The sequence below is a fragment of the Rhipicephalus microplus genome, chromosome 2 (assembly GCF_043290135.1).
Source record: "Rhipicephalus microplus isolate Deutch F79 chromosome 2, USDA_Rmic, whole genome shotgun sequence".
NCBI classification, from domain to species: Eukaryota; Metazoa; Arthropoda; class Arachnida; order Ixodida; family Ixodidae; genus Rhipicephalus; species Rhipicephalus microplus.
In genome coordinates this window covers 80,860,805-80,932,893 of record NC_134701.1, presented here as the reverse complement: position 1 = coordinate 80,932,893, position 72,089 = coordinate 80,860,805, and the positions used below count along the sequence as shown (strand labels likewise).

Below are 72,089 nucleotides of genomic sequence, written 5' to 3'. Positions count from 1 at the left end.
AGCCCCGCACAATAATCATAAATAAAAAAATAGTTGTTTCTGATGAACTAGCCTACAGAGCCGAGTACCGGTGGCTTAACCTACAGTGAAACTCGCCTTGAATTTGATGCTTTCTAAAAAGAAACAGTAACAAAAGAACGCACTTTGAGCACTATTTGACCAGAAAAGCTTGCCACGTTAAACTCGCTGGGTTTAAACTTTTTGGTTTCAGCAAGGTTTAGCGAGGTTGGGCATCAGAGTCATGAACTAGAGGCGGTAAAAGTGGGAACTGAACAAGAAGCGCAGGCCGTAAGAGAGTGCGCGCGTGACGCTCCTCTAGTCCAGTCGTGCCATCTCTTATGTAGTCCTTGGAATCTCCGCTGCATGGCGGTACTTCTAAATTATGAATATAGGATGAAAAGAAGCGAGATGGCGGTACTTGGAGTGTTGACGAGATGGATGAACGAATGTACAGACCCACGCAGGGACGGACGGATGGACGAACAGAGAGACAGATACACGGACGCAAGGACGAAAGCAAGGACTGACGCACGGATGGACGCACGAACGGACGGACCCAGGGAAGGAGGGATGGACGCACGGACGGATGGTCGCACGGACGGACGGAAGTGAGAACGAACAGGCTAACGGAGGTGCGGACGAACCTATGGACGCTTCGCCCCCCTCATCATCATCCGCAGGTTATGGGTTCAAATCCCGGCTGCGGCGGCTGCATTTCCGGTGGAGGCGGAAATGTTGGATGCCCGTGAGCTGAGATTTCGGTGCACGTTTAAGAACTCCAGGTGGTCGAAATTTCTTGAGCCCTCCACTACGGCGTCTCTCATAATCATATGGTGGTTTTGGGACGTTAAACTCCTCATATCAATAAATCTATCAATCCACTCATCAACATGGACTGCGTGGATGTGCTGTGATTTTTTGTTGATGCGGCCTCTTCAAGTGTGAGGCCCACGGGACGGTTTTCAGCTCTCCCATATCAGAGTACCGAGTACTCTAAAGCGTTAACCACTTTTAGGGGCGAAGCTCTTTGTGCCATGGGTCATGCTTCCCCGATGTATGTAGCAGTAATAGTCGTAGTAGTAGGTAGCCACATCTCGTCTAGTCCTTTGAATGTCTGCTGTATGGCGGTACTTGTATATGATGAATATATGACGGAAAGGTGCAAGATGGTGGTACTTAGGGTATTAACTATATAGATGGACAGACAGACGCACGGAGGAACGCAGCGAAAAACGGAAACGCACGGACGGATGGATTTACGGGAGCAAGAACAAACGGACTGACGAAAGCGTGGACGGACGGACCGATGGACACTTCGCCCCACTGATCATCATTCCCTCCGTGGATATGCTGTGATTTTTTCACATTGATTCTTACCTGATGTTTTCCACAGACACTTGACCTATTTTTTCTAGGCCTGAAAGATTGTCTCCTTACTAGCCGACGGAAAGTCCGTTCACAAAAATGAACTGCCTTCACCAAGGTGAACTGCTACGTGGGGCAATTTATACTGGTGAAGAAGCTCTGTGCAACAGTTAACCAAAGGGAACCGAGGGGTGAGAAGTTCCCAAATGGCATCCCCACAGCCATTGGTGGAAGCACAAGGGGACACTCGAAACGAACAAACGTCGGGGTACTGGCACAGTCCTGGATCATGTAAGCTGTCCCACTCATGTTTCGAAATTCTCAAACAGTACGTAGTCTCGGCTTCTGATGTGCAAATATATTCCACCAAATGCGCGTGCGTGAGGCTGTTCCACCTGCGCACTCGCCGTCTAGTAGTCTTGTTTGGTCACTCATTTGTACTTTTTGCTTTGCGGAACTACATTATACGATGCCGTAGCAACTAGTCCAAATTAAAGCTTTGCTAAAATAATGCCTACTCCAACCCTTTTCGTCTTCTCTTGGAATGCTATATCCGCACCTTTGTAAAAGTAATGAAGAAGTGATATAGTATCTCGTGACGTCTTTGAAGCGGTGGCGTCAATGACACGTGAATAACTAAACATTTTTTTCATTATGCTAACTTTACGAAGTATTTAGAAGCAGCGACGTCTTCATAATATGGCATTGTAACAATAGGCTTTGCCGTAGGTCCAACCATCACCGGTGGCCACAGTGGGAATTCAAAACTGTAGTGGTGCGGGGCGCTGCGAATGCTGTTTGAAAAACAAATGGAACCTCAACTTTCTTTGCATGCAAAACTAACAAAGTGAAAGCTCCATTATTTTGGCCACCTTAAGCAAGCTAGCTGTTTTTATTGGTTAAAAGTAGAGAAACGGAGAAAACAAGGCCACCTGTGGTTATGTGGCATTTCGATGGCTCAGTGGAAGGTCTAGAACAACTGAATATCTTGTATGAAAGAAGCCTCACTGGTGGTCATACGCTCCTCACAAGTGACTCGGTGGAACACTTTAAGCAGAAATACCGCAGTAGAAACCCAAGTACAGAATATGTAACTTGTAGTAATTTTTACGTAAATGCGATGAATCAATAGTGGACGAAAAGATGACTTCATGCTGGCAGGAACTGCAACTGCAAGCTTTAAATAATGCGTTCGATGCTCTACCAACTCAGCTGCAGTGGGGATCATTCATTCGCCCCTCCAATTGACGGCGCAATCAAACGTAGAGTTTCAGTCAAAGCCAGTCTTCTTTGGAAACGATATATGAAAGAGCTGTAACATTTATCAATAACTGATAGGTACACAGCTACCGACGTATACTTCTTGCTTCACCCAACAATTTTATAATATTTCTTGTATTATGTGAGTTCTGTTCTGTTATACCTGTTTTTCTGTGAACAAGTTGAGGTCCGCACTACCTCGGCTACTTCATACCGACGAGTTCTGTAGTGTAAACTGCTGCAATCAAACTGTATATTGCCATGTTACTTCAACTGGTTTCAGATTGCTATTATGCTTTTTTGCTGATTATTTATTGTGTAAGTCATGCTTATCAATTACCCTCAAGCAGCAATAAAACTTTTTATTAGAAAATATTGAAAGAAAAAAAAAACCTTGCGTCAGCCGGGAACCGAACCCGGGCCACCCGCGTGGCAGGAGAGTATTCTACCACTGAACCACCCACGCTTTTTTTTCTTATTAATATCGCCAGTAAAGTACACAGAACATACTTCATCAGAAGTCAGGCAAACACACACAAGCGTCAAGAACGGGAAGCCACTCCGGAACGGGGTCAAATGTCTCGACAACACTGCGCACTTGAGCAGCTGCTTCTCATAAGACAGATCTCGTCGACCGTGGTGGCTCGGCGTGTCTATCGATCATGCGACTTTTCCATAATGAATAAAGTCCTAACAACAGAAACAGGTCGTAAGGAGTACTATCAGTCAGACTCTTTTTGAACGGAAGCAACCTAATACTATGTGCTGTGATTGGAAGTTCTTTTCTTAACGTTCTTTTTAAAATGTCCCAAAAATAAAAAGCATCACGACAGTGAATAAAACAATGCTCTATAGTCTCAGGTTGGTTGCATAGTCTACAATTCACCGTCCAGGGTACGTATATTGATTTTTCATTCAGCCACGTTTTCACTGGCAGCGTGGAAGTGTGCAGTTTAAAGAAAAATGTTTTCGCTGAAGGAGATATACACATTCTACGTACACGAAATAATACATCGTGACCAGACAGAAGCGAATGTGGCTTTCGATAAACAGGTTCGGGGAAAAGATTATTCACAAGTGCAGCGAATAAATTTGTTCTGTCAATAGTATACAAACACTCTAAGGTAAACCTGGCTTTCAATAACACTTTTTCCTGTCTGTATTGCCTGTGTACATACAAGATTCACAAACAAATACACACCGAACAAAGGAGAAACATGAAACAAAGAAAAGAGGTAAAAAGCGTCATACTTAACAGGCTTTTTAAAGTTCCTTCATCTGTAGAAGGCATTCTACTTGATTAAGCCATTCGGGCACCTCTTGTTGAACCTTTTGTGATTCCACGAACGAACACACAGATTGAAAGAAGTATTGCCTAACCAAAGGTACATTACCATTAGCATGGCGCACCGCCCTTCTAGATTGCCATATACCGTGCAGGCCCAGTAACATAACTAGGTTGAAAGGTATTCCTTCTTTATTTGATACTGGTATAAATATGATGCCATAGGCGTCGAGAGGCAGATCCTTTTTCAAGGTCCTTTGGAGAACATCCCAGAAAAACACTGCATCCCAGCAGTCCAGGAAAACATGTTCGATTGTTTCCGGTTTTTCGTAGAGAAGGCAATCAACACACCAAGGAAAGAATAAGCCTTTTTCTTGCATCCATGTTATCACGGGAAAGGTCCCAGTGTGCAATTTAAAGAAAAAGAATGTCGCTCCAGGTGATACCTTCATTTTAGAATCTCCTATTTCTGAACCGGAAGTGACAAAACCAATTATTGCCCTCCATTAGGATAAGTCCCCAGGACCTGATGGGTTAACAGCCGCAATTTATAAGGAATTCAAACACGAACTAGCACCGATCTTAGCAGCAGTTTTAACGAAGCTAGAGACATAATCATTCTGCCACCTGCTTTTCTGCTATCTCATATTACACTAATTCCAAAAACTGAAGACGCAGTTAAATTGCGTGAAGTAAAATCGTACAGGCCAATCAGTCTATCAAATATTGACTAAAAGATTTTGATAAAAGTGCTAGCAAGGAGACTGCAGACAGTTAATAAAACATTGTAGGCGACCACCTGACATGTGGAAATAAAGGGCGCACTATATTCACAAACACTCACGAGGCATGAAGTGTATTGGAGTTCTGCGATGCCACAAACGATTACAGCGCGATGATCCAGATAGATTTAGAAAAAGCATTTGACCGAGTACCACACGAAATTCTTTTTCTTTTGTTAAAATGAAACCACCAACGCCGTCGTTGAAGGTTTTCTTTTTTATTGAGCAGATGGTGAGTCTTACATGCAGTCTAACGTACAGCTGAGGCATCCGCTTCCTTAAACCCGTTCTGCCGACGCTTGTTCACAGGAAACTGGGCCTTTTCAGGAATAAAGAAGCAAGATAGATAGCCGGGCAAGATGCTAGGCCTGCGCGAAAGGCGCAGCACATTCACAGCGAAAGCTATAGAAGAGCGGCCTTTCAGACTCACTTCTAAACACTTATTTCTGCTGCAAGCACATTTACTGGGTACTCACTACGGCAATAATATTAGGAACTTCTGGGTAGTATGCCGGCATTCGCTATGCTATCCTCCGTCATTCTTCTGAGAAGTTTGGTATCCGATAAACACTTGCGAAGAATTTCGTGCCAATTGTTCATGCAGTGGCTGACGATGATGAGCAATTATGGTTCAGGTGGGTATGCGCCACAGCTATTAGGTGATCAAGAACAAGCTTTTGTAAATGGTTGGAGCATTTGAGGACCCACTCGTTACGCCATTCGCATTGGGCGACGTCTGGTTGTGCTTTCGCAGTTGTAAGACACTTTATAGGTCGTATTAACGCGATTTCTCTCCCGACATCAAGCCTGCCTAAGGCAAGTTCGCAAACAAGTCCCAAGTACCGGTGTGGCTCAGTGGTATAATCCCAAGCACCGAGCGTGGCTCAGTGATACCAGCCCAAGCACCGGTGTGGCTCAGTGGTACCAGCCCGGTACGCAGCAGACCCGTGTTTGAACCCCACTGAGTCCTTGGTACAACGTTTTTTTTTATTTTGTGCAGAGTGGTTATGGACACCGGCGGCGGTGGGCAACTACTGCTCCACGCATCATCCGAGTTGTGATATCATGACAGGTTTTCCTGTAAGAAACAGTGCACTTCTTGCTGTTAGTACTCAAGGCTCATTGCAGAAAGGCAGCAGTAGGACACAAATTGTTCTGCGCATGACACCTCACATCCGAAAAAAATCCTCATAGCGGCAACCACACTCGCGAGTCCTCTTTCATTCTTTAGCATCTTTGAATATGCCGATTTTTCACTAGCTTGAATTGCGTGCTAACCGCTCTCTGGAACTGTCTGTAACTTGTAAGTTCTTCACTTGAAAAAAAAAGAAATGTTGGTATATTCCACACACAAGGTCACTTCACATCACATGATAGTTCACATACGCCTTATAGACTCATGTGTACACTGTTTCCACTCACAAGGCCAGTTAACACTGTGTCAAATGAATACACATAAGAAGCACGCTATCTAAATATAGATTATTTTATCACGAAGGAGACATCACATACAGTAGGTAAATATTTCCATTAAATATTTCATTCTTCAAGACATTTCTTCAAGGTTACCAGCGCTTTTTTCTGAAAAACTGCAGCTGGCCATGCACCTAGTATTTTTGTCACTGCGAAAGGCCTCCTATCTAAATGTTGCAAACTTTCACGTAGTACTTTTTTTTGTTGTCCCATATTTCGGGCACTCCAGAAGCAGGTGACCTACATCTACGTCAATGTGGCTGCAGGAACACTTTGTACTAGGCGCATGCTTTATCCTGTGTAGGAAGTGTCGCGTAAATGCTCTACCAAACCGTAGGCGATAGACCAATGTTTAAAAACTTCTATTTTTCTCTTAACTCTGATAGAATGCTTAATATTATGCGAGGGTCTATTAAGTATAAGTGTGAACTTTTGTATTTTTCGTCGAACCATTTGTCTTTGGTGACGATACAGGTTACATGTCTGAGGAGTAGACGCATTTCAGTGCGTAAAATTATAAGGGCAACTGTTTGATTGATTGATATGTGGGGTTTAACGATATAAGCGCAACTGTCTCTTCGTTATTGTGGTCCCTATTTGCAGTGACGTCCGCTGAAGTGTTTCCTGGAATGCTGCAGTGACCTGGTGTCCATTGAAATGCAAATCACTTAGTTCACTTTTCTTGCTTTTGCAAGTTCTTCTAAGGTCTCACACAACAGGGAAGCATTTAGAAACAGTTTTCTATCACTTTGCAGTGACGCTAGAGTTACCTGAGAATCGCTAAAATTTACTCATTTTCGTGCCTCTTTTTTCGGATTTCATAAAGTGTAGCGCAGATAGAATTGCGAACAGTTCCGCAACAGTAAAAGACGTCACTCGATATAATTTCCTGCTCTATTCCCAAGTGTGGGATGACAAAAGCTCATGAGGAGCAATTCGCCCGACCAGAACCGCCTGTATACACGAGCATATAATGCGGATATAGAGAATAAATCTGGAATGGTGCCAGCTGTTGGGGAACTGTCATGAACATGTCCCTGTTAAGTATTATTTCCTCGACCAACAACAGTATTTTTGGTCTTGGCATCATCCAAGGAGGGAAATTATCAACTCTGCTTATCTCATACTTCGGTATTATTTCTCCATGTTGCTGAACAATATTGCGTACCTTACATTTATTTCTTTCTGTGTGTGCGAAGTTCAATGAATGCGTATCGTGCTGAGTTGAGTTACGGAAACATGGCGATAAGTTGCGACCTTTCGTATTACACAGACTGGCGGATAACGAGCTTCGGCGATTACGAGGGAACTCGACATTCTCTGAGGGACTCCCATGCACACCCTTAATCTCCTTGCCAGTAATCTCCGAAGACACTTTTCTGTAGTTTCGAACAACCCCTGGAGAATCGGTGCTGAATAAGCAATCTTTTGCTTTATTAGTGAGTTATCTACTTGCAATAGGGAAGAGACTGATGTCCCCTTGTTGCGCCAGCGATTCGACGTAGTACGTTTATAACTATATGTTGAACTATTTTTCTAGTACGCGAATGTGCGACGCCCACAACAGTTTCTTATCAAGGGTAGCGCCAAAAAATTTGTGCTCTTTCGCCAGCGTCAACATCAGTATACACCCAGTGCAAGTTTCAAAGCGTTCATCTATCGTCCAGTGAAAGGTAATGCCACAGTTAAAATGTATGAGACATTCGTGCCTCTGCCCTGCAAAAACTTGTTTACAACCTCAAAACCACGTTGCAGCAGTGCCTGTGCTTCATATATCTCTGGTCCTGTGGCCCATATACAGATGTCTTCTGCGTATAGTGAATACCTCAATTCAGTTAGTAACTTTCTTGATAACACGGCAATAACACAGTTGAAGAGGAGTGAGCTTAGAACACATCCTTGTGGAACGCCTTGTGCGACGAAATGATAACTAGTTCGTCCTTCAGTGGTTTCCATGTACATTTTCCGGTCGCTCAATATAAATTCAAATTCATCACAGTGATCAACCACATAGTCCGAGTTCTAACATCCACGCCAGGACGTGAATGTGACCAACTGAGTCCAATGCTATGTGATTGTCGAGAAATACTGCTATTGTATCGTTTACACGCACGTGTGCTCAACACATGTGACACTATCTAATATCGCGTCTAGCAGGTGCTAGAGGTGCCCAAGTTTTCAGCTCTGTATAGTAGATTATCAGCTACTTCATTATTATTATTATTATTATTATTATTATTATTCAAATGATCCTGTAACGTAGCTGCTGATACAGAGCTGAAAGTCCGCGCACCTTACGTATGTGTTCCACGTTAAAGGAATCGTTATAGACGTTCATCATAGTGGTGAACGTGCGTAAAAAAAAATTCTGTTCAGCGTTCGATGAGGCAAAGGAATAAAAAAGCTGGATTCTCTTTCAGAACTCTGCCACATTACACAATAAAAGCCATTCACTGAAGCTGCTGTTGTGCTTTTCGAGCGAGTGCTCGTCGCCTGCGTGACCTATATACTGAACAAGACGACGAGAATAGAACCGTCATCTCCCCATAACAAGGCACCAGCACGTGCAAGCGTCGGTGGTTCAGTTAATAAAGAAAAAAAAGCGTCGGTGGTGCAGTGGTAGAATACTCGCCAGCCGCGAAGGTGGCCCGGGTTCGATTCCCGGCCGGCGCAACACCTTTTTTACACGGTATTTTATCTCAATCTATGTACAGTCTCTTTACGTATTTTTTTCATGATGGCTTGGTAAAGATTGTCTATTTACTACCTTGATGCACCTACACCATACCGAACACTTTCACAGACTTATTCAAGCTGTCCGGAAATCATGTAGTAGTCAAAGGTGCAAGCATGACATTATACTAGAAAATGATAAATGTCGTATATAGCCGAAGTTATAAATTCGTCACTTTTATAGTCCGCAAGATGTACGCCGTCCTCTTTTATTTACCCGTCCAACATCGTCTAACTCGCGGTTTCTGAGGAGCAAACACGTCCCACGTTGCTAGAGATACAGCACTGGCGCGTAAATTGGGCTGAAGTCAGGGCCCTTTCTAAACATTGCGTTTTCTGTTGCGACACAAGTTCGCGTATGTTTTTTTTTTCTTTTTTTTAAGTGGAAAAATCCCTGTTATACATGCTTCATGACTTCTTAATCCGGTGGCGTCTTTTGATACCTGAAACTGAAGTCTTAGCATTGTCATAACGTTATGACGTTTGTGAAAACGGTTAAGTAATCATGACATAAAATTTTGAGCACGGCCTTTGCCGCATGGCTGTTGGTTTCATTGAGAGTTTTCTGTGTCTAGATTCATTACGACACGACGATCCGGCTTCAACAGGTCGTGAGACGAAAATGAAGACGCCCGTTTGTAATTTTTGCCTGCTTCAGTAAGGATTAGACATGCTGACTACGAGATATTTTGGTGCAATATACTGTTTAAAGCTGAGGGCGCTGGTTGGAAATCGCAGTTTTCTTCAGGTTCTTAGCAACCATGCGGCATTATTGGCCGATATACGTAGAAACGTGTGACGTCAGTGAAACTTCATGATAAAAGAAGTCATAAACTGGGCGTTAGCTTTCTCTAGCACCAACATGATAGATTTATAGGAACCTAGTAAAGAAAAGAAGTAACAGAGCAATTTTTGCGATCTAGGCAGTGGAAGTACGGCAACTGATATGATCGATCGATTTTGCTTAAAACACATCCGCGCCACGTCACGTGCTGCCTTCGCTCACTCAGCGCAACATCCCGATGTTTTTCTTGGTGGTTGCGTTAGGTGGTGTTTTACGGGATGTTTTGGCAAGCTTAGTCCTCGGTAGGCAGATCGTCGCCGCTGTCAGCAGTGCCGCAAAACTTGCCAAAGTCAAAACAACGTTCGTGGCGGCTTTACGGCACTGCATTGCATGCAATCTACATGATGTGGCGCTACAAACATCGGACACCTATGGATAATTGAACGTTGCTGCATCACCATTTTTTTGTCGTGGACAGATACTTTTCTATGCTCACTCAAAGCGACGCCACCTGTTTATACAGTAGAGGGGAACGTGAGCGTGGATGTGAAGTTGCGCTTTTATACCCACAATAGAACCTGGACGATAAAACGAGTTGAGGTATAGTACACCGAAAGAACGGCCAGGATTTTGAATACACAGGGAGTCGAAAATTTCCGGGAAGCGTCTCACGGCTCCTTTAAGTGAGCGCGTTGCGAGTTTTGGCAGAGCTCTGCCACTGTCGCATGTCGATTATGTAGCTTGACTGCTAACCCGAGGGTCCCGGGATCAAATATGACTGCGGGAGCTGCGTTTTCAATGAAGGCGCAAATGTTTTAGACCCGTATGTTTTCATTTACGTTAAAGAACCCCATGTGGTAGAAATTTCCGGAGCTTTCTACAATGGCGTTCCTCAAAATCTTAACGGTGTTTTGGGATGGTGAACCCGAGACATTATTACTATTTTCAGGGGTCCGCACTGTTGATGAGATTTTGTTGAATCGCCGTTCAATCAAATAAAGGCGCAGTATTGTTGTAGATGGGAGAGAGAAACTATTTATTGAATGAAGCTTGTGACTGAAGGTGAGAGGGTTCCTTATTCCAGGAACCTTCTGGCTTGGACAGCCCGCCGGGCTCGAGCGACGAGTTGACGCTGCTCGAACAGGTCTGGCTGGGAAATCGCACCTTCCCACGCTTCACGTAGGAGGTCCTTGTCCGCATGTGGTGCTGCTGCTTGTAATTCTTGGGACGCTCACTTTGCACTGCAGAAGGAGGTAGGCCAGAGTGTCTGCCACATTGCAGTGAGGACCGATGTAAGTGTGCAACGTTGGCCTCACGTGATGCGATAGTACGTCGTGGGTGAACGTGTTGCTTTGAGGACGCCTGTAGTCAGTGCCTTCGTCTCTTGTGAGTTTTGCATGTGGCGGAAGATATGACCTGCGTTCGAGCCGATAATGTTGCAGCAATGCACGATACGATAGTGGTATGGGTTTCCTTGCCTCTGATTCTGTTGTTGAGTGGGTTGTGCCTCGAATCTCGTACGGAATTGCCCGGTTGACGCATTCGCGGGCAGCGGTGTGTGCCCCTTCATTTCCCTCGAGACCTTCATGACCCGCAATCCACACGATGCATGTGTAGGAAGGAGGATCGTCCATACGCTTTAGTAGCCTAATCGCCACCGTAGAGACCCTGCCTTTCAGGTAGTTCCATGCCGCTGTATGTGAGTCGGTAAAGACCACGATGGGATCCTCACTCGTATGGACGACGAGTGCTATAGAAGCTTTTTCAGCTGTTTCCGCACGTTTGGCGAGGATAGTCACCGTTGCCAGTAACGCGTAATCTGTGACGGTAATCGCCAAGGCGTTACGTCCCAAACATTTTGCTTCGTCCACGTATCGCGCCTGCGGGTGATCGCCGTGGTTTTTCCGGATCATGTTAACCTTGGTGAGCCGCCTTGCTCAGTGATGTTGAGGATGCATGTTCCGAAGGATCTGCTGAATTTCAAGGCATTCTCGGAGCTGTGACGGTATTTTGCTTTTGCGTTCTTCATTGGGCTCAAGGGTGGTCTCGCAGATGGAACTGAAAAATAAGTCGAGATGGCTCACGAAGGCTGACGCACTCCATCTAGCTGGAAATTAGTACATTAGCACTGCATTAGTACACGTTTTAATTCAGAAATGTCACCTCTATTTCTTTTGATTTGTGTTATTCTCACCCAGGGAAAATCAAAACACATGAAGAGCCCTTATAAGGCCCAGAAACTCAGCGCTAGATTCGGTTTCAAGGAATATGCGCGCTCATAGCGTTTGCCGGGCGTCCGAATAGCCGATATAACGAAGTGAAGTTGATGTGAATGTTCGCAATTCTTTGCTTTCAAGGAGTTGTTACAAAAAAAAGTAAAAAAAATATCACTGTAAGGAAGCTTATATTTTTCAGATGTCTTTTTTCTTCCGATTATGTGAATTTTAAGTTTAGTGAAGAGCGGAAATTGGTTAACTTGAGTTCGCAGCAGTTGCCTCGGCTCCTTCTCGCCACTTGGTCAGTGATGTTACAGGTTGGATCGAGCCAGTTGTCTCACACGGTTGGTTTGCCAACTACGAGAAAGATAAAGGCTGAGGCGGGCAGAAAACAGAGGCTGCAGTACGTTACTCTGAGAAAGTGATTGATGATTGATTGATTTGAGGGGTTCAACGTCCCAAAACCACCATATGATTATGAGAGACGCCGTAGTGGAGGGCTCCGGAAATTTCGACCACTTGGTATTCTTTAGCGTGCACACAAATCTGAGCACACGGGCCTACGACATTTCCGCCTCCATCGGAAATGCAGCCTCCACAGCTGGAATTCGATCCCGCGACCTGCGGGTCAGCAGCCGAGTACCTTAGCCACTAGGCCACCGCGGCGGGGCTACTCCGAGAAAGTGAACCGTGCATTCGACGTGGATGGCTTAATCGGGCAACCCATGTTTTTTGCCGCTTTGTGTGGTTTTAACCAAGGTATTAGAGTTTTGCGACGATCTTTCAAGTTTTTGGCTGTCAACGGGTTATCATATCTATTTGGACCTATTATTAAGAAGGCATTGATTTTACATGAGTACACGAGTAAACCAAGTTATCCGAAAGCTTGACTAGACTCGTGGAAGCGCAGTGTCACCACACTAATTGGTCAAGACGGCACCCAAGCTGCTTTCGCAAAAACAAGTTTAATCAAAGGCTTTAGGTTTAGTAGGCTCTGCTACACAGTTATCGCAACTTTTTCTTTCGGCGTAAAGTTCAAATGATGTCAAATAGGCACCTTGCTGTTCATAAAATTTATGTATCCGCGGTTTGAAAATGTGTGAGTCTTTACTTCTCATGCCGTCACTCAAATGCGCGTCATCTACTAAATGCGTTCGAGAAATCATTACAGCGAATGTCACTGGAGCCAACACTCTGACGAATGAACTTTTTTTCGTCAAAGCGATGCTGTTGCCCTGACGAGTACAAATTAGCTTTCCCCAACACTGTTTGCAGCTACGTTCTTTGTTGAAAAATTTCTGCTGGCTTCAGCCTCTACGTGCTTTTGAACTTCACTCTCCTTTTGTACTAAATTTCTGTACGAAAGCTAGGTACGCCGTCATAACAAACGTGATTAAGTCAAATACGACGTGTCCCACTCGTGATTGTCGATTATATTTGCACTCGTTCGGATATTCTGTATTGAATGTTGGCTCAACATTTCCATATATCATTAAGAAACTGAAGCTGCATGCATAAATTTACACTTTCGCACACGTGTATGTCTCTGTTTTTCATTACAAAACATTGAATAAAATTAATTTTACTAGCAGTCATCGAGTTTCGTCTTACTGAGAAATCAGTCCTCTAAACTTTCACCACTTCAGAACGCACGAGCAATTTTTAAAATAAAGAAAAAATGGTTAGCAAAATTTCACGACTGGTCCCATCACCAAAGCGGCCAGCGGACCTGTATAGAAGAAGCACGAGCGGATTCCGCTTGCATATTCGAAGCAGGAAAGGATAGCTTCCCCGGCAACCTCCCCCTCTTGGTTTTTTGTTCTTTTCCTCTTTTTGGTGACCCCTCTAGTGACGTCTTGTAAGAAGTGTCCTGTTCGTGATTTATTTCTAGATGGATGCCCGGCAGCTGCGCCCTCAATTAGTAAAAGGGGCGCTGCCTCAGCGTGTCAGCATGCGGGAACGCGCACGTGGAAAGTAAAGGTAGTTTCTGTTTCCTGCCCTTATTATTATCACTGACCTGTAGCTTTACCGCTGCAGGTAGTTGGAGAGCGCGGTTTAAACGCAATTCAAGCAAGCAAGGGGCAAGTTTGAATCGCGTTAATGGAAGGTGAATGAAGACTCGCAACGGTGGTTGGCGCGTGAAGGGTTTGTTCCAGGTGCAGAAATTTATCCGCATGATTATTTGTTTTCTACTGCTACCTTTCTTCAATATGCTTTAAGTACTGACCACCACAAGCGCACTGTTTTGTTTCTGACTCATTCATCTTGCTGCACATGTTTTCTTATAAGAGGCGCAGTTTCCTCCAAGCAAACAATCGTGTGCAGAACGACCTTGAGAAAGCGGATGCAGCAGCTGCACTTGCTATCTGCAGAGTAAAAAAGAAGCCTTGAAACATCGGCGTCGGTGGTTCAGTGGTAGAATACTCGCCTGCCACGCGGGTGGCCCGGGTTCGATTCTCGGCCGACGCACAATTTTTTTACAGATTAACAGAACACACTCAAACTCTTCACACACTCTTCGATATCATTTTGCTCGTTTTGTTTCTTTCGTTTGGCCGCATCGTCTATCATTATATGTCCAATCTTTTAGGATTCTCTATTTCAGTTACTTTCCATTTTGTCATTCAAGATAGTTCAATCTTTAGGAAGCCTCTCGCTCACGTTAGCCTTGTAATACATTCAACAAAATAAAGGAGGGGGAGGACGAGCATAATCATCATGACTATTCTGGATTAGGCTTTGAAACATAAGCGTTCCAACATTACTTTAAAGACAGATTTCTCTGGGGTATTCATACAGGTAAATAATGCGCCACGATGGATCACTAGTTACGGTGCTTCGATTCTGACACGAAGTTGACGAGTTTGATACCGCCGGATGACCGAGTCCCGTGTACTGTGCGAAGTCAGTGCATGTTAAACAACACCGGTTGGTCAGATATTTTCGGACCCCTCTAGTACCACATCTCTCATAATAATATACCGGTTTTGCGGCGTGAAATCTCAGATAATAATAATGGTAATAGTAATAATAACAGGAACATTTATGATGTGCGCCAGATAATAAACATCATCCAAAGCACTGACTGCTGCTCCTCTAAACACGGAAACATTCTGTGTTCAGTTGCCTCGATTTTGCAGGTACATGTATAGATAGATTCCAGCATAGATCCATCTAACCTAATAGCACTTCCCACAAAATAGCCACTTGCCACATATGAGACCATGAAATTACTTTCAAATTCTAGGTGGAGTACATGCAAATGACTTATTAGTAGAATGGCTGTAATTGACAGTATAACGCCTGCTTACGCAAAAGAAACATTTACAGAATTATTAAAGCTTATGACGTAGCAATACTTAATTCACTCTGCGACGACTTCACGTCATTTTATGAATTAGCTTTCGACTCCGCGACGGAGATGAAACGTTGAGACATAAATGCAAAATAAATGGTTATTTATTGCTTACATATTCACGTTACATAGGAAAAAAAAGGACTAAAAATATTCTGCTCATAACACGGGACGTGGTACATGCCAAAAGAAAGGTGAAACATTTGAGAAAAGAAAATTAAAGAGAAGCCAAACATAGGTGGCCAACAAAATTCATGCAATAGGCATATTTGACATGAAAACTGAATTGAAGGCAGCCAAATCTATTTATTTTGACGAAAACCTACCTTGACTCCCGCAATGTTCACCTGGAAAGTTGTGCCAATTCATGAATTCCGAGATTGATAAAGCTACCAAGAAACGATGCAGAAAATATTCATTCGACGAACGCTTAAAGAGCAATTTCTAATCTATTCTTGCAAGATATGGCGGAAAGTATAGCCTCAAACAGAAAATAGAGACGAGAAATATCTGTAGCGATTATTCGTATCAGAAGTGCGAGTCTTTAACTTACTAAATCTTTAACTACTTGAACTTCGATGGCAAAAAATGTTCTAGGCTGGAGAACACACCTATTGCATTATGCCGTGTGAATATCATAATACTTTAGTCTACATTTTTAATAATCACGGTCATTGTGGCTCTCGTTGCATACCCTACCGAAGGATTGGAAAGAAAGTAAAAAATGGTTCTCATAAATAGATCTGGCAAAAAAAATAAAACTCACCAATATAAGTAAATATCAATAACATGCATGGTTGGTAAACGGCTCAAACACCTAATTTTAAATGAGACGGCGGAACACCTTGAAGAACGCAAAATACCATTCACACCTCAGCAAGGCTTCCATGAGGGCATGTCTACAAAAACACAACTGAGTGAAGCAGTTTGTTACGTCTCATTAAGCATCGATCATCAAAAGCAAAACGACCTTATTCTGCTGGATTTTTCAAAAGCATAAAGGGTCTCATAGCAAACTCATCCTGAAAATCCAAATGCCTCTGGGCATGGGTGAAATTCTTGACTTCCTCACAGACAGGTCCCAGATCATGGAAATAAACCATGTCCAATCTTCAACTGTTCTGGTGACCATTGGCGTACCACAAGGTACGCGGAAAGTACGCCAGAGGTAACTGCTATGATTTTTATATTACATTTTTGTTTATGATCTGCCTTCATCTGTTATTGTTGGATGCAGGTTATTTGCAGATGACTGCATCCTATACAAAATAATGAATTCTCACCATGATTATATACATATATACATATCGGCTTAAATACGGCCTTCAAGGAAGTTTAGGCTTGGTGCATTGATTGGCAAATGCGCATAGACGAAAAAAAGATTGTTCTTTGAACCATATCTAGAATTAAGCATTCATGCGAATTCAATTGCATCAATAATTCAGCTATAGTTGATAACGTCACTAAACCTCAATATCTTGGGTTGAATTTGGCACATCAGCGATGACGGGACGCTGATATTCTTTACACAAGATCATCTGCACTAAAAGCACTGTTATCTATAAACACTATAAGCATGCGTTTCCAGCAAGCACCGCCCGACACAATGATAGTGGCCAACAATACGCTTATCCATCCCATCCTGGAATGCGCAAACGCCTACCCGGTTCCCATACATAAAAAAAACCTTACCAGCAAGCACGAAGGTTGTCATACATAACCACTTAGCATCATTTTCAACGAATTTAACCGCACCATTTCGCCTATCACACCGCTTAAGCAGGGTGGTTTACTAACCACAAAGAAAAATAAAAACGAACCAAGTTAGCATGTTTAAGAGTCAGTCGACAGGTTGCGACTTTTCTTTACTCACCATATAAGCTCGGAAATATTTAGAGTAGACCACGACGATCACGTTTTCAGAATATTACAAACCCGCCCGCCACGAGGAGCCTCCATTTTGAAAGACAATTTCCTCGCTCCTTTTCTACGTCTGACCAATCTTCCTTTAATGCCCCATGGCGCAATGTCACGTATCGGCGACTTGACGTAGCACGCAGCTCGTCGAGGCCAGTCATGACGACGGGCTACGCTATCCCCTCCCTGTAAGGAAGAATTGTGGCGAGACCGTGAGAAAATTTGAAACCAGCTGAAACTGATGTTCTAACAAATATTCTAGGAACGTCGGTTTTATTCCATCTATCTTTTTTAACATAGCATGTCGAGTTGTGTTTCTTCTTGTCCTCTTTGTCCCCATCAAATTAGCGCTATTACATCATACGTTAAAATGATATCTCACCAACTAGCCCGGCTCTCAATTCTACTGAATTTCCTTCAGTGGCATGCTCAAAAAGCAAAAGTGCACATTTTTATCTTCATAACAATTTTTGGACCTCCATGTCGTTTGCTAGCTCTTTAAAGCTAATGTAACATCTATTACGTAGTCCTCTAAACATATACAGATGAATCCGGCTGCATAAAGCTATCCGCAGCTATAGGGCAACCCCTCACAAGTACTGTCATATCTTTGGCTCTCAAGGAACCCCGCCGCGGTGGTATAGTGGCTAAGGTACTCGGCTCCTGACCCGCAGGTTGCGGAATCGAATCCCGGCGTTGGCGGCTGAACTCCGATGGAGGCGATAATGTTGTAGGCCCGTGTGCTCACATTTGTGTGCACGTTAAAAAACCCAAGGTGGTCGCAATTTCCAGAACCCACCACTACGGCGTCTCTCATCATCATATGCAGGTTTTGGGACCTTAAACCCCACATGTCGATCAACTCAAGGATTTCACATAGATGCTTTGTTTTTCTCGTTCTTCTTGCTTGCGATCACAGAAATTAATACCATATATACCTCCCTTTATTAGAAGAAGCCCATTACTAGCCACTCTTTCAGAAGTAGTGCAAGGCGAATCGATAGCCTCACAATTTAACACTCCTAATAAACAAAGCGCGATTGATTACATTCATTCAAAATTCGTCTAACGGCAATGATTTGGTTGACCCAGGCAACCTGTTCCATTTTTCTATAGTGTGCGGAAAGCTGAATATAAATAGGTTACTACATGCACGGTATTGTGCCAGATGTAGTTTGTGGCTATTTCTTTTGGGCTTCAGTTTATCGGGAGACAAATATTCTTTAGCTAATGTGTAGCGTGAGGCATTGACTAGAATATGTTGCAAGTTTAGGCTTTCGAGATCACTTCGCTCGGACAGAGTTTGTAGACATAACGTAGCAAGCTGAGAGGAGGGTGAGAAGTTCCAGTCGTAACATCGAAAAATGAAACAGATGGCTTTCTTTCGGACCGATTCTAGTGCGTCGATGTCAATACTTTATGACGGTTCCAGAAAAAGCTGCCACATTCTAGGATGGAATGGATGAGTGCTTAATATGTGATCAATTTTCTTTCGCGTGGAACATCTTTTAATGTGCGAATAATATAGTTCACTTTCTTTAAAGCTTTTGCAAGTGTATTTGATATGTTAAGACCGAAACATGTTAGCAGTGAATACGAGCTCTAGTTACTTATAGTCGAACACACGTTTCAAAGAGGAGCCATTGAAAGAGTAATCGAACAGAGAAACAGAGGTGCGTTTGCAGAAAGAAAGAGTAACTGTTTTCACAAAATTTATGTCCACTTGTCTTGTGTGGCACCATCTACAAAATCTTGTGCAAAAATCACCAAGTAAAAGCGGTGGTCATTTGTAATAATGACACTATACATTACACAGTCATCAGCGTAAAGACGGATTTCGGCAGACACATGCTTAGGTTATGCATACATACATTTATGTATAGCAAGAACAAAAGTGGCCCCAGGATCGGGCCCTGGCGGACACCCGATGTCACATCCACAACAGACTAGTTTGAGTAACTGAAAAAAAAATACTGAGAATGGTTGTTTAAAAAACTAGTAATCCTTTCAACAAATGAAAAAATGTTGAAAACAGCATGATGTTTATGCAGAAGTTTGGAATGCGAAACAGTGTCAAATATATGCCTTTGAAAAGTCGATAAAAACTGCATCAATTTGGTAACCTGTGTCCAGAGCGTGTGAAATGTCATATGAGAACTCCACAAGTTGAGTTATTGTGCTATATTGGCGAAAACCATGCTGAGTCTCACTGAGTATGCAATTATTTTCAAGAAACTCCATAATGTTCGCAAAGATGATGTGTTCGAAAAGTTCACATGATAGAGATTTCAATCGAACCGGGCGATAGTTTAATGGTGCCTGTTTGCTGCCCCATTTATGAATAGAAAAAGTTACTATAAACATATATTCGGGAATGCGAAAATTCAATCGTTATCAATTCTATTATTTGAGCTTCCCCTCGAAAGTCGGCCACTTTTCTTTCGGTTTGTTTTGTCAGAATGATTCGCTTGTTAGATCGATTTTGTGTGGGAACCCTGGAGGGAAGGAATAGACAGGGGGACTGTTCACTGAAACTTAGATTGTGTCTACGCACTATTAAGAGATCTTGGTGAAAGAAGCATTAGTCATTTACCTATAGGCATTGGGTGCAGCGGTTTTCTAGAGATCGCAAGGGTACGCTTCAAGGATTGTTACGCACATCAAGGATAACGTAAGTATTTTTTGCTTGCCGTTAACGATCGTGCAGTTACGCAGCATCACCATTTTCGTTGGTAGCAAGTACATAGGCTATGAGACGACTATAGATGCTTGTGTACTTTTATTACCTTGAACTTTCCTAATCGCTGCACCACAGAATTATCACTGCACCACAGAATTTAAAGGAGTGCAAAGTCGAAGCAAAGAAATTCTTGGTTTTAACTCAACGCTCATCTTGTGTATTCCTTCGCTCGAGTTTCGTCTTCCTCTGCGCTGTCTTTCCCGTTTACAAGTCAAACAGTCATTTGCCTCAAATGTACGCAGTACAATACTTTCACCTTCCAAGTGCTATTTAAAAATAAATTGTGGATCTACGATGTAGTACCTCGCTGTACAGCCTTTTAATCACATGCTTGAGCAAACCCAGGCGTGCACCTGAGACAAACCCATGCCTGGACAAATCACGGTTGTAGTAAACCCAGTCCCTACTGAGAAATACCTTTTCATGAAATCGCTTGAAGGTCAGAATCAAATAAGAACTAACGTAAATTGCATGTTAATAAATCAAAATAAAATGTATTCAGATATGCAGATATTGAGGACAGATGAGGTGGTTTCGAGCCTAACTCGTCTCTTTTGCAGTCGATATAGCTCCTAAACGCAAATACATACACAAGTGTCATTCTAGCAAAATAGGTTAGAAGGCCTAGCAAATAGAAGTTGACGGAATGATTGATCGTTTACGGGAGGCGAGAGGATGACACGGAACACCAAAAAAAATTCGGCAGATCTCACGTATCGGCAGAGGAAGTAGTGGCGTTGGTTGCAGGGTGTAGGACTCCATTGAGTGTGGTGGCCGTCACCCTGGCCACTCTAGATCCCACCTGTGACACCATCGTATGTGAATCTCCCTCAGCCATCACTAACTACAGCAAAGGCCGCATTTCTCCTCGAGCGCTTCGCATCCTCTGCCAGGCACCACACTCCAAAGAAAACATGATAACGCTGACAGGGATCTCCGCTCACGCGGGCCCAGTCCACCCACGCCTCCCCAACCTCAACGAAGTCGCCCACTCTATTGCGCGAGGCCTTGTCGACCACGCTGGAGCTACTGGAGACGAGATGGACACCAGGGACAACCTGACTTACTACAATGATCTGGTTAAGAATTTTACCTCAGACGTCGAGCCTTTCCCCCACCTCTCCACGAGCTCAACCGGGCACAGGCCGCCACTTTGCATCTACTTCGAACAAACACGTATCCCTCACCTGCCCGCTTGCAGCTCATATTCCCGGATGTGTACACAATCTCCCACTACCGGTGCTGGGGCACTCACCCTGCTAAGCTTCCGCACATGCTGTGGGAGTGCCCGGTACAGTACAGACACACTAACGCCACGACCCTTTCGTCGAAGCTCCATGGGGCTCTCCGGAGCCCCGCTCTTTACGACCAAACCTGTGCGACCCAGAACACCCGCGAGGTGACGTCGAGGCAAGCCCTTGTCGTCCCCTTATGGGAGGCTTATGCCCAGCCACCTAAATCTGCTGGTTTCTTATAATAATGTTTATTTCTCCTCCTCCCACGTACCTCGGAATCGACATTATGCGACGTATTCGAAGTGAAGGTGGCGTGTTATAATTTTTTATTGAGTGTCACGTCATGGAATGACGCTGCATATATGTACAAATGTACCCGCTACATTTGTACATATCATGATGGTGATGATGATGATATGTACAAATGTAGCGCGCACAGACGTATTGTTGAAGAGTTGCCGATGTTAAAACAACCATTTGTTTGCAAATGCTCAACGATGCGAACTTGAACATGCCTATTAGCTTCACCAGAAGATGATATCAACCGCTGATGTTCGCGAGGATGCTGGCCCTGGACACGGCTCATAAATCTACTTCAGCGCATGAAAGCTAACCATAATTGACGTTAACCCGACGTGACGACTCTATCAAAACAGTACACATGTATTTTTTATAAAATTGGGTAGGCAGCACTGCAACCACAATTGACATTTCACGAAGATTAGCGTCTATCTGGAAGGTAGTTTCGAGTCCTGGCGTAGATCTGCAGTAAAATGCTTTATTGTCACGCTGAATGCTCGAGTTTGATTCCAGCTGGGACCCCGATATTCATTCTTTGCATTCGCTGTGCCGAAAATACACATGTCGGGTATTTATTAAGGCTCGCGCGTTAGAATTGCCCTTGTGTGCTCTCGTCGTTCCGTGGTAGATACTAAGTGTGAAGCACCTGTGGCACAAATCCGCATACCAGCAGCAGATACCCGCCCGGGGTATGTGCCACTGTCTGGCGGGAAGTGTTTGACGACGTACGCGATGGTACGACGAAATTATTCGTGTCTTGAAAAGCGCTTCATAATCGTCAAACCATCTTACTCTCCCATGCTAATTTTGGTTAACGCCAAGTCAAGTGAGTGACCACAAGAGTACCCAAACGTAAGTGGATGGATAGATAGATAGATAGATAGACAGATAGATAAATAGATAGATAGATAGATAGATAGATAGATAGATAGGATAGATAGATAGATAGATAGATAGATAGATAGATAGATAGATAGATAGATAGATAGATAGATAGATAGATAGATAGATAGATAGATAGATAGATAGATAGATAGATAGATAGATAGATAGATAGATAGATAGATAGATAGATAGATAGATAGATAGATAGATAGATAGATAGATAGATAGATAGATAGATAGATAGATAGATAGATAGATAGATAGATAGATAGATAGATAGATAGATAGATAGATAGATAGATAGATAGATAGATAGATAGATAGATAGATAGATAGATAGATAGATAGATAGATAGATAGATAGACAGACAGACAGACAGACAGACAGACAGACAGACAGACAGACAGATGCTCAAAGATCCTACTGTAGGCAAAAAAATTTTTCGCATTTAATGACAACGGAAGAAGACCAGCTTAGCTTACACGGGCATTTAATGAGGTAGTTGATTGATGTAAGCAATGGCGACTGTGTATCAGTTTTGAAAACACGGTATGCGTGTACGTAACAATAGAAAAGAAGCCACAACTTAATTTCAAATGTACTGTACACGTTCTTTGCTCAGAGATTACTCATTATTAAAATCTGCTTTCTTGCATAAAAAGTGATCGGTCTTGGTCAAAACTCCTTGACACGGTGATAGCAAGCTGCCACCGTAGGTTCCTCTTTTCAGGACGCCTACTAAGATCATCCTCATCAGCGACACGCCTCTTCGCATATAAAACACTCGTCCGCCCGGAATTAGAATATGCTGTAAGCATATAGAACCCTTCACTAAAACTGACATAGGAAAACTCGAAAGCTTGCAAAGAAGGAAAAAAAATCTGTCAGAATTGTCTAGAAAACGTATGGCCAAGCTTCAATCATTAACCTGATTTCTCAAAAGAGCTTACCTGCTCTAACTAATCGAAATCGGATATGTCATCCAAACTCCTTTACTTATTTAATAAAAAGTTTGTAGAAGATCGACACGTCCGCCTTTTTTGCATATTCATCAGGTTACGCTACCAAGAGAAGGCACTCATTAGCTTTATTCCTATTCACGGCACGTCTACTCTGCTTGCAGTACTATTTTTCCCTAAAAAGATGGTGCCCTGAACAGATTGCCCGATGTAAATGGGACACGTAATTTAATTTCGCAGTTTGAGTCACATCGTCAGCACGAATTCTTTTCTAGTCTGACTTTGATGTCGTACGCGTGTTTTTTTTTTCTTGTCTTTAGGCGTGACGATTGAATGCATGTTGGTTCGACAAGCATTAGGATAAAGTCAGGGAGGAGGAGGAGGAAGGGAAGAAATGAAAGGCAGGGAGGTCAACCAGACGCACGTCCGGTTCGCTACCCTGCACTGGGGGAAGGGGTGAAAGGGTTAAAGGAGAAGAGAGAGAGAAGTGAAGGGCCACGTGTGTGGAGATGTGACCCTGTCCATTGCACGCTTATAAGCGGTCGCGTAGTCCGGTCGTCTTTAGAAAAATTAGCAGTGCTCGCGTCACTTTGGCGGCCTGAGACGCGTACAGCCATGAACCAAGGATCTTCTCTTCGGAGAAAGGTCTACTGTCAAGGGTCTCTAACGTTTCGCGTAGCAAGTTGCGTTCGCTCGAAAAACGTTCACATAAGCACAGTAGATGTTCTATTGTCTCGTTAGTGTCACACGATTCACATTGGGAGTTATCCGCCATTCCTATGCGAAAGGAGTCCGCCTGTGTAAAAGCTACTCCTAACCACAGGCGGCACAGTAAAGTTGCATGCTGGTGGGAGAGGTTCGATGGAACTTGAAGCTTTCTAGATGGGTCCAATTAGTGTAGGCGGCGGTTCCTGACACTGGGGTCACTCAGCCAAGTTTCCAACATGGCGTTAGCGAACGAGTGAAGGCCCCTTGCAGCGTCGGTTCTCGACAATGGAATAGAAGTTGTGTGGGCGTCCGCGTGAGTGGATCGGGCAGCATTATCAGCAAGGTCGTTACCGACAATACCACAATATCCCGGTAACCACTGAAACACGACGTCAAGTCCTTTCGATAAAACTTCGTGAATCACTTCTCTTATTTCATTCACAAGTTGTTGATGCTCCCTTTGTCGTAAAGCTGATTGCAAGCTCTGAAGGGATGCCTTGGAGTCGCAGAACACAGCCCATTTTTGAGGTCGGGCTTCCGCGATATAAAGTATAGCTGCACGTAAGGCGGCAAGCTCCGCTGCTGTGGATGTTGTCCTATGCAATAGTTTGAGCTTTATAGTGACCGGGTACGCCGGGATGACAACAGCACCTGTGGAGCTGTCAGCCGAGACCGATCCATCGGTGTAAATGTGGGTCCTCTGGCCGTATTTTTCGTTGAATAGCGACAATGTCAACTGTCGTAGGACCAATGTTGAATGACGGCTCTTGTTCGTTATTCCCGGAATAGTGAGGCACACCTGTGGTTGTTGTAGGCACCACGGAGGTGACGCTGGTCTTGTTGCTGGAGTGAAGCCGAAAGGAAGGCGTTCTCTATGGGCAGAAATAATCTTTGAAAACATCGCTTGTGGTCTTTGAAGTGGCAACACTGCAACATGGGGACCAGAAACTCGGCAGAGGTGTCTTATGTGGGCTCTCAAATTGTCAGTGGTGATGTATGTTTGAATTGGATGCTCTCTTGCGATCATAATTGCCCCGTAGGTTGAGGTGCAGCGCGGCAATCCTAAGCAAACGCGTAGTGCTTGTCCTTGCAGGCTTTCGAGGGTACGGATGTTCGTCTTGCACGTACTTGCCAGTAACGGCAAGCTGTAACGCAAATATCCCAGAAACAGTGCCCTGTATAGCTGCAACATTGACCTTATCGATGTGCCCCAAGATTTTCCGCAGAGGAACCGCATTATATGGACGATGGAAGTTAGCCTTCTCTTCAGGTAATTGCAGTGGGCACTCCACGAAAGGTGCCCGTCAATAATCACACCCAGGAAGCGATAGTTCTTCTGGTATGGAATAGTTTGCCCATTGATGGTAACGGGGTATTGTGTCATGGTTCTGCAAGTAAACGCAGCCAATGCACATTTCTCCGTTGAGACGGAAAGACCTTGCTTGCGGAGATATGAGCATGTCAGGGTGGCAGCCTGCTGGACTCTTGCACGTACTTGTAGACGAGTTACAGCTGAAGTCCATAGACAAATATCATCAGCATATATGAATATGAGGATAGTACTTGGCAAAATTTCACGAAGTCCTACCATCACGAGGTTAAATAAAGTGGGACTTAATACAGCGCCCTGAGGGACGCCACGGGAGGTGTAGTAATTGGTGGTAGGTCCATCTGAGGTTTGTACAAAAAAGGACCTTCTCGTCAAATAATCCTGGATCCATTGGAACATCCGACCACCGATTCCAACAGCTTCCAACGAGTCTAAGATGGCTTTATGTGTTACGTTATCATAAGCCCCTTTGACGTCGAGGAAGAGTGCCAGTAATATGCGCTTGAGGCTCTTCTGTTTCTGGATAAATGTGTTCAGATCAATCACGTTGTCAAGAGATGACCTACCTCGCCGAAAACCCGTCATGCAGTTTGGGTATACGTTGTAGCGCTCGAGGTACCATTCTAGGCGTGTAAGTATCATCCTTTCCATGACTTTTCCAACGCAACTTGCGAGGGCAACAGGGCGAAACGATGTCAAATCAAATGGTGACTTTCCCGCTTTGAGTAGTGGCACAAGTCGACTTATCTTCCAATCCTGGGGAACAATGCCCGCCTGCCATGAGTGGTTGTAATAGCTTAACAACTGTCCCCTTGCCTCCTGTTGAAGGTTAGCTAGAGCGGCGTAGGTGATGCCATCGGGTCCTGGTGAAGATGATCGTCGGGAAGCCGCCAAAGATGCGTCAAGTTCTTCTATAGTGAAAAGATTGTCCATTTCGGAGATGCGGGGTTCAGGGATAACACTCCTAATGGTGCCAGCGGACAAGGCGGACACACCAGCAATTCGCGTACAAAACTCTTTTACCACTTCAAGTTGGGTGTGGCCTAAATATAGGGCTGAAGCCATGAAAGAATGTCGTTGTTGGGGAGTCGAGCGCAGGCCACGAATAGTGCTCCACATGCGTGACAACGGCTTTCGGGGATCCAGTGATTCGCAGAACGATTTCCAGCGTTCCTGTTCAAGTTTGTCTAAACGTCGTTGGACTTTTTTCTGTATGCGTCGTGCCAGCCTCAAGTCGCATATTGCTTTCGTCCGCCTGTATCTTCTTTCCGCCCTTCGACGAAGCGCACACAGCTTTTCCAGTTCAACGTCGAAATCTGAACGCTTGCCGGTGAACGGGAGGACACAGGAAGCTTCCGTCATTGCCTCTTTGATGACATCCTCCAAGTTCTGGTCAGGGTCTTCACGGCATGTATTTTCCATGAGTCACTGACATTTGGACCAATCAATTCTTCGTATTGTGGTCTTAGGAGAGGAGTTAGTAAGACCCCATATTCGCATATAAGTTGGAATGTGGTCACTCCCATACGTTTCGATGTCTGAAAACCAGTGGACTTGCGACCGGAAGTTTCTGGATACCAGAGTCAAGTCGAGGCAACTGCTGTACGTAAGGCCCCGCAGGTATGTAGGACTGCCATCATTTAAGAAACGTAGGTCATGCTTGGAGGCGAATGACTCAAGGTTTCTTCCTTTAGCGTTGGTCGTCCAACTACCCCAGGTTAAGTGATGTGCGTTGAAGTCTCCCGTTATAACCCACGGGCCCGTAGTTGTTGTCAGTATGTCTCGTAGTCGGTCTGCAATAACCTATCAAAATCTTGCTTGTCATCTAAACGTCTTTCTTGAACTAATGAAAAGTCAGTACACGATTGAAACGTCACACCTTTTTGCGTATTCGTCTAGTTACGCTTCCAAACGATAGACACTCACTAGCTGTGTCTCCATTGACGGGCTGTGTCAACTGTTTGAAGTTTTTCCTGAAGAGATAGAGATTTTTTTCCTAAAGAGATAGCGCCTTGGACAGATTGCCCGATGAAAATGGGACACATAATTCACTATCGTAATATGAATCACACCTTCAGCACGAAACCTTTTTTTGTCCGACTTTGATGTTGCACACGTGTTTCTTTTTCTTTCCAATACACGTGCCAAATTGATTGTATTTTTGATTCGCGAATAATTGGAATAACGTAAGTTGAATTTGGATTTCACTTGGTTCTTCAGAGCACAAGTGCAAACTGACTCCCTGATCATTTTTTTCTTTTTATTATTCCGTTTTATGCTGCTATGTATGTTCTACACTGCCAAGATATTGTACAAGTTTGGAGTATCTAAAAAGAAACAATAAAAACTTGCGTCGGCCCGGAATCGAACCCGGGCCACCCGCGTGGCAGGCGAGTATTCTACCACTGAACCACCAACGCTGACGTCCACCACGTAAAGGATTGCCTCGGTCACTGCCCGTCCACCGGCTAAATTTGCGTCACTGAACCGGCAAGCTCACGATTAAAAAGCTCATTGGTAGCGAGAGACACTGAAGCCACGAGGATGTCTTTTGTCCCGTACAGTGCAATGGGCCAGACTGTTTGAATAGAATCGAGCTTTCCTTTGCATTGCTTGGCTTCGCCTGAGCAGAATTTGTCATGCATATTCATGCCTACGACGAACACCTGCGATCATTCCCTTGACGTGCAGCAGCTTTACAAGGCACGCTATTTTTCGTATCTGTTTTTGGTGGCCAGATTCGTAACGGTTCTATTCAAATAATAACAATATAATAATAATAATAATAATAATAATAATAATAATAATAATAATAATAATAATAATAATAATAATAATAATAATATAATTTTTAACGTGCCCCAGCATAACCATATGGTCCTAGTGCAGGTGCACACAAAAATAAAACAATACAAATAAACAAAAAAACAAAGAACAACAAAACAAATATTACATACAATAGTGGCACTTTTCGGAAAAATGAAAGATACAGTGAAAATACAAAGAAAAAATAAATCAGCGCTAAATGAAAAAAAAAAAACATGACAAGAAGAAATTTATAGAAAGGAAGTGAAAAATATAAGGGAATATATAAGCGTCTATGCAGAAACCTTTCCGAAAGATCGAAAAAGAAAAATGTGTACATTGTGAAAAATTATGTTAAACCAGTGCACAGCTGACATAGGGACAATGACATTGAACTGCGTGAAACATCAAGATCACGAAAGTTAAAATTATATAGACTTAGAATTTTGTGAACACTACATCGTTGAAAGAAGTTGTCAGGTACACGAAATGGTCGATTCTCTCTGGTTAAATTACAGAGAATCCGAAAATTAACACAACTGAGAAGTAAAGGGCAGGATGGCATACCGTGAACTAGTTTGTAACAAAATATCAGGTCAGCATTATTTCGTCGGAGTGCAGAGATCACAATGTTAATATTATAGCAGTGTTAGAACGAGATTTAGAGTCATTTCTAGTGAAACGATGATTGTAAATGCTTAGGCTTTTTTCTCGACTCGCTAAATGGCGTCACAGCCATATTTAGCAATGCATTTTCATATCACAGATGCATATTCGAGTTGAGAAAGACATATGGCGGTGTGCGATTTGTGGAACGCTGTAGAGACCCGAATTCTCAAGAGATTCCACAGATGAAGCCGAAAGAAAAAAAGGCCATGCATGGCAGCATGTTTATTGTCAGCAGAAAAATTTAGCATGCTACTAAGAAGAACACCAACATCATTGAAATCATATACCTTACACAAGAACATGGTATTGAGACGGTATTAAAATGATGTGAAAGATGTTTTGCGAGATATACTCATAAATTTTGGTCTTTGAGGTATTCATACAGTGTTTATTGTTATCACACCTTTGAAAGAAGGAGCCCAAGCCTGACACCAGCAAGCGACAGTCGTTGACTGAATTAGTTTCCTTAAATATTTTAATACCATCTTGCATATAAGAGAAAATGATAATATCTAATTGCAAAAGAAATAAGCATAACGTAAATAAAAATGGGAGTGGGCCTAATACCAATGCCTGAAGGACTTTACTAGTAACTTTGTACCAGGAAGACGTTTGGTAATTTACGGCAACATAGCATGGTCTAATGAGCAGATAGTTGTGCAGTAGTTTCAGAACAGACGACTAAACATCAAAGTTTGCAAGTTTGAACAAAAACAGTGAGTGGCTGACTAAGTCAAAAGCCTTGCTCAGGTCATAGTAGACTACATCAACCTGTCCTCTGAGAGAAATAGGAGAAGATATTTGGGTCATGAAACTAGCAAGATTGGTGGTAGTTGAGCGGCCAGGGAGAAATCCGTGTTGATTAGGACCTAATGAACTATTCACACTGGATTACAATATGCTATGAAGAGCCAGGTGAAAAATCTTCGATGTGGCACGCAATAGAGAAAACAGGTGATAATCAGAAACGTCAGTATTGCAGCCTCACCTAAACACTGGAAAAACACGCGCAGTTTTCCACGTGCTAGGAAGTGTGCAAGCAATCAGACAGTTGTTAAATATTGTAGTCACTACTCGGGGAAATATATTACGATAAGCTTTTGGTAGGGCGGAAAGGATGCCATCTAGGCCACACGATAGGGACGGTTTTCAGCGCCTAATGCATCAGCAGATGAGCTTTTTATTCAGCGATAGACCACTAGATGTGCCGACTGCCTTAGGCTGTTGTACTATTTCAGTTGAAGAGTCCGGGGCCTTCTAAATGGATGGAAAATGCGTGGCGAAACAGTCAGCAACGGCATACACTTTGACACCGTCCGAGTCCAATAGCCTGACGCACTCCCCGGGTTTGCCTTACCGTTTGCGTACGTACTTCGAAAACAGAGCTAGCCTGTCAGAAAGATTTTTTTCTAATAATGCAAAATATGAATTATAAGTCCGTTTAAATAGACGTTCACCCAGAAATCGGAAAAGGCTGAACTCTTCCTTCCACTTGCTGAATGGAGATTAACGGTGTGCCTACACAAAAAATTTGACTTCCCGTTTTTCTGCTGCAATGCATTGCTGTAGTGCTGTTAGTGATGACACAGCACAATGTTTACTGCAGCACGCTATAGATAAATAATTGCAGGCCCTCATTATTGATCAGTTTCAGTTTCGGTTTCTGAGACTTAAAAAACTGGGTGCAACTGTCACCACCTAGCATGTACAACTCTTGACGACAGCAGCACAGAGAACTGTGACGCACTTCCGCATGATCGACATAGAGAATTACTTCCGAATATGAAATAACACTGCAATATCGCCGAACACAAAACTTTCTCAGCGTACGCCACGGCCACGCACTTGCAACCAGCCGTCGAGAAATATAAGGAAGTTTTAGTGCTGGGTACCCAAGCGGCTTGCGTACGCAGGACGTTGGGGCGGCAGTATTGTGCATGCGCGAAACCCCAAAAGATGCGTCGCAAGATCGCTGGGGCGATGGGGCCATGCGTCCGCGTGGTCCACCTTCGCAAGAACTCATGGTATCCGCACTGCGGATACTCTTGCTGTTGAGTTAAAATAAGCCAAAGTGCGAGCACTTATAGCGATTACACGGTTTCAGCCAGATTTACATAGCTAGAATGGCCTGGAACATAGAAACTAAAAGATATATGCCAGCCCCCGACCAGCTGAATATGTGGCGCCTTCTAGCGCGGCCATAGTGAAACAGAGAACCACAACATTGTTATTGCAGAAACATTGTGCATTGTACATCTGATGCGAAAACTGAACAGCGACAATATTACAAATGAGTAACCTTTTTATTCATTTTCACCTCAAAAACATTACGCGTAAGCTAACATTTTCATGACTGCGGTTGCACTAAGTGTCACAGGATGTCGACACTGTCGTTACAGTAACCTTGTATTTTTCACTTTTTTGCGTATACCAGATTACTGTACACTATAAAAAAGTGTCCTGATCCCTATGTATGTTAAATTTAACATTTTAAATCATAAAAAGATTTAAATAATACTTACGCGACAAGACGCTATGGCGCTGTGAGCGCGTGTGACCATCGTGCGGCTTGCGTTTGCGTGCGTGCCACCATGGCGGCAACTAAAAGGCATTCCGGTTGGGTATGGGTTGGGCACGCAACGCCGCGTGCTCCCAAGTCCGCAACGCCCCAAGAGAATACGTACCCAGCACTAAAACTCCCTATAGTCTCCGGGAACTAACGCGGAAAAAGAAAGACTGTGGTTATGAAGTCATCATAACTTGTTTTGTTGAGCGCAGCCTGGTGACGCGAGAGAGGTAAGGGGCCACCTTGGCGTCACCTCCACAGGTGTCTATAATGCTATGGAGTCGGTCGCTCACACAAACTTCTAAATTGATTCAAAATACCTTCCGAGCTATATTCGCTGTTGATATCTTGCAGATGATATACGAGTGTTCACGAGAATCGACCCCGCAGGCTATCTCGGCCCCGAAATTTCATGTCAGTACCCATTTTAGTTCTCTTCAGGGGAAAACCAGTGAGGATATTTACATGTTACGGCTTATATTGCTGGATAAACTTATGCATACTGTTAAATACAAGCTCCGTAAACTGATTAACTTGTTCACCAACATCTGCATTGTTACTAACCTGGGATTATTCGACGGCTGACGAGTGATGATAAAACCCCGTGTAGTCTCCTCTCCTAAGAGCAAGTTAAAAATACTGCTGCAGCTGGTAGTTTTAGTACATAGCCGTAATCTAATGTTAGGTGGCGGGTGGAATAAGTCTGGACAAACAAGAGAGATTTCGGGGCGTGAAACTTCATCGGGTGGATCTTTTGGCACTCAGAGATCCAAGACGTTGTTTTTGATATTGACCACTGCGTTGTGTTGCAGTTGAGAATTCCTTGCCAGAAAATCCAAGAGCAGGCTGCACTTTTTGTCGATAAAGTGATTACAAAGAGAAAACGTAAGCGTGCTAAAGTCAATTCCAGGCACATTGAAGTCACGCAGAACAATAATCATGTGCCCAATATGAGACAAATTCACACGTTCAATGGAAGACACGAAATCATGAAACAAGGCAGTGGAAATGCGGGGTGGTAAGTACGAGAAGCCAATCAACACTTTTTACTCGTCACGCCAGGCGAATATCTAACCAGATAGACTTTTCGAAAGATTCCAGATCTTTCCGTCTAACAGATTTCAGTGAACTGTCAATGGCAATCAGCACGGCACCGCCCTTGTTTGGTTGCACTGAAATCTCAATCGCTGCGAAGGTGGTGAAAGTGAGGGAAAAAAAAGTCAAATGGAAGGATTTGAGGGCTCAGCCAGCTTTTAGAAACGACAATAATAGGAACAGAAGACGAGAGCACGTTAGCAGAAAACTCGTTTCTCTTGGTACGTAGATCACGGCCTTTCTGGTGGAGAGTGTCCACGTTAAACTCCACTTTCAACATTTGGCACTAGCTCAGAGGGATGACGCATATCGTCGTGCAGCAACCTACTAAATGGCTTGAAAAGGCACCCCTGAGGCCACATCGAAGGGTTATTCAAGCGCTGTAAAGTTGCCTTGTCAACCCCGATGTGAAAAGAAGAATAGGTGTGAAATGTAATTTGAAGGCGCCAGTAAGATATGAAAGATAGATTCATTTAAATGGAATGGAATGAAAAACTTTATTTATTCATTTAAATTATATGTTTTTTTATGTCAGCAGCAGTGGTGTCTTATCTCAGCTTACAGAAACAAGGAATTGGGGGACCCTTAAGCTTCGCCTTTAAGAGTTTAACACGATAGCAAAATACGGCCCCTATTGCGCCCTTCAACTGCTAAGTGCATACTTGTTAATATGTTTGGTTACATACACACAGACACACACGCACGCACAGAAATATTGTACAAGAGCGCGCGCGCGCGAACGATACATACAGGTTTTTTATCTAAAGCAAGAGTCACATAGCCTCCAAGATGCACGTTGCACACTCGCCATCTCGTAAACCGTAAAGAGCCTCACAATGTCTCATGGATAGCAGCACATTACCTAGCCTTTCCTGTTTTTTTGATGAACGCCTCTGGAAAGGCATGATATGTTTTCCGCTGGATGGACATAGTTGTCAATTTTTAGAGCTGTATGAAAGTTCCTGTGTGTTTTCAGCGGTGATGAGTGCACTATCCTGGCCCTTTTTTGACGTAGTTTGAGGCCTTCCAAATGTTCCTGCAAATCGCCGAAAGGACTTGTATTTGTTGCGACACCGGTCGAACAAAATGCGTTAAAGAGTCCCTGAAACACTTTTTCAAGTAAGCATAGAACGAATTCACTAGAAGAGCTTACTGTCTTACGAAGTCAAAGCCGCAAAAAGTCTAAGAATCCTTCCAATTCTAGTGGAGTTACAAAGGTATGTCGCATGCTGTAATTGCATTATTTCTTCTCTCGTCTCGACAAAAGCGCTGGACGCTAAGCAGGGAGGGGTGCCAGGGGCAAAAAAATACGTCACCCGCCACTCATGACCTTCAGCACATTTTTTTTTTCGAATGCCCGGCTTTTTAAGTGTTATCGCGCACGCGTGCGTGGACAAGTACTGGTCTCCCGCCGCGATCTCTGTAACTTGCTTTTACGCTTACGAACGTTTTTTCGCTCACACCGAAGGGTGCGAAACCGACGGCGAGATGTCTTCGACACAAGCTCTCTAACGCTATCGGTGTTAGAATAGCATCGGGCCACTGCTGCCGATGTGGCCGTTGAACAACAGAAAGAGCCCAAGTAGTCATTGCTCTAAATTAAGCAATTTTCTTCTTTTCGTCGCTTTCAGGTGGAAGAAGAGCGGCAGAAGAGGCTTTCGCAGTAATCACGGTGCGTCACTCAGACGTGTCTTCAGCTGGCAGTGCATTCGACGGAGAAAGTGTGTTTGAGAGAGGTTGTCCAGAGAATGCAGGCTGCTTGGAAATCGTAGATCCGTCACCGTTGTGACCGATCTGCGATCTGTCGGGAGGGCCGCAGCTGCCTCCACAGGCACGATGGGCGTACGGTTCGTCAGCATCTCACGCAGGAAGCGGACCTCTCCCCGAAGGGAGGAGATTATGCGAGCTTTTTGTTCTGCACTCCGTGAATGATAATATTAATAATAATAATAATATTAATAATAATAATAATAATCTTATTATGATGTTATTTATTTGGTAATACATTATTTATATTATTTATTTGGAACTTTATTTTGGTAACGTTGACTCAAAGTACCAACAGTAAGCAAAGAAACGCTTCGCATTGTATAACAACAGAAGGAGACCGGCTTAGCTTACACTGTCATTTAATGAAGTAAATCATTGGTGTTAGCAATGGGGAACATGTATTATTTTGGAAAAGACAGTAGGCATAAACGTTGCACAAGAAAAGAAGCCTCTAATGTATTGGTATGGTACAGAATATGTTCCTTGGTCAGACGTTACGCATTATAAATACCAGGTTCTTCTAGATAAAAATTCACCGTGCCAAGGTCAAAACACCTTGGCACGGTGATGGCAAACTGGCACCGTAGGTTGCTCTTTTGAAGACGCGTACTGAGATCACCCGCGCCAGCATTACGCCTCTTTGCATATGTCCGCTCTGCATTAGAATATGCCGTAATTGTATAGGATGCTTCATTAAACCGTCATAAAATAACTCGGAAGCTTACTAAGGAAAAAACGTCTACAATACGTACGGCCAAGCTTCAACAAATAAGCCGATCTCGCAATGTGACTTACCTGCCATAACTCATCGAAATCGTGTATGGCATCTGAATTTCCTTAGTGAACTAATGAAAAGTCAGTATAAGATCGACACATCACACCTTTTGCGTATTCGTCCGGTTACGCTACCAAACAACAGACACTCACTAACTGTATCTCTATTGAGAGCACGTGTCAGTTGTTTGAAGTATTTTTTTTTCCTGAAAAGAGAATACCTAAGACAGATTGGCCGAAAAAAAATGGGACACGAAATTCACTTTCGCAGTTAAAATAACACCTTCTGGACGATGCCTTCTAATGTGTGTCTTTTTATGTTGTACGTGTTTTTTTTTCTTTTTTTCACCCATACAAATTGATTCTATGTTTGATTCGAGAATCATTAAAATAACGTCGCTAGCATTTTGATTTTGCTTGGTTGTTCAAAATTGGACTATGTAAAAGAGAAATTAAAGAAAAAAATGCGTCGGCCGGGAATCGAACCCGGGCCACCCGCGTGGCAGGCGAGTATTCTACCACTGAACCACCGACGCCGATGTCCAGCCGGCGAAGGATTGCCTCGGTCACTGCCCGTAGGCCGGCTAAATGTAGGTCACTGAGCCGGTGAGTGCACGATTACAAAGCACGACGGTAGCGAGAGACATTGACGCAACGAGGATTTCTTTTGTCTCGTACAGTGCAATGGGGCAGACTGTTTGAATAGAATCGAGCTTTCCTTTGCATTGCTTGCCTTCGCCAGAACAGAATTTGTGATGCATATTCATGCCTGCGACGAACACCTGCGATCGTTTCCTTGACATGTAGCAGCTAAACAAGGCACCCAAGTTTTCAGCCGGATCCGTTAGGTGTCCTTTCGAATTATAATAATAATATTAATATATATATATATTTATTATTATTATTATTATTATTATTATTATTATTATTATTATTATTATTATTATTATTATTATTATTATTATTATTATTATTATTATTATTATTATTATTATTATTATTATTATTATTATTAAGGAGAAGAAGTTGATGATGATGATGATGATGATGATGATGATGATGATGATGATGATGATGATGATGATGATGATGATGATGATGATGATGAAGAAAACTATAACAAAATAAAAGAATGGACGAATAACCCACCACGGAATCTAGTGCACAGCTGAAAACTTTCGTGCCTCTTACACCTGCCACGGACTAAAGGTATACTCGCCGGCGTTCACCTTGCAGGACTGAATAACCGCAATAGAAATTTTGTTCAGCGTTCGATGAAGTAATGCAATAGCAAAGCTGGATTTTTTTTAACAATACGCCACAATGCAGTTTCTGCGACAGAACATGTCGCTATTGTTTCTAGGGTGGCTGGCGAACGCAATGTCTTTCCAACAAGCGCTCGCCGGCTCAGTGACCTATATAAGGAATAGGATATTCAGAGCAAAGAAACGCCATTTTCTTATAAGAACGCACATGCACGTGCAAGCGTCGGTGGTTCAGTGGTAGAATACTCGCCTGCCACGCGGGTGGCCCGGGTTCGATTCCCTTCCGACGCAAACATTTTTTTGATTATTATGTTTTCTTTGGTGGTCATCGCACTCGCTTGACTTTTTTTTTCTGGCCTGAAACAATTAAACTTGAGTCACCGTGCCACGTTTTCACATCAGAAAAATTTTCTACAGACACCTTTGTGCTTCGATATGGGTTAGCTTTAGACAATAGAACTGGTAAAAGTTATTTTAGACAACGTAGCTCACACTTATGTCGTGTATTTTACGCAAGACATCGTCTCTATTTATTGACGTTATATCTGTGGTGTTGTTTAGACTGATTAGCTTGAAAAAACGGAAATGGTTATTCCGTATCATGAAATAGCCGAACCATTGTTGCATCATTGTCATGCAAATAATCAATGGACGAAAGTGCGTGCGGGACTATTACCTTTTTACACCGTTACTGGAGTTAGAACAAGCCTGCTAAAGCACTGTCAGCTATGCGATTTTTCTAAGTAAAGTCAATAACTGTCCTGTGATAATTTCATGTTTCGCCGCAATAGTCTATTGGCTTAAGAACTACGCTACTAAACCGCAGATCGCGGGAATGAATACCGGCGGCCGAGGCTGCATTTTGATGGAGACGAAATTGCTCTACGCCTGTGTGCTCAGACTCTGGTGCACGGTAAAGAATCCCAAGTGGTCGAAATTCCTGGATCCCTCCACTGCGGCGTCTCTCACAATGATATGGTAGGTTTTGGGACGCTAAACCCTACATATCTGTCTACAAACATTTCATGGATAACTGAATAAGCGAAAATGCGGAGGCTAATTCGCGGTTTTATTTTCGCTCATTGCTCAAGAAGATGGGGTTCTTTCTTTTCTTTTGTACTTAGTATCCGAGATGGGCATTCATGAAGCAAAGAATTAATTCAGTCGCACTACAGCAGTGTGTAGTAGGTGGTATAGAAGCTCAAGGACAGAAATGAAAATACCAGAAACGTGACCGAAAACGCAGACAGTTGCCAACAGTGGAGATCCCTTTAAATCTTTGAGCTTCTCTGAAAATGAGCTTCTCTCAAATGTTATAGATACGTATGATCAGCCTCTTGCATAGATTGTGCAATAGACGGCATATATATTACGAGTAGACCGCACTTAGAGCAGTTTGGCTCACATCACTCGGAAGAAATCAATAAATAAAGCACAGCTGCGTAAATTTGCTTGCGCGCCACCAGCCGCCTATACTCACACTAGCGGAATGACAATGCTGCCACCCATAGCCCGATCTCGAGGCGAATACTAGCTCTCGCGCCATCTCGTGCTTTCTGAAGTGCAAACGCGTCCCACCAAAGGCGCGTACTTGAGGCTGAAATGGCGCGTACTTTAAAGATACCCGCATTCTACTATATAAAAAGCTATAGTCCGCATTTTTGCAGAACTAACAAATAAGTGACATAGTATTTTGGGATGCATTTAAAGAGATTGCGTCATTGACACGTGAATAACTAAACACTTTTTGCATTATGCTAACTCTGTGAAGTAACTCGAAGTGGTGACGTGCTCGGGAGATTGCTTTGTAACACAGATCGCAGATGTTATCCACCTAAAAAGCGAATAATCATAAAAAAAAAGCTAAAGCGACACGACATTTTCAAAGAAGGCCAATGAAGCGGAAATTCATTAATCTTCCCAGACCTGGAATTATTTTAAATATTACGTCTAAAATATTACACCAATCTGAAATGGTATTTCACAAGCGACCTTATTTAATACTGCGAAACTATATGGGCAACTCTGAGAGCACATATTTACTTTTGAACATTGTCTCCAGGGTAGTCCCCCGTTCGGCTCAACGCACATTTTCTAGTGCATGAATGGCGTTACTTGTAGGTTCACCCAACATCTTCATACATGTCTGAATACATTAAGTAATCCACAAGAGCCCTTTTTAGTGAACGTGCTGACAACTAAAATGACTGATTGCTGGCGAAATGCGCCAAAATTGAAGAAACGTGACAAGTGTTTCGAAAATTTGAGAGCGACTCGGCAAATAAAAAGCCCAACTCCGCTTATTATGAGTGTTCCATGAATTCTGCTTGAAATAATTAAGGCAACACGTTCACTGTCATCAATTGGATCGAGCAACCGTTGCTGAGAAATGAGGCATCCGATAAGCATAACCGCGAAAGAAAAACCCTCAGGCCTGCACCGAACGCGCAGCAAAGTCCCAGCGAAAGCTTGAAGAGCGACCTTTCAGAGCCTTTTCTAAACACTCTTTGGGTAAGTGTTGCAAGCACACTGGCTGCGTACCCACTGCGCCATAAATAATCATAATTTCTTTGTGTTAGGCCGGCATACTGTGCTTTGCTTTTGCTTTGCTTTCCTTGATGCATTGGCACGTAGCCAGTTTGGGAGCTTGGCCAAGAATGCAACGTAGAAACTGTTGAATGTTATAACAGGTAATCTATGAAATTTAAAAAAAACAAAGAAAGAATTGAAATGGCAATTATACTTTAAATACTCAATAACTACAAGTAATATGCTTTTATGTCTGCATTTCAGACTGCCGTAATAACCTGAAGGGAATAATTTTGAAAACTTAAGTTTTAACTTGACGAAATGATGAAGAATTTTAAATATCACATTAAAAATGGTACTCGTTGAATAGTTATTATGAAATTACACACGGCATCAAAGGCATCTTTGTGGCAATATCTCAGACCTGAGGGCACCAAGGCCTAAAACAATTTTCTCCGATTAGCGCAAGCCTATTTTTGTAAAAATAGTAATTAGATGTCGAGTTCTGAAATGAGAATATCTTGCACCTGACAAAAAGGAATATGCGATATTTTCCAGTTCTTCTCAGAATTGGCAGAGAGTGACATGGTCAGACCAGACCTCTACCAGTAAAAGTTTAATGGGGAGACACGGCATCGAAATCTGGTGATCATCACTTCTGATTTTCGAGAATGACTCTACTACGATTTCCATGGATATTTTAGGTGATTATAATCCGTCAACATGGTTAATGTTTCCTTTATATCTGTTTGGATAGCTGATCTTCTAAACCTGATTGCGGCGAAGTATTCTACCACAAGTAGAACTTGAAATATTGGGAGATCGAGCGGTGAGTGGGCTAAGGCTTCGCCCATTTCATTTAATGTTTACCCACAGTGACCGGGTACCCACACTAACTTCAGGTACTTCAGCTGAGAGGGAACTAAAGATCGTAACGTCGTGATGGCATGAGAGGGATGAGAAGTTGTAAGGGCTGTGCATACCGAGAGCGAATCAGTACTTATTATTGTTCTGTTCTCATTCCCCGGAAGTTTTCGCAGTGCCATGATGACTGCCATTAGCGCAGCCTCAAAAACAGGAGTGAAATCGGGTAGCTTTCGAGCAAATGACCAGCCAAGTGATTGGGAGACTATTCCTACGCCTGCCCTTTCCTCATTGACGGAATCATCTGTGGTTATTATGTTACGTGTCTGTGTATTGGTTGGTTGGTTGGTTGCGAAACTTTATTGAGGTCCTGCAAGGCGCGCGTCAGCGTGCAGCGGGCGACTCCCACGTCGGGACCGTTAGACCAAGCCTATCGGCCGCTCCATGGGCCTGCTGGACGGCCCGAAGTTGGTCGGCCAGGAGGGAGCTGCGTAGGGCCGCCTCCCACCTGACCGATGTACTGTTGGGGTTAGTGTACATTGCTTTGCACTCCCAGAGCATGTGCGCCAGCGTGAATACATACCCACATGCGGGGCAAGCGTCATTGGGGAATACGTCAGGATAAATAGCGTGAAGGGATCTCAAGTTAGGGTACGTGTCGCTCTGCAGTAGCCTGAGCGTAAGGGCGTGTGGCCTATTAAGTTTTGGATAAAGGAGTGGATATAGTCTTCGCGCGAGGTAAAATGTTTTGTTATTTCGTTCTACGTGGCAGGCGCGTCCCTGTTTTCCGCAAGCCCGTTGGCCCTGAATCGTTGCCCGAAACCGGCGCGGTCGGTTAGCGCGCGCGCGGCCTCGTGGGCAGACTCGTTGAGGTTGGGGGGAGCACCTTGGACCTGTCCAACATGTGTAGGAAACCAGATCAGTACGTGGTGCTTGATACTATCGCGGCCACTACTCTGGAGCACGCGCAGGGCTTTCTTGGAGATTACACCGTGCTCGAAAGCGCGAATAGCTGACCTAGAGTCACTATAGATGACCTCCCTTTCACCTTCCAGGATGGCCAGGGCGATGGCCACTTGCTCGGCAATCGTCGGATCGTCAGTGTGAACCGATGCGCAGTTGGTGATTTGTTGTTTGGAGTCGACGACGACTGCGGAGAAGGCGCGGCTCCCACGGTACGCTGCCGCGTCGACAAAGCTGACGTCGTGCTCCTCACTGTGAATCTGCTTGAGAAGAGTGGCAGCTCTAGCCCGTCGCCTACCACGATTGTGCTCGGGATATACATTCCTCGGTATCGGTGCCATGGTGATGAGGTCACGAATCTCATGGGGCACCTGTCTCATCTTCTCGTCCACTTCAGCCGGAGAGTGACCGAGCTCTCGGAGTATATGTCTGCCGGTCTGGTAGCTCGAAAGGCGCGCGATCTGGGCCCGCTCCTGCGCTTCGGCAATCTCTTCCAACCTATTGTGTACTCCGAGCTGGAGCAGGCGCTCGGTGCGCGTCCTGATCGGAATACCGAGGGCCCGCTTGGTAATCTCTCTGAGCAAGACGTTGATCTTGTCACGCTCGGCACGCTGCCAATTGTGCATGGCTGCGACATATGAAAAGTGGCAGAGCACAAAGGCATTGACCAGGCGGATTAGGTTGTCTTCCTTGAGGCCTTCGTAGCGGTTGGCCACCCGCCGAACCAGCCGAACCGCGTTATCCGTCTTGGCGGCGAGCTTGAGTATAGTCTTGCCATGGGAACCATTGGACTCGATGGTCATGCCGAGGACCCGAATGGAGTCGACTCTGGGTATAGCGCTGCCATCTCCGGTGTAGAGCTTGATATCACTCTTCGAGATCGGCTGCCAGTTTTTGGGCTTGGGCCCTCGCCTAGTGGGTTGGTAGAGGAGGAGCGCGGACTTGCTTAGGGAACACTTCAGGCCTGTGGGATGGAGGTAATCTTCCGTCGTGTCTATTGCCTCCTGCAGGGAGCGCTCGACTTGCCCGTCGCTGCCACCTGTGCACCAAATGGTAATATCGTCCGCGTAAATTGTGTGGTTGATGCCTTCGATACTTGACAGCCTCTTGGACAACCCTACCATGACAAGGTTGAACAGGGTGGGCGATATCACTGACCCCTGTGGCGTGCCGCGCGATCCCAGCTCGATCTCCTCGCATACAAGGTCTCCCACACTGAGGGTGGCTCTCCTACGGGTCAAGAACGATCTGACATATTTGTAGAATCTGACTCCAAGGCCGAGCTCAGCAATCAACCGCAACACCAAAGAGTGAGTAACATTGTCGAAGGCTTTCTCTAAGTCGAGGCCGAGAATGGCCCGCGTGTCTCGAGTGTTGCAGTCGATGACTTGGTGCTTGAGCAGCTTCATAGCGTCTTGCGTCGAAAGCTTGACCCAAAAACCAATCATGGTGTGCGGGTAGAGCCCATTGTCTTCCAGGTACCGAGTCAACCTATTAAGGACCACATGCTCGGCTACCTTTTCCACGCAGGATGTGAGTGAAATGGGGCGCATGTTGTCCAAGTTCGGTGACCTCCCCGGCTTGGGAATGAGCACGGTGCGTGCGACCTTCCACGGGTCGGGGACCTCGCCGCGCTTCCATGCCTCGTTGATGACCTCGGTGAGGTAGTCGATTGATCGGTCGTCCAGGTTGCGCAAGGTCTTATTAGTTATGCCATCGGGGCCCGGGGCAGACCTCCCATTGAGCCCGTGGAGCGCCTGCCGAACCTCTTCATGGCATATCTCGGCGTCTAGTTCATTGTTGGCAGGTCCTGAGTACTCGGGGTACGTTGTTGCAGGGTCGGAGTCGACACGGAGGTACTTTTGCACCAGCTGCTTCAAAACCTCCTCTTCTGAAGGGGACTGCTTGGCTTCGTGCATGGCTCGCGCTAATACGTTGCGCTGGTTAGTTTTGGTGTTAGTCTCGCTGAGCAGGTGCTTGAGCAGGTTCCATGTCTTGCCATTACGCATCTGGCCATCTACCGACTTGCAAACCTCGTCCCACTGCTGCTTGGAAAGGACGCGACAGTGCTCCTCGATGGTCTTGTTTAGGTCGGAGATTTTCTTGCGCAACCTGCGATTGAGGCGCTGGCCTTTCCAGCGGGCGAAAAGTGACTGCTTGGCCTCGAGCAGGTGGGCAAGGCCTATTTTTTCAACTGGAAGGTCAGTACTAATACTCTTCGTGGTACTTATGACGTCCTCTATGAGCTGGCTAATCCACTGCTGTAGGCTTGGCCTGGTTGCAGGTAGGGGTCGGTCATTGCGGACTTTGCGAAACTGGTCCCACTTTGTCCAAGAAAACTATCGTGCCCTCTTTCGGACCACTAAGAACTGCGTCACCAGGACGTAATGGTGGCTACCTAAGTCAATGTTTGAGTTGGCCCACTGTACATCGCGGAGATTCTTGATGAAGGTCAAGTCGGGAGTGGAGTCTCTGCAGGATGGGGTACCCAACCGAGTTGGAAAGGCCTTGTCTGTGTATGCCGCAGGTAATCTGCTAGCCTGTTCTCTAAGAATTTGCGCGATTGAAATTTAGATTGTGTAGAAAAGATCTCATGACATTCTATATTAGGAATATGGTTTGAGCTATCAGATGTGATTGCCTCACTAAAGTTGACATTTACACTTGTCAGTTTCTTTTGTACATTGATTAGCTTAGGTGTATGAAAAGGAGGCCAATGAGTGAGAAAGAACGAATCTGGATCACTGATGAAAACATATTCAGCTTTTCTCACGGGTACGCTGCCAATTTTAGAAATGTCTGTATTGTTAACAAGCGGAATCGACAGAGCAATGTAGGAAGACGCGCTTCTTGATAAATAACATTAATTGCTGTAAACCTAAGGAGCCCAGGACACAAGACACAAGTTTCCCCCTCCAACAGAACCAACCGCTTAGTTTTGTACGCAGGTCCTTCTGAAAACAAGACACATCCAAATTCTAATATGGGGCACATATACATTTTGTATACCATTAACGTTGTGTCTCTACGTACGCCATATTCGCAATTACTCATTCTTCACAGCAAGCCTAAAGGCCGTTGATCCTTAGACGCAATGTACTGTATATGTGGTCTCCAGATAAGTTTTTCGTTGTACAACACACCCAAATATTTAGGGGAGTCTACTTGCGGAATGGATTCCTAATTGTATACATGGTCGATTGAAATATAATCGGCTATAGTAAACGTCAAGAGAGCATTCTTATTTACATTTAAAGCCACTGAAATTGACTGCAGCCAACTTTCCAGCATATTCAAGTATATTTGCAATTTTTGCTTTAGAGCATAAATATCATTGTCAGCAGAAAGGAAGGGTACATCATCAGCATATACATATACATAGACATCCTGGCAGTTCCGTATGGAACTCATTTGTATAATAAAGACAAGAGGTGAAAAAACTGCTCCTTGGAGAACTGCACGATTCTGTTCGTATCTAGATGACGAGCATCCATCCTTGACACAATAAAACTACCTTGAAGTCAAAAAATCTTAAAACCACACCATCATACACTGTGGAAAGTTTAAAGTCATCAGTGTGTTCAGAAAAATCGAATGTTCAACGCTATCATAGGCTTTTCGTATGTCAAGAGTCACTAGTGCCGCGTATTGCCTTCTTTTTTAGCAAGCTGTATTCGGCTCTCTAAGTCTGCATGGGCCCTCCAATTTGAGCAATCGGATCTAAAGCGAATTCGTTAAGGTTTTAGTATTGACTTGCGTTCTATCCAACTAGTGATCCTGCCGTGCAGAACCTTCTCTATGAGTTTGACCATGTTAGAAGTTAAGGATATAGGTCTTATGCCTTCTATGTTTAATCCTGATCCCAGATTTTTTATGAATATGAATTACCGTCGCTATTTTTCAGTCATAAGGAATACATACATGCTTTACAGAATAATTCATAACATTAGGAATTTCATAGGGAGATATTTTATATAATATTTGTATCAAAAATATTGTAATTCCATCCGGTCCCGGGGCTGAAATTTGTAATTGCCCTATCATGTAGGATAGTTCCGACATTGTCACTTCCTCAAAATTTACCTGGTTTGTTCGAATTTGCCACCTGGTAGGTACAGTCGATGTAAGTCTACCCTCCAAGCCTTTCGCAATTGAGTCTAGGGCTTTAGTCATTTGCTTGGATGATAGCAGTTCATACTACGAATTTATTGGTGATGGCAGGATCTCCCTTCTTCTCACGTATCGAAACAAAGCTTTCTAATTTTTTGGTATGGAGAGGAAGTCGTAATGTGTACGATCATAAAGAAAAGAGGACTTTTGCTTTGGCCACTGTGCGTTTTAAATTAGCTGCTATAAATCTCTAATCAGGTCAGTTTTTAGGGGATTGATTGTGAATAAGCTGCTTCCAAGCTGCCTGGTGACGGCGGTGATCTCGTGTGGAATCTTCATTTCACCAAGGACTAGAGGGCACCCTATCGGCAGGCTCAACAGTTAATTCAGCCCGTTTATAGGCTTTTTAATTAATGGCGCTCAACTTCATTGCTTTGCAATCATTACTCTCGTCAGAAGTCGATGAAAACGGTGTTAGATTATATCTAATTTTTTGTATTTCAGAAAAACTCTGATTCGAGTGCGAGGAAAGGTTCTGGGACAAGAAATTTCGAAACTTAGAGAAAAATTATCACTACTTGTGGCCCAGCCCAGCGCTGCCCAGGACGAGCTTAAAATACTCGTACTCACGAAACCTAAATCAAAGGCTAATCTACATCGATCAAGATTAAATGTGGGGATTCCGGTGTTTAAGCCCGATAGATTATTATCTGTTGCTTACTCCCACAGACGTTTTCCATACTGATCAGTTTTGAAACCCCAACACGTGCTATGAGAGTTAAAATCGCCGACTACAATTTCCTCCTTACACCATGATCTTATTGCTATATCCAATCGTCAAGTGTCTTGTACACCGTCCGAAGTGTGCGCAATAGCTACGGGGAAAGGTTGACAGCCGGATAATATGACGTCTATCGCAAAAATTTCACATTTTGGGGACATATACTTGACCGAAATTGTCACCTTTAAACCGATTCTATTGGAGATGAAAAATGCTAGTCCTCCACCTCTAGACGTGCGGTCTAGCCTAAACGAGTGGTAACTGATTAAATGAAACGGCTTATCTACAGAGAGCTATGTCTCCTGCAATGCAATTACATCAGGCGTGTATTTTGAAGAGAAATGTATTAGATCAGTTATTGAAGTGTGAATTGATCTGCAATTCCTAAGAAGAATCTTAATTGACCCTGTTTTTCTGAAAGGATTGCCTCCGCGACTGCCTTATCTAGAATGTTTTCGTTTTATAAATCTATCTTTGAGAGGCCTGTCTTGTCTTTCAGGCATTTTTTTTGTTTTTTACATGCTTTGGTGAAGCTTTTCGCAACAGAGGAGACCTAGTGAGTTTCAGTGATCTCGGGTCCAACTCTATGTCATCAGATTTCCCAGTTTCATCATTTACATAGTTTCTTTGGTTCTGCTTCTCACCTACAGAGGGTCCTACGTGGACAAAGTCAGATGGCATGGTTGCTGTTTCTACTTCATTAATGGGTCGTAGAAGCTCCGCAGTCTGAGAGATCAACTTATTCACCATTTCCAAATATGTGAGCCCTTTGGTTGATCGAAATTTGAGAAATGTCTCACAAATGTTAGCAGCAAGGCGCTCCATAGTCTTTTCTATTGTTCTCACGACCACTTGTATTGATTGAGACAAAGATGCCTCCGACAACGTGGTATCACGGGCTGATACCCCTGCATTACCATGACTTCTAGCCTGAATTTTAGCTGAGGCCTCTCTTCGAAAGCAGGGTCTGTGATTTAAGATTTCGAGAATTTAAATTTCTCGAGCTTTATCAACGTGATTTGAAATGTCCACACTGTAAGCTTCATTGCATAGACAACATTTTTTTTTTGCCCTGACACTTATTTGTGTAGTGAGGCTCCCCGCACATCTGGCATCTAATAGCGGACCTACAGCCTTTCACTGTGTTGCCATAACACCAGCATTTTACGCACTGCAGCGGTCGAGGCGAGAGCAGTTTGACTCGATAAATGAGAGGCCAGGCCTTGAATTCCAAATGTTGGCTCGATCGAGTAAATGTCACAATCACCGACTCCGTAGGGATTTTGGTCTTTTCAACTACATGGCTACACCAATGAAGGGAGATTCCACCAGCTGCTGCAAACATGTAGGGAACACCACAAACATGAAGGGAACACCACTAATGTAGGGAACACCACATAAAAATAGAGCAAACAAAAAAAATGGATAAGTCAAGTTCAGAAATATAGAGATTTCAGGTGTTGTGATTACCGCTCAGCTGCGTTTAGTTCATCTCACCATTTAGAATTTTCGGGGGTTATAAATATTAATTATTTGATTGAAGATTAAAAATATATATGGTTCGATGCCTTAATATAATCGCAAACGGCATTGAAAGCATCCCTGTCACGCCTATATGCTGGTGCCTGGCTCATTCGTCGGGCGTTGCAAAATGAACCATAGAGGCTGATGGTACCAAACGAAACTCCCACTTCATTACCATAAAAATCACAAACCAAAACAACAACAAAAACACGCACACACTGAAAAACAAAGAAATGGAAATGTCTTAATGACGCGCGTTTCAACGTCCGATACTGTTTGCGTTTTCTAGTTCTCAGGCTTACACTTGTGGCGTGGCCTCCGGTCCACTGGGAGTCTCCCTCAAGCGTGATGACACGCCATATCCATGCTCAACGGTAGCGACGATGTTGAAGAACCACTACAGCAGTAGCTCCAGTGGTTTCTCGCCGAGGCAGCTGCTCAGACGGGATACACTGCAGACCAGGGTCGGCAGTGGTTCCGGGGCTGCTCGCCGAGGTCGGTGCTCGGGCGGGAAACTGCATCCCAGGATCAGCGGTTGCTCTGTGCGCAGCTCGCCGAGTCAGGTGCTCGGGCGAGAACCATTGCCGTCCAGGGACGGCGGTACTTCCTTGCGCTGCTCGCCGAGTCAGGTGCTCGGGCGGGAGCCTGGGGCGAGACCCAGTCCGAACTTCTGTAGTCCTGGCCCCTTGAACGCCACGTCCCGGCTCTTAATTTCCTCCCTCGCCCCGTGCCCTCTTGTTTCAAACTCGCGTCCCCGCACGCTCTTTCCTCGTCTTCTTCTCCCTCATTCCAGCGTTTATATTACTTATTCAAGACAACTTCTTTCTCTTCTTCTTTTGTTTATCTTGTCATTCTTGACAATTGACCCCAATTTTTCGAGCTTTCGCTCCACGAAAACTGTCGTCTCCACTAGCACCATACACTTCAGTGTACCGCACAACACTTCCCTGCACGACACAGCACTTCACATCATGGCACATATCGGCACTTCTCTTCACCACACAACACTTCACCTCACGGCACATCACGTCACTGCACGGCACACTTAAATTCACTGTTGCACCACTAAACTTCCCTACACTAACGCACACATCCATCTTCGTGAGTCACTTATTTCCTCTGTGGGATACTGGTTTTATAGGCCCTACAATGTCCACTGCGACTCTTTTAAAAGGTTGCCCAATAATAGGCATAGTTCTCAAAGGTACTCTCGAGATCAAACCTGTCTTGTTTGTGCGATCTTGTGTCATAAGATCGCACAAACCATTCAAGATTGCTTTGCATGCACGGACAAAAAAACTCTTCAGCGACTTTGCTAGTTGACTTTCTTACTCCCTGATGACCAGCCATAATAGTGTCATGTGCCAAGTCCGGAACAGCCCTTCGTAAACTCGCCGGCACTGCTGTCTTTTTTCCCCTCCCTCATTGGTCTTGACTATTCTGTACAGCAGCCCTGAAAGCTTCTCAAACTTATGCGCGACCCCACTCCTCTTACAATAGATCCATTTGCCCTGAATCTCAAAACACCGTCGCAACGTACTGTCCGCTTCCTGCATTCTCCCCATTTCTGCTGCAGTTATGTCCATGGCTGCCACTGAGTTGTTCTCCTTGATGCCCTCTTTTTCCTTTTCACTCTTGTTCCTCGTAGCTCTCTGCCTGGCATAGGCTGAATCTTCCCTGGTATGCTGATCGACACATCTCTTTTCACGTTTATCCATAACCTTATGAGGTTGGAACTCCGTAACCTCAGCGCGCGTTGCAGTAGGCAATCTTCAGAGGGAATCCGGATCGTTAACTCCTCTGACACCGGGCATATTACCGAGAAATACGTCCTAAAGACGGTCTTTGACACGTCGGGCTTCAATCCAACCACAGTAATACGGCGACAAAATCAGTACCCTAGCAACTGGCATCTGCCCTACTGTTCCATCAGCCAACCTAACCGGGTTTTCTGTATTTGTGATATTCGTTTCTGGCACCGTGGATTTTTTTACAAGTGCGATGTTGGAGCCCGTGTCTCAAAGTACCGACACTTTACGTCCGTGCAACATCCCCACGACCACTGGCATAGCATCTTCGGCTTCTCCCGCCTTGCCAGATGTCGTAACAGGACTTGTCTTATCCTTGTCCTCCTGGTCACGTTGATTTTTCCTGTCAGCATCAGCAGACCTTTCATCTGCAACCATGCAAGGCATTTTATTTCCTGACCGATCACAACAGGTTTCTGTTGTGTGTCCACGCTTTCTGCACCAGTCGCGTTTCGACAATAAACTGTGAGTGCGACTCGTGGCACAATTTGCTGCTCTATGCCCAGTCTCGTCACAGCGGTAGCATTTGATTGCACTCCGGGTTTGCTCTTTCTTCTCCAGGCCTTTCTCATCTTGGACTTTCCCTAGATTCTTTTGACCGTGAGCTTCCAAATAACGGTCGGCATGTTCGGACAGCTCAGACACCGTCTTCAAGTTCATCTCCTTCAGGAATATTTCCACTCCCTTGTGACACGATGCCAGGAATTGTTCCGCAATCATGCTATCTCCTAAATCATCGAATGAACTCTCAATGTTAGCCATCTCCAACCACCTATCGAAGTAATTGGAGATGTGAGCAGCGAACTGCTGGCCTGTCTCATTTTCCTGTGATTTCGAGCTCCGGAAGTTCTCTCGGAAACCCTCGGCGGTCAATCTGAGGCGTTGGAGCAGAGCCCTTTTGACCTTGTCATTATTTAGCGCATCCGCTGCTGGCATCCGGCTAAAAACAGCCAATGCCTCTCCCGCAAGGCACATGCTCAATCCAGTCGCCCAACCACTTCTCTGCCAGCCTTGTCTTATCGCTATTCTCTCGAACCGCTGTATATAAGCGTCGAGGTCATCTCGCCTTTCGACAAAAGGTGCGATTAACTTACGCGGCCTCCTTTTTGGTGGCTGGGGTACCATTACTGACCTATCTGGTACTTCTAAACTAGTTCTTTTGCGCAACTGCAACTTTTTCAGCGGGCTCCTTTTCCAGCATTAAGTTTTTATAAGTGTGCTCGTCTGCGGCTTTCGCTTGCTCTTCATCTTCTTTCGCGGCCTCTCGTGCCTCTGCACACTCTTCAAGTAATCTTTTCTGTTCCTAATAATAGAGCTTATTATAGCCTCAGCCAATCATCCTGCAGCACTACCGGCTGCCATCAAGCGTTCCAGATTCATTTCACGGCTCCCAACAGACCTAGGCGTGTGACAAAGTTACATATATCCTGGCAGGCTCGCCATTGTCACGCGTATATGCTGATGCCTGGTTCACTCATCGGGCGTTGCGAAATGAACCATATATGATTCATTATGGTTCATATATGGTACCAACGGCCTCTATAGAGGCTGTTGGTACCAAGCGAAACTCCCACTTCATAACCATAAAAATCACAAAACAACACAACAACAAAAACACGCACACATTGAAAAACAAAGAAAAGGAAATGTCTTATTGATGCGCGTTTCAACGTCCGATACCGTTTTCGTTTTCTAGTTCTCGCGCTTACAGTTGTGGCGTGGCCTCCGGTCCACTGGAAGTCTCTCTCAAGCGTGATGACACGCCATATCCATGCTCAGTGGTGGCGACGATGTTGAAGAACCACTACAGCGGTAGCTTCAGTGGTTTCTCGCCGAGGCAGGTGCTCGGGCGGGATACACTGCAGACCAGGGTCGGCAGTAGTTCCGAGGCTGCTCGCCGATGTTGGTGCTTGGGCGGGAAACTGCAGCCCAGGATCAGTGGTTGCTATGTGCACTGCTCGCCGATTCAGGTGCTTCGGCGGGAGCCTGGAGCGAGACCCAGTCCGAACTTCTGTAGCCCATGGCCCCGCGAACGCCGCGTCCTGGCTCTGACGTTCCTCACTCGCCCCGCGCCCTCTTGTTTCAATTTCGCGTCCCTGCGCGCTCTTTTCTCGTCTTCTTCTCCCTCATTCCAACGTTTAAATTACCTATTCAAGACAGCTTCTTTCTCTTCTTCTTTTCTTCATCTTGTCATTCTTGCAATCCCTATGGCAATGTCTCAAAAGTGAGGCACCAAAGTTTAGTGCAGTTTCCGCCGTCAATGTAACGCCGATTTTCAGAAATCGAATAAATAGAAGCCTTTTTCTAAGTATAGTGTGTCAGCGACAATACAAAAAATAATGTTCAATTGATTTCATTTTTTCGCAAAATGCGCAGAGGGATGATACTGTGGGACCAGTTCTGTGTAGATACAAGTTTAGGGGGGACAAGACATCGAAATTTAGTCATTAAACCTTCGAGCTTTCTGGACTGGCTACAGTGGGGTGGCCATGCAAACTTGAGGTGGTTATATTTTGTCCATGTAGTAACTTTTTCTATCATATCAGTCCAAATTGCTCATTTTTGATATCTTATTGCAGTATAACATTCAACATCTGGAAGTACGGCTAAAACTGGACCATCAAGTGCGGCTCGTGCTAAGGAATCGACCAGTTCACTTAATCTTCATCAACAGTGTCCCGGAACCTATAGTAACCTGAGGAGTCTCAACTGCGGTGGTACTAATACTCTTAATGTCCTTCGAATTCGAGAGTTCTCTGAAGCTGTCAGAGCTGCACAAAATGAAAGAGAACCCGTCACTATGACTGCGTTGTTTTGATTTGACGGTATTTTTCGAAGAGCTAAAATAATCGCCACGAGCTCTGCTTCAAAAACTGGAGTAAAATCAGGCAGTCTCATTGAGAAGGACCATTCAGGCGATTCAGAGGCAATGCCTACACCTGCCTTTTGATTATTTACCGAAGCATCTGTGGCTATTATATTTTTAGTTTTTGCATGCTACAAGTAATGTAATATTATGTTATTTAAAACTTTGATAGATTGTAACTTGGCCTTTTGGGAGAAAATATCACCATAATCAATTATTACATGACAAGTTGAGTCATTAGTCTCAATTACATTTCTAATGTTCACACTTATACTTTGTAAATTCTTTTTGTACAAACATTATCTGGGGTGTGTGAAACCATGGCCAATGAGCAAGAAAGAAGGCGTCTTAATTTGCGATAAAAGCATATTGAGATCTTCTTGCCGATAAGCTATGAAATTTAAAAAATGCTTGTACTGTCAAAATGTGAAATCGACAAAGTAGAGTAGGCGGGCGCGCTTCTTGGTACAGTACGTTGATAGCCACAAACTGAGGGTGTCCTAGACACATTCGCAGTGCTTCTTGCTCCAAGAGAAGTAGAGGTTTTGTTGTATAAGCATACACTATGCATTCTTCGTTATATTTTCGAGTAGCGTGCTAGCCGCTACACATAAGCAAGGAACTTTATGCGAATGTTTATGTAGTACCTGATGACTAAGAACAATCAGGCCTTAACTCTCCGTCACTTGACTGTTTGTTTTCAGTATGACTACCAGACTTCACACCTTTCTATAAAGCTTAAATTTCGGCAATTGTTCTAGCGCTACGAAAACTAACTGTGGACACTCTAAATGGTGTAATAATTACAGACTCCTGTCTGAATGTACGTCACTGACAGCGTCATCTAATTCAAAAGCCTCAAGGACATTCCTTACGTTAATTCCTCCACAGCTGAAGTTCTTAAAATTATTATGGGTACCTGGACATTGTGCGTTAGCTATAAATGAAATGGTGGACTCGTTAGCTCGAATAGCAATAATTGGCCCAATACTTTCTGTGCTTCCGGTGCTGGCCAGTATAACGGCGACAAGATATCGGAAATTTTCACTCAGGGCTGATGCCATAAAATCAGTAATACCATGAACTGAATTTAGACATTTGAAATATCGATGGAAATCTGACTGGTGTCATACTAGACAACTGGAAGTCATGCTGACAATATTACGATGTCGTATGCCGCCTTTAAATCTATGTTCACACAGGGCTGGTCTGGGAACATCTGCCCTATGCAGTTTTATATAGATTTGCAATCAATAAAGCATTATTTTTTGTCATGTCACCGTTACAGACTATTAGGAAAACGTCTCCTTCTCATCCATTTTGCTATCTTTGGGCTGCGCTTTACCACTCAAAATATTGTTACGAGGCAGAGGTCTTTTTTTTCAACCGTGCAAGTTCATTATATGTGTTTCGTTCGAGAATCGTTAGAATAACGTCAGTAGCATTTTGGTTTTGCTTGGTTCTTCAAAGTACATGTGGAAACTAACTCATTGATGAGCTTTTCCTTCTTATTTTTTTCTGTTTTATGCCCCTATGAATGCACCACTCTGCCAAGATATTGTTCAAAATCGGAATATCTAAAAAGAGAATTTTAAAAGAAAACATGCGTCGGCCGAAAATCGAACCCGGGCCACCCGCGTAGCAGGCGAGTATTCTACCACAGAACCACCAACGCCTTTATTTTTTCATAGTATTTAATAAAGTATTTGCGCAATAAAGACAAAATCAAGCGAACAAAAGTACAATCAAATCGCGAAAGTAAGCGCTCAGGCGTTACTCATAAACACTAAACGGCTAACACAGCGTGAGTTCCTCACATGGTGAGTTCTTCACATCGTGTTATACAAACAAAAAAGTGGTGAGGTCAAACAGTTCTCTAAGACAGAGTACCAGTCCAGCCTAAAGTCAAGCTCGTCGTAAATGTTTTATAGGTGGATATTCATTTGAATGAAGTGTGCACTTGAAGAGGTGGTGGGCTCTGCATTGCGGTCTTGCATTCGTGTCTTCCACAAGTTGTGCATACTAATGAGGAAAAACATATCATATGGTACCTCATCAAGCGCTGCTGGTAGAAGATAACGTATTGTGTGAGAATTAATGACGAAACGTTTTCTCAGTGCTCGCTGAAGGACATCCCAAAACACTATGGCGTCTTTGCAGCTAACAAAGCAATGTTCAATCATTTCCGGCACATCACATAGACGGCAGTTAACAGACGGAATGAAAATACCCTTTCTTTCTAACCATGTGTTTACTGCCTATGTTTCAGAGTGGAGTTTATAGAAGAATGTTTTTGAATTCGGCGGAATGTACATTTTGCGCACTCGCTTCAACACATCGTGGCCTGGAAGATTGGAGTACAGTGAGCGGTACAATGGAGGTGGGAAGAGTGTACTCAGTAGGTCCCGTTGTCCAGCACGCGAAGGATTGCCTCGGTCACTGCCCGTAGGCCGGCTAAATGTAGGTCACTGAGCCGGCAAGCTCATGATTAAAAAGCTCGGCGGTAGCGAGTGACACTGACGCAACGAGGATGTCTTTTGTACCGTACAGTGCAATGGGGCAGACTGAATAGAATCGAGGTTTCCTTTGCATTGCTTGGCTTCGCCTGAACAGAATTTGTCATGCATATTCATTCCTACGACGGACACCTGCAATCATTCCTTTAACGTCTAGAGCTAAACAAGGCACGCAAGTTTTCGGCTCTGTAGTTGCTGGCCGGATCCATTAGGGGTCCGTCCGAATAATAATAATAATAATAATAATAACAATAATAATAATAATAATAATATTAATAATAATAATAATGATGATGATGATGATGATGATGATGATGATGATGATGATGATGGTGATTATGATGTTTATGATGATGATGATGATGAAATAGATATGTAACCAACCACGGAATCTAGTACACAGCTGAAAACTTTCGTGCCTCTTACACCTGCCACGAGCTAAAGTTACAGTCGCAGGCGTTCACTTTGCAGGCCTGAATAACCGCAATAGAAATTTTGTTCAGCGTTCGATGAAGTAATGCAATAGCAAAGCTGGATTTTTTTTAACAATACGTCACAATGCAGTTTCTACGACAGAGCATGTCGCTATTGTTTCCAGGGTGGCTGGCTTACGCAATGTATTTCCAACAAGCGCTCGCCGGCTCAGTGACCTATATAAGGAACAGGATGTTCAGAGGAAAGAAACGTCATTTCCTTATAAGAATGCACGTGCACGTGCAAGCGTCGGTGGTTCAGTGGTAGAATACTCGCCTGCCACGCGGGTGGCCCGGGTTCGATTCCCGGCCGACGCAAAATTTTTTATTATGTTTTTTTTTGGTGGTCATCGCACTCGCTTGACTTTTTTTTTCTGGCCTGAAACAATTGAACTTGAGTCACCGTGCCACGTTTTAACGTCAGGAAAATTTTCTACAGACACCTTTGTGCTTTGATATGGGTTAGCTTTAGACAATAGAACTGGTAAAAGTTATTTTAGACAACGTAGCTCACACTTATGTCGTGTAATCTTACGCAAGACATCGTCTCTATTTATTGACATTATATCTGTGGTGTTGTTTAGACTGATTAGCTTGAAAAAAATGAAATGATTTCTCCGTATCATGAAATAGCCAAACCATTGTTGCATCATTGTCATGCAGATAATCAATGGACAAAAGTGCGTGCGGGACTATTACCTTTTTACACCGTTACTGGAGTTAGAACAAGCCTGCTAAAGCACTGTCAGCCATGCGATTTTTCTGAGTAAAGTCAATAACTGTCCTGTGATCATTTCATGTTTCGCCGCGGTAGTCTATTGGCTTAAGAACTACGCTACTAAACCGCAGATTGCGGAAATGAATACCGGCGGCGGCGGCTGCATTTTCGATGGAGTCGAAATTGCTCTACGCCTGTGTGCTCAGACTTGGGTGCACGGTAAAGAATCCCAAGTGGTCGAAATTACTGGATCCCTCCACTGCGGTGTCTTTCACAATGATATGGTCGGTTTTGGGACGCTAAACCCTACATATCTCTCTACAATCATTTAATGGATAACTGAATAAGCGAAAATGCGGAGGCTAATTCGCGGTTATACTTTCGCTCATTGCTCAAGAAGATGGGGTTCTTTCTTTTCTTTTGTATTTAGTATCCAAGACCGGCCTTCATGAAGCAAAGAATTAATTCAGTCGCACTTCAGAAGTGTGTAGTACGTGGTATAGAAGCTCAACGTCAGAAATGAAAATACAAGAAACGTGGCCAAAAACGCTGACAGTTACCAACAGTGGACATCCCTTTTAATCATTGAGCTTCTCTCAAAAAGAGCTTCTCTCAAAAGTTATAGATACGTATGATCAGCCTCTTGCATAGATTTGACAATGGACGGCATATATATTACGAGTAGACCGCACTTAGAGCAGTTTTGCTCACATCACTCTGAAGAAATCAATAAATAAAGCATAGCTGCGTAAATTTGCTTGCGCGCCACAAGCCGCCTATACTCACATTAGCGGAATGACAGCGCTGCCACCCATAGCCCGATCTCGAGGCGAATACTAGCTTTCGCGCCATCTCGTGCTTTCTGAAGTGCAAACGCGTCCCACCAAAGGCGCGTACTTGAAGCTGAATTGGCGCGTACTTTAAAGATACCCGCATTCTACTATATAAAAAGCTATAGTCCGTATCTTTGCAGAACTAACAAATAAGTGCCATAGTATTTTGGAATGGATTTAAAGAGATTGCGTCATTGACACGTAAATAACTAAACACTTTTTGCATTATGCTAACTCTGTGAAGTGACTCGAAGTGGTGACGTGCTCGTGAGATTGCTTTGTGGCACAGATCGCAGATTTTATACACCTAAAAAGCGAATAATCATCAAAAAAAATGCTAAAGCGACACGACATTTTCAAAGAAGCCCAATGAAGAGGAAATTCATTAACCTTCTCAGACCTAGAAATATTTTAATTATTATGTCTAAAATATTGCACCAATCTGAAGTGGTATTTCACAAGTGACCTTATTTAATTCCGCGAAACTATATGGGCAACACTGAGAGCACATATTTACTTTCGAACATTGTCTCCAGGGTAGTCCCCCGTTCGGCTCAACGCACGTTTTCTAGTGCATGAATGGCGTTACTTGTAGGTTCACCCAACATTTAAATGCATGAGCTGAATACATAAAGCAATCCACAAGAGCCCTTTTTAGTGAACGTGCTGACAACTAAAATGACTATGTTGGCTGGCGAAATGCGCCAAAACCGAAAAAACGTGACAAGTGTCTGAAAAATTTGAGAGCGACTCGAAAATAAAAAGCCCAAATTCGCTTATTATAAGTGGAACCGCAAATTCTGCTTCAAATAATTAAGGCAACACGTGCACTGTCATAAACTTGGATCGAGCGACTGTTGCTGAGAAATGAGGCATCCAATAAGAAACCGCGAAAGAAAAACCCTCAGGCCTGCACGGAACGCGCAGCAAAGTCCCAGCGAAAGCTTGAAGAGCGACCTTTCAGAGCCTTTTCTAAACACTCTTTGGGTAAGTGTTGCAAGCACACTGGCTGCGTACCCACTGCGCCATAAATAATCATATATTTCTCGCATTAGGCCGGCATACTTTGCTTTGCTTTTGCTTTGCTTTCCTTGACCATCTGGGTTTCTTTAACGTGCACCCAAATCTGAGTACACGGGCCTACAACATTTCCGCCTTCATCGGAAATGCAGCCGCCACAGCCGGGACTTGATCCCGGAACCTGCGGGTCAGCAGCCGAGTAACTTAGCCACTAGACCACCGTGGTGGGGCATGAACCAAAATGTGCATGGCAGGGTAAGATGTTTTCACGAATATGATGTTCTTGTAAAGACATGAATAATGTCACAATCCCGTCGCGTACGTCGTCAAACACTTTCCGCAAGACAGTGGCACATACCCATGGGGGGATATCTGCTACTGGTTAGCGGGTATGTGCCACACGTGACTGACACTTCGTATCTACCCAGGAACGACGAGAACACAAATAGGCAATTTCATCGCACGAGCGTTAAAAAATACCCGACATCGATAGCGTTGACTCGACGAATGCAAAGAATGAATGTCAGGGTCCCAAACCCAGGCATTCTGCGTGGCAGTGAAGCATTTTACCTCAGAGCTACGCCAGGTTTCGGAACTACTTTTCAAATAGACGCTAATTTTCGCGAAACGTCCACAGTGGTTACAGTGCTGCCTGCTCAATTTTATAAACATCACACATGTACTCCGTCGGTATAGCCTTCACGTCGGGTTAACGTCAATTATGGTTAGTTGCCGTGCGCTGAAGTTGATTTATGCAGCAATGCCCAGGGCCAGCATATTCGTGAACATCAGCGCTTCATATCAGCTTCTGGTGTTGCTAATACGCATGCTCTAGTTGGCATCAATGCGCAAGTGTAAACAGCTGGTTATATAAACATCTTCAGCTTTTCAACATATGCCTGTGCGTGCAACATTTGTGCATATATTTAGCGTCATTTCATGATGTGTCGCTCAATAAAATGTTGAAACACGGTCACCTTACTTCCGTATGCTTCGCATAATGTTGATTTCTAGGTACGTGGGATCTGCCGAATTTTTTTCTGCTTTATTATCTTTTTTCACTGTTGTCTTGGGCACGCATTCGTATATGAGGAAACAAAGGAGAAGTATGAGTGAAGCAGAGTTAACAGTTCTACCTAAAGTAACTGCATTCGGGCTGCTTTCTTTATCATAATTGCTTGTAGAATTTCTCATCGCTTGTCGCGTTTTCGTTTTTGTTTTGATTTCGTGGTGGGGGGAGGAGGGGGCTTGTTTGCATGTTCATCCAGGAAAGTTCTCTTAGCTACCGTCACCCTCACCAATAGCACGTGAGTTGAGTGCTGTGTTAAGACATGTATGAGGGAATGAGTGGAAGGTAACGTTAATCAAGCACTGGCAGATGTGCATGAAATGTTTTGAAAACTACTGTGTAGACAGTGCTAAATTTGTAACTACGTGATTTTGTTCGTAGTTGCATAATTCATGATTTCTTGAACTCTCATCAATATTAGAGTGGCCTTTTTATTATATTTAAAACCATAGTCAAGACGGCGAGAGTTCATTCGTTTCCGGTTCTGGTAATTGAGCTTCCCCACGAAAGTCGGGCCCCTTCTCTTTCGGCATGTGTTGTCAGAATTATTCACTTGTTAGATTGCTTTTGTCTAGCAACCCTGGAGTGAAGTATTAGACAAGACCAATGCTGACTAAAGCTTAGATTGCTTCTACGCACAACCAAGATATCCTGGTAGAAGAAGCTTTAGTCACGTATCAATAAACACTGGGTGCAGAGGCTTTCCAAAGATTTCAAATGTACACTTCAAGCATCGTTAAGCATATGCAAGACATCGTAAGAATTTTAGGGGCGAAGCTTCTTATAGCGGCTCTTAGCCGTTGTAGTAGTGTGTAACAAGTATAACATTTTGACCTCCAAGGTGGTGCCGGTGAGAGATTTCTTCTGTGCGTCATTGAACAATAAAAGATAGTGCTCAATGTGCGTGTTCGATCCAACCATTTCCTCGCCTATCTAGGCCTTTCGACCACGTTTGAATTGATCTATATGGGCATCTTTCATTCACGGCTTTGGGAAACCGTTGGATCGTTGTCACTGTTGACTACTTGACGCGATACGCAGAAACAGTCGTTTCGCCTGCCGCCACATCACCTGACGTATCATCCTTTCTTCTGCGAAACTTCATTCTCCATCATGGCGCACTGTGTGAACTTATCAGTGTTAGTGGATGTGTGTTCCTCTCTGAAGTCGTCAACGCACTCTTTGCTGAATGTCGTATCATTCACCGCACTACCACTGCCTACCATCCGCAAACTAATGGCTTGGTGTAAAGATTCAACCATATCCAGGACGACATGATATTCAAGTATGTTGCCTCAGACCACTCCAATTGATACCTATTTCTGCCATTTGTGAAGTACGCACATAACACTGCTCCACAGGTGACTGTGGGCTTTTTGCCATTTTCTCTGTTGTATGGCCGAGACCCTTCCACCACTCTAGATACCACTCTGCCCTGCCACCCCGATTCATCCGAGTCTACGGCCATCTCTGAATCTGCCCACTGCACCGAGAAATGCGCTAAGCTTGCCCAGTCGTTCACAACCATCGACCAATGGAGACAAACACCTCGACGTGACAATAATCAGCCGTACTCTAACTTCGTTCCGGGCACTCTTGTGTGGCTTTAAATCCCCGCTCTCCCTACAGGCTTTTCCTCGAAGCTTTTTTCAAAATACCAGGGACCCTACCACACTGTCTCGCAGACTTTACCTGTAAACTACGCCATCCACAGACTAGCGCTTTCGGGGTCGGGAAACCGTTTACGTACAGCTTTTGAAGCCATATTACGATCCGCTCGTACTATGCTCTTTTTGAGTCGCCAGGATGGCTCCTTTACTGACTGAAGACGAATTGTAGTGAAGAAGAATGCCCACTGCTGCAGCGACTTCGACACATTGGTGTGAGGCGCGAGCTAAGGCTGCCTGGTTGCTGCTGCGACACTTCCCGTATAACCAGCCAGCTCTTGCCGCTTCTGCACTGACGCTGCTACCTATTTTGACCTTACATTTACATTATATTTGACCTTGCATTTATAATATACATGCTTTAACTCATCGAAATGGAGTATGTATTATAAAATATTTATTGCGCAAATGAGAAGTCAGTGCGAAATTGACACGTAACACCTTTATTGCATATTCGTATGTTACGCTATTAGGCACGGACACTAACTAGCTGTATTTTGATTCACGGCACGTGTCAACCGTGTGAAGTAATTTTTTTTTCCTTAAAGGGCCCCTAGATCACCCAGGGGTCGAAATTTACTAGAGGTGAGGAAGCTGTGCTCGAGTTTTAGAACGAACACGTAGCCGCGAGAAGTTTTCGAAACGATGCCGTAATAGCGGAGTTACACGCGTTTGAAGATCGAAACACCATGATCGCGTCTTTCTCTCTTTCACCACTACCCTCTTTCATAACCGCATGGCCCCTCCTCGCTGAGTCAGCTGAGTGCCCCTCCTCATCTCACCTGGCATAGGCACCACTGACGTGCTGTGGGAGACACCGTCTATTTCTGGTTGCAGCCATCCGCCACTCCAACGCCCCAGCTCACCGTCAACTGTGTTGTGTGTGTCATCTGGGTGAACTGATTGTTGACTAACCACTTTTGCTGTCATGCCGGCCTGTGCCCCTACGCTAGTGACTTGGCGGTGGCGTTACGAGCCACAGATGTCGATTCGCAAGCGGCAACACGACCAGGTACAGCATGGTGCGGGTGAACAGCTGTTTGCAAAGTGACCGGAAGTCGTCAGTTGTCGTTCGGCCAATCGGAAGCATCAAAATTGGTGACGTAATTGAGTTTCACTGTTGATGTCACACATCTCAATGTCGGAAATGGCGGGGATCGGAAAGGAGAAGGTATTGTTTTTTTTTCTTCAAAATTGTAGCACACCGGCTATTTGTAGCGCTGCGGCGTGTGGCATCGTTGATCGCGAAGGCATTCTGCACGAGATGCGCTTGTTTATTTGAAATGTTTGCGAAAATATCGGAGGGGGTTTTGGGGCCCTTTCAGAGATAGTGCTTTGAACTTATTTTCCGATCGAAATGGGACACGAAATTCACTATCGCAATTGGAATCACACCTTCAGCACGAATCCTTTTCTTGTGTGCTTTTGATGTTGTACGTGCGTTTCTTTTTCATTCATCGTACTTGTTCCAACTGATTGTATGTTGGGTTCCAGTATCGTTGTAATAACGTTAGTAGCATTTTGGTTTTGTTCAATTCTTCAAAGCACAGGAGCAAACTAACTCGTTGACCATTTCTTTTCCTTCTTATTCTTCTGTTTCATGCACCTATGTACGTTCTACTCTGCGAATATATCGTACAATAATGTAGTATCTAAAAAAGAAATAAGAGGAAGTGGCGTCGGCCAGAAATCGAGTCCGGACCACCCGCGTGGCAGGCGAGTATTCTACCACTGAACCACCGATGCCGATGCCCAGCTCGTAAAGAATTGCCTCATTCACTGCCCTTCAGTCGACTAAATGAAGATCACGCTCGGGGCCGTTTCACTAGCTCACATATACGCAATTTGGTATAAGGTGCCGTGAGTAGAGGATGAAGGTAAATGACACATTCAAACGTGTTAATCATGAAATAAAAGTCATGTACGCAACATTTTACCTCCGCCTCGTAACGTCTGGCTGATTTTAAATGGACATATCAATCTTCCTCATTCATTCTTCGCATATCATCGATTCCCACTGTACGTGGTATCTGCCATTTTTTATTTTCAAAGTGTTCTTATAGATTCTTCTTTATAATTTTCTAACTTTTTCTTGTTTTCAGTTTCTTTTGTCTGTACTAAATGCCTGTTTTAGATTGCCCACTTGTTATAATGCCTTTAGGATATGTAGAATATATAAATGAATGAACGACTGAATAAATGACCAACTATGTAACTGGCTGATAAATATATCCCTCTCTCTCTTAACACATACGGACAACGGCGTCTCATGTACGCCGGGGTTAAAGTTTTGAATGATCTCCCGTCATCCGTCTTACATCAACCAGGGTAGATCAGGCTTCAAAAGACTTTTTCTTGCATCAAACAACATCCAGCTTATGGAAGAAAAATCGATTTGATTGATATGTGCAGTTTAACGTCCCAAAACCACTATATGATTATGAGAGACGCCGTAGTGGAGGGCTCCGGAAATTTAGACCACCTGGGGTTCTTTAACGTGCACCCAAATCTGAGCACACAGGCCTACAACATTTCCGCCTCCATCGGAAAAGCAGCTGCCGCAGCCGGGATTCGAACCCGCGCCCTGCGGGTCAGCGGCCGAGTACCTTAGCCACTAGACCACCGCGGCGGGGCTATCGAAGAAAAATTGAAAATAACATCAACTTATAATACCTTGTACATGTTTTCCTACTGCTGCTGTTTTGGGGACGACGATAAAATTTGCAGCCTCTACCACTGACGGTGTACTGCAGTCCTGACGTGTGGTCTTCTGTATGTGTGTTATTGCAATGAGAACTACACACAGCTGTCTTATTCATAGTTTTTGTATAAACCGAGCGTTTGTTTTTAGCACTGTAATTTATCTTGAATATCTTTTTCCTATTCATACACATGCTTTTTATGGACAATTTTTTTAACACCTGTATATACTACATTTCCCCCCAAACATGTGGTTGTACATACATAGCCCCTGATTCATTTGTATTATGTTTTTAATGGATCCATTACTAGCCAATAGGCTAAGGATCCAGACATTCATGAATGTATTTGGTGAAAATGAAAAAGAGACAATAAACAATCTTGAATCTTGAACTCGCGGAACATGGGAGAGGCCTTTGTCCTACAGTGGACGTAGTCAGGCTGCTGATGCTGATGGTCATGATGAACAGCAGGTATCTCTCATCACAAAGTGGTTATCCCGACACTTAATTTCTTAACCAAATGAAGTCATCGTCATCATCAGCAGCAGCAGACTACGCTCACTGCAGGGCAAAGACATCTGTTTCGCCAATCAACTCGGTTCAGTGCCTCTTGCTGCCGTGTTCTAGCTGCAAACTTCTTTATCTCATCTGCTTACCTGATTTCTGTCTCTTTTGCACGCGTTTGCTTTCTCTTAGAATCAAGTCGGTCGAAAGTGGTTATCCTGCCAACGCCCTACGTGCCCGGCCAATGTCCACTTCTTCTTAATTTTAACTTTGATATCCTTAAACCACGTCTGTGTCCTGACCAACTCTTCTCGATTCCTGTCTCTTGAGGTTGAACCAATAATTTTACTTTCCATCGCTCGCTGCGTCGTCGCCAAATTGAGTTGAAGCTTCTTTGTAAACATCCAGTTTTCTGCTTTGTAGGTAATTAATTACCGGTAAGATGTAGTTTTTATATACTTTTTTCTTGAGGGAGAATGGTAGACTTTGATTCATTAATCGAAAATGCTAGCTGAATGTGCTCTAATGCATCTTTATGTTTCTACCTATATCACTCTCGTGAATCAGCTCCGTGGTTGCTACCTCCCCTAGGTAGCTGTATTTTTTTAAAACTTCCAGTGTCTCGCCACCTATCGCTGAGTGTTGTTCTCTCCCTAAACTACTGCACGTTACATTTATTCTATGCATACTTTTGGGAATCAAAATAAATCGTTAGTTTAAGGCATGCTAGCTAGAAATAAATATAATAAGGTTCCATTCTTTGCCATTTTTTCACGGACCCAGGTTGGCTGTTTAATAGATATGCAGGCTTCCAATGGCGATCTCTTTGCGAGCCTTACGACATTGAAACCTGTCTGTACAGAAGTACTTGAGCATTTATTTTGCATCAATTCAGCAACAGCAAGAAATAGCAAAATCAGCTTAATAACTAAATGTAGCTCTAAACTTGCAGCGCACACCTCACAGAGAAAGCACGCACGAATTTAGCATTCACAAAATCAACGCGGACTAACAACTTATACCACTCGGCACATGAAGTGCGCTGTTCAAACAGACAGAAAAACGCGTGAAAAGAGTGCATAAGATACATAGTACAAGCGCGAAGAACTGTCACAATTCTTTTTGCGTCGTGTGTCAGCAGCGCACTCCTTTCGCAAACGTAGCCGCGCAGCGTGCGGAGTGACCTTCGTCCTCTCCCGAATTACGACCCTCTAAAGCACGCGCGCAGGAGAAAAAATGCTCCAAGTAGGCGGCGCTCGAAGAAGACAACCTTCAGCCAACGCCTAACGCGAGCTTGTCGCGCCATCTCGTCACTGATAATAACCAAAACGCGCAAAATTTGTGAGCTCTGAGGACAGCCAAGCCGTTTCAGGCGTATACATAGGGTTTTCCCCTGGCATGTTTGACAATCTACGCTTTTTGGCGTGTTGCATGGTTAGCGCCGTGTGCAAAGGATTCGAGAAGTTGCTGGCTTGAGTCCGCCCGAGCGACGCTTGCCGTCAATTTTTTTTTTTTTGCAATCACTTAGAACATATTTTTCAACGTCACTTCCGGAACGAAAGTACGTCAGCGCAGCCGTGGTGAACTACAGCATAAAGTACTTTCGCGTGAAACGTCTAAGCGTCTTACAAGTGTGGCAGCGTGGGCTAGTAGGTATGACATGACAATGGATATAGCGCGAGAACAGAACGACGACAAAGAGACAAGAAGGACACGAGCGCTGAATGTGCCGTCATCCATGGAATACACTGAAGACATTACAAATGAGGCTATTGAATAAAAACGAATGGTGGGCATGGTGTAAACACCACCCATCATTATAACAGTGGATTAATTTAGGGGGTGAATGCTGGAAAATGTCCACCATGGCGCATAGTGGGATATGGTGGATGCTGCAGTGCCGGCAACGCTTGAGCGCGAAATGGCGTCAGAATCACCGTGACGAGCTGCCACAAAAAATAAAATAACTGTATAAAAAACGATGTAAAAATACCCGTTCTGTAAAAAAACAGACAAACACGAAGGATCGAACGTGCACCTTGCGCATTGCCGATCGGAGACACTATATAGCCACTGCGCCATACCAACATGATGTATACAAAATTGCTCGTTCACATACAAACTTATGGTTCAACTTCAGTTCCGTTTGTCCTCTATTCGACATAGACGAGATCCGCACCTGCTGCTAAATTTTCCAAATTTATTAAACACAAGCAACTGCTGCCTGTATCAATTGCCACTGCGATAATGGCACCGGCGCTATGTTTTTGTTACAACTCACAACCACAAGAAAAAAAAACCAGGTGGAATGCGCGGCAGGTACAGTTTACGGGTGAAATCTACCAAGTTTAATATCTGATTCTCGCTCGTTCCGAAGGGTGACATCTGTTCACGCTTTATGACACCTCTAGGCTCATTTCATAGATACGCCCACCTAATTTATTCCATTGAGTATTGTGATACTTTTTGCACAACGTAGAGTGCAGTCGTGCCAGCGCACTGCTGTAGCTCTATCGCTATCGCGATAGAGCTACAGCAGTGCAACAAATGCATAACGGCTTGGCCAAAACAAAAGCAGTGTGCCGGAAACATTATGCTATCATATTGGTTCCCCAAGCATACGAATTGCCAAGTCTCTGTTCTCGCATAAAAGCTAGAGAAGTGCCGGCGAGTGCGACCGGCGGCTGTCTGTGAGGCGAAACGTTTGTTCTCTGGGAGTGCTGGAATCGTGTCGCATCGATGTTTGTTGCTTCTTGCGCGTTCTACGTACACAATAAAAATGTTTCATTTAGGTTAATTAATGTCAAGGCTGTGCTGTATTGTCATTCTTACTCGTATAAATTGTGTATTCTGAAACCCAGAAGCGTGGATAGCACAATTGTTAGGGCTTGGTCGGTAGGCCTAACCTTTTATGGAAATGGAGGTGGTAAAACATGTAGTGTACAGATCTCAGCTTGGTACCTTGTATGTATTGCCCGCCATTACAATCCCACCCATCAGATGCTTACTGCTCCCAAGCATTATTTCAATGATGAGCAGAGCTTCCCAACTTTGTACACCATGTGGCCCGCCATAATAAGCACCACGCATTATCTGCTTAGTGCTTCCCAGCATTACCGCAATGGTGGGCATAGCCTCCCTTGATTGCCCACTATCTAGCCTCTTCGTTCCGCCATTGTTTCCACTTCACCCATCTTCTGTACACCATGCCACCCAGTATATGTTCCGGCATATTCACCAAAATTTTCACCACGTCCTGCCCTATCCACCATAATTTTCACTATATACCCGCTATTATTTCCACTACGACCACCGTGTTTTCCAGTATCCACCATGGTAGTTTTTCCGTTAGGGGCGCTTCAGTGGTTGAGGAAAGAAGGAGCACAAACAAACAATCATGAACACGTCCAAGAAGCTACCAATAAGCTGTGTACAACAATCAAAGAGAAAATTCTCAGACAAACACAGTTATCACACACACTGCTGTCATTGTTTACGAAATCAACTCCTGTGAAAATCTGAAGCGCTGTGACGCCGACTTCATCATCTGACACCTTTTTGTAAACGAGAAAGCCTGCGGGACGAGAAAATGATGCATTCTGCTTTAATTGACCGTTTCAAAAATGTATGTAGTGATGACGATTCTGTACCATGCTTTTTTACAAAACTTTTTTCTCTTTCTGGCCTTGTTATTTCAGAACACAGAGTTTTGAATTTATTGTCACAGCTAAATATAAAGAAATATTAAGGACCTCATGGTTTGCCAGATGGTCTTAAAAATGTCATGCAAAGTGGTCTGCGAAATCCTTATTTTACTTTACGAGTTCTATTAACAAACGAACAATACTACAACACTAAAAGTTTCTAATATGAAGCCACTGCACAAATTATACAACATAGCTTCCAGAAAACTAAACAACAAAAACGCCAGGCCTGCGCGGAAGGTACTGCACAGTCTGAGCGAAAGCTACAAGAGCGGTGTTTTAGAGTCTTTTCTGAACACTCATCGGGTAACTGCCGCAAGCACACTTGCTGGGTACCCACTATGACATTATTATATTAATTTCTGGGTCGTAGGCCAGCGTTCGCTACGCTATCTTTCGTCATTCTTCTGAGAAGCATGGTATCCGTTCAACACTTGTAAGAAATTTTTGGCCAATGGCTCATGTAGTGGCTGGCGATGATGAGGAATGATGCCTGAAGGTATGCACCACTGCTTATATTTGGTGATGAATAACAAGCTTTTGTAAATGGTTGGATTATTGGACGGCCCACTCGTTACGCTATTCACATTGTGTGACGACTCGTGTTTTTTTTTTTTTTGCAGTTATAAGGCGCTTTATTACTCATACTGAGGTGTTCCCTTTCCCGACATCGAGCCTGTCTAGGGCAAGTTTGCGAACAATTCCTAAGCACAGGCGTGACTCAGTGGTGGAATATTGGGCTGGCACGTAGCGGACCCGGGTTTAAGCCCCTCTGTGTCCTTGGTACTAGGTTCTTTTTTTTCATTTGGTGTGATATTGCTTACGGACACTGGCAGTGGCGGCGACGGACAACTACGGCACTACGCGTGACCCAAGTTGTGATCTCATAACAGGTTTCGCTTTAAAAATTATTGTCCGCATTCTCCAACTTCAATATGATGATGATGATGAAGCTTCGGCTTTGCTGGCACTCACCCACAAAGGGGGATCGGCCAAGAACCGGGCAGCAGGATCATCAAGTGTGTTCAGTCAGGCATTCAGGTAGTCTCGTAGCCGTAAATAATAACAATAGGCTAACAGGATAATCTCTTTGTTGCCCTTATGTACTCGCACACAGCAGAGAAAACCTCCCTGTGGCTTTAACCTAATTTAATCCCTCCGAAGGATAAAATTAGCTCCACGTTTATTTTTAAACCTAGCTTCTCAATTGGTTCGACCAGGTATCTTTTCTTTTGATAAGCATAACGTTTACAGGATAAAAAGAAATGATCTATTGATTCCGATTTCTTGCAAAAGAGACTCAACGGAGATGCTGTTAGTCCAGCTTTATGGAGGTAGTAATTGAGATGCGGAATTCTGCATCGTAATCTGGTGATTGTAGTTTCTAACTGCCGAGATACACACCACTGTTTGTTCCAGCAATATCTTAGATGTACGAAGTCTCTGACTTTATCCAATGATAATTTTTCTATTTCTTTGTGCAAACAAGCCTTTCTATATCTGAGTGCTGTTACGTAGGCAAAATCAGGTAAAATAGGTAAGATTGGTCCGCTTAAAGATGCTTTGGCTAACAAGTCTGCCATCTCATTTGGATAAATAGCGCAGTGGCCGGGTATCCATAGCAAGTAAATTTTTTTCAGGTTTTCTGGTAATAAACTGCTAATCATACTCAATAATGTCATTTTTTTGCTGTAGATAGCGCAGTGCATACTGAGAGAGAATCAGTAAGTACGACCGCTTCTGATTCGCTTGCAGGAAGTTTACGAAGACTAGAATTATAGCAAATAATTCAGCGATGAATATAGGCGTGTAATCTGGTAATCGAACTGAGAAAGACCAGTCGAGAGAAGTACAGAAGATGCCTGTTCCAGCCTTTTTGTTCAATACGGATGCATCCGTCGCAATAATGTTGTTTATGGACAGATGAGTCAAGTAATCTTTTAACCGAATATTTAAATATCGAAGGGGCAGTTGTTTTGCATTGGAGGGGAAAACTTCAATATTCTGAAAGCTCCTAGAACATATTGGTGACAAATACTGCACTTTGTTCTCCTCGTCAGCTGCACACGCGCATAGTTCAGGAGATTGGCATCATGCTTGTAGCAATATATTTTTTTAATTAACGTAAACCTTTAAGACATATGCAGCATGGTTTTAAAAAAGGCGTCTCGACAACGACTCAGCTTGTTGACATTGTGCATGAATTTGCGAGCACCGTAAACAGTGGGAAACAAAACGATGCCATATTTATGGATTCTAGCAAAGCGTTCGATAAACTCTCAAGGTAAACTGCTTCATAAACTACGTGCTACGTGAAAGAATGCCGAAAAACAACATGAATTGAACAATATACCTGACTCACCACCATCAATTTGTCAATAAGAATTAAAAAAGTGTCAGAGAAATTACCTGTCAAGTCGGGCATCCCACAGGGAATCGTTCTGTAACCCTTGCTCTTCCTGTCATACATAAACGATGTCATCGCCATCTTATTCGTAAAATTCACGGTTTTCGTTGAGTACTGCATGCGTGTTGTATGAGGAAAAAATTCGCCAGGTCTCATGTACTTTGAGAATCAGTGTTGTGCGATGCATGCGCATGCAATATAGCTGCATAGTAATTATTAATGTGCTTGACGTTAAGCAGTTACGCTGGAGTAATGTACACATGCACACACTGACATACGTTAAACAGCCACCTATTCTTTATATCACCCGCTGTGTATAGTTGCGTAACGATGCTAACGGAAATATTAATATTGGCAACACTAGAAATGGTAAGCTGATATAAAGCGCTGTAGCTCGTGAGGGTAATAGGCTTGGTCACTGCCATATGAATAAACTTAAGCGGATGACACTTGGCTACAATTGTTAGTCGAATTGAAAGGGTCAGGCTGGCAACATAAGGGGAGGAGGACGACACATGGAGGTGAAAAGAAAATGTCGCACGCGTTGCTTCATTGTAACTCATCATTGCCTCTTTTTTAATTAAACAATTTCTCTTTTAAAACTATGAGTATGTGAAGAAATTTCTAATACAATTGATATTAACCCGACATGACAGTTGTATTATAGCAGTACATATGTAGAGTTCATGAAACTCAAAAATCAGCACTGCAACTACAGTCGACGTTCCACAATCATTACAGTCTATTAAAAATGTAGTTCCGAGACCTGGCGTGACTTTGTGGCAGAAAGCTCTATTGCGACGTAGAGTGCTAAGGTTTGAATCCAGCTGAAAATATGAAGTTTATTTTTTGCATTCGTCCGGTGAACACGGCTGATTTCAGCTTTTATGATGTTAACCGGTCTTGACGACTATATCGAACGAGTACCTATGTAATGTTCAGATGCAACAATAATAATAATAATAATATTTCTGGAATTTAACGCTCCAAAACCACCATATGGTAATAAGAGAAGCCGTAGTAGGGCTCCAGAAATGGCGACCACCTGGGTTCTAGAACGTGGCCCTCAACCTAAGCACACGGACCTTGAGCCTCCATTGAAAATGCGGCCACCGCGGCTGACATTTATGTAATGTTCATAAAATTGGAAAGCCACCACTGCAAGCCCAATTGGTGTTTCACAATCATTAGGACTATTAAAATTTAGTTCAGATATTTAGCGTGGCTTTGTTGTATAATGCTTGATTGCAACACATAATGCTGCTAGAACAATTCCTGCTAGAACACTGACAATTGTTTTTTGCATTCGTTCGATGAACGCTGCCGATGCCTGCTTTTTCTTAACGCTCAAGCGTTAGAATTACCCATGTGTCTTCTCGTCGTTCCCGGGTAGATATAAACTGTCAATCCCCTGTGGCACATACCCGCATAACAATGACAAATACCCGGGAATGAATATGTGCTACTGTTTTTCGGAAAGTGTTTGACTACATACGCGACAGACTTGTGACATTATTCATGCCATAACCAGCCAGTCGTATTTGTGAAACCATTTTACCCTCCCATACTAAGTTTGATTCACCGAAGTTGACGGGGCGATCATGAGAGTACCGAGACTTTTGGCAGATAGATAGATAGATAGATAGATAGATAGATAGAAAGATAGATAGATAGATAGATAGATAGATAGATAGATAGATAGATAGATAGATAGATAGATAGATAGATAGATAGATAGATAGATAGATAGATAGATAGATAGATAGATAGATAGATAGATAGATAGATAGATAGACAGATAGATAGATAGATAGATAGATAGATAGATAGATAGATAGATAGATAGATAGATAGATAGATAGATAGATAGATAGATAGATAGATAGATAGATAGATAGATAGATAGATAGATAGATAGATAGATAGATAGATAGATAGATAGATAGATAGATAGATAGATAGATAGATAGATAGATAGATAGATAGATAGATAGATAGATAGATAGATAGATAGATAGATAGATAGATAGATAGATAGATAGATAGATAGATAGATAGATAGATAGATAGATAGATAGATAGATAGATAGATAGATAGATAGATAGATAGATAGATAGCCTACAGTATGCGAAGATATGTTTCGCGTTTCATAACAGAAGAAGAGCAGCTTTGCTTACACGGGCAATTTTATAGAGGTTGATTAATGCAAGCAATGGTGAATGTGTATAATTGTGAAATGATGGTATGCATGCACTTAAAATTAGAAAGAAACGCCACAATCGTATTGCAGAACACGCTCCTTGGCCAGACGTTACGCATTATAAACACCTGCTTCCTTACATGAAAAGTGATCAGTTGTGGTCTAAGCACCTTAACACAGTGATAGCAAACAGCCACCGTAGGTTTTTTTTTTTTTTGAAGACATGTAGTATGCTCATCCGCATCACCAATATGCCTCTTTGCATATAAAACACTCGTCCGCCCTGCATACGGGACCCTTCACTAAAACTGACATAAGGAAACCAGAAAGCTTACAAGCAAAAAGACAAGAGCTGTCAGCTTTGTCTGTAATAGGTATGGCCAAGCTTGAATCATCAACTTGATAACTCAAAGTAGATGACCTGCTATAACCTATCAAAATCTTGCATGTCATCTAAATGTCTTTGTTGGAATAATGAAAATCACCACAAAATCAACACGTCCCACCTTTTTGCGTATTCGTCTGGGTACGCTTCCTACGAAAGACATTCACTAGCTG

At 43.7% G+C, this 72,089-nt stretch overlaps 5 non-coding genes across 5 annotated transcripts; 3 read left to right on the top strand and 2 right to left on the bottom strand.

Annotated features, from left to right (window-relative positions):
* Positions 1-14,296: 14,296 nt before the first annotated feature.
* On the top strand, positions 14,297-14,367 carry TRNAG-GCC (transfer RNA glycine (anticodon GCC)). Its single transcript has one exon. It is a non-coding gene; the product is annotated as a tRNA-Gly (tRNA).
* A 13,310-nt stretch (positions 14,368-27,677) lies between these two features.
* On the bottom strand, positions 27,678-27,748 carry TRNAG-GCC (transfer RNA glycine (anticodon GCC)). The gene has a single exon. It is a non-coding gene; the product is annotated as a tRNA-Gly (tRNA).
* A 7,724-nt stretch (positions 27,749-35,472) lies between these two features.
* Positions 35,473-35,543, bottom strand: TRNAG-GCC (transfer RNA glycine (anticodon GCC)). Its single transcript has one exon. It is a non-coding gene; the product is annotated as a tRNA-Gly (tRNA).
* Positions 35,544-36,492: 949 nt separating this feature from the next.
* TRNAG-GCC (transfer RNA glycine (anticodon GCC)) lies at positions 36,493-36,563 on the top strand. The gene has a single exon. It is a non-coding gene; the product is annotated as a tRNA-Gly (tRNA).
* An 18,390-nt stretch (positions 36,564-54,953) lies between these two features.
* On the top strand, positions 54,954-55,024 carry TRNAG-GCC (transfer RNA glycine (anticodon GCC)). The gene has a single exon. It is a non-coding gene; the product is annotated as a tRNA-Gly (tRNA).
* Positions 55,025-72,089: the final 17,065 nt, after the last annotated feature.